Source organism: Cornus florida, unplaced genomic scaffold (genome assembly GCF_030987335.1).
Source record: "Cornus florida cultivar Cherokee Brave unplaced genomic scaffold, ASM3098733v1 CherokeeBrave_3.0.0_Hap2_Chr08, whole genome shotgun sequence".
In the NCBI taxonomy this organism is placed as follows: domain Eukaryota; kingdom Viridiplantae; phylum Streptophyta; class Magnoliopsida; order Cornales; family Cornaceae; genus Cornus; species Cornus florida.
The window spans coordinates 93,206,300-93,278,388 of NW_026775578.1; the positions used below are offsets into that span (position 1 = coordinate 93,206,300).

Genomic DNA, 72,089 nt, shown 5'->3' on the forward strand with positions numbered 1-72,089 from the left:
TTTTTGTCTTTTCAAAATCTTGTAAGAGTTCAACACTTAATTCAACCATTGGCAATTTATATAATATAGTATTATTAAGTACAACACTTAAATCTCTTTAAATGAAGAAAGAGAACTCCTTCAATTCTTGTGTAAAGAAAACTTAAACTGGAATGTTATTTAGTAGTATAAAATTTGAATCACAGAGTACATCGAGAAAATATTAGACACTTGACAACCATTGATCATTTAGTGGTTCAATTCAATCAAAAACTCATAATTGACATTTAATTCAACCATTGTCCATATTTGTGTTATAACTTATAGCTCAACATTTTGCAAATGTCATTAAATAAACATTTTTTTATATATAGTTGGACTTGGTGAATCCACTTTACGACTGTTGTAAAATTAAACAGAAAACATAAAACAAAAATAAAATAAAATAAAAAAGATCAAACACATATAACAACTCAACAAGAATATACATATTTTAAGGGTTGCAAGAATTTCACTATGATGATCAAAACTATAGCGAATACAAAGAGTTCGGAATGAATATACACCTTCGCACTAGGGCAACATAACAAGTGCAAAAATTATCAAAATACTACCCAAAAAATTCGAAATTGGTGTATAGTATCTATTTGGCTTCATACCACCTATCAGTGACATACGGAATAATACATAATTTTTGCAAAAGAGAGAAGAGAATACAGGGGTTAAGGATGAGTGAGTCTTCTGTTTCTCTTCACAATGTTAACTAAGAATTTCAATGAGGCTATGTTTGGTACAGTGGAAAAGAAAAGAATGAAATGAGAGGACATTGTTAACCATTCATTGTGCTCGGTTCATTAGTAAATGAAAATAAAGGAAATGATAGTAATCATATTTGGGAAGAGAAAGGAAATGAAACTATTTAAATAAAATTACTATACTACCCTTTTTCATAGATTTTGTCTTTTATAAAAGTAAGGGCAAATTCGGTATTAACAAAGTTTTATTAAAAATGTTAGCATTTCCTTATCTTTCCTTCTATTTCCTCCCATTTTTGGAACAATTGAAAAACTAACATTTCATACCTAATTTGTATCATTCCAAACCCCTATATTTCCTTTCTTTTCCTTTAAAAAATTATATCAAACACACTATTTCATTTCCCTTCATTATGTTTCTTTTCTTTTCCTTCTTTTACCCTTCTACCAAACGGGGCTTGAGAATCCTATTTTTTATCAATAAGATTGCATAAATCCATTATTGGCGATGAATAATTTCTATCCTTTATTTTCCTAACCTCTTGGAAAGTGAAAGTGGATTCTTCAACCAACAATAATGTGTTATTATTGTTAGAGTCCTTTTATAACATTAGAAAGTAACTAAAAAATAAAAGAAAAAATTATTATTTTTTAGGTTGATCAACCTAATATCTATTTTTTTTTTTTAATATAGTCTAATCATATCTTGATAGTAAGGGTAATATCGTAAGAGGAAATTTCTCCTTGAGACAAGTATATTTATTTTTTCACTCAGACTTTCAAAATTATTTTGGTTTTTATGAAATATCTTCTTTTTTTTTTTTTTTTTTTTTTTAAATGCCTAGTAAAATTTTCACTTAAAAAAAATGTGAACTTTTTTTCCACTTACTTTATACTATACTCCGTAATGAGTAATAACTCTTGCTCCTAAGTGAGGAAGAGATCATTCCTGATAAATATATATATATCTACACACACATAAAGTGTTCGTTGGTTCCCTAGTGAGCAATATACTCACTTTTAATGGTAGTTTTATGATCTAATTTTACGGTAATTAGTTAATTAATCTTTTCTTTTCCTTATTTTAAGAAAAATAAATCGAATGTATCCGACTATTTTATGTGAATGATAATGACATTATCACGATGTCACTTACTATAATAATATCATACAACATCATTGTTAACTAGTATCGAAGTTATTATTAATTTTGTTAAGAAACTACTCTTTATATTCATATTTAATAGTATTAAGCTATGAAGCACCGGCACAATGCTTACCCCCAATGTGCCAGTATTCGACACGTGTCCCAGGTTTGGACACGTATTCAACACCTCAAATCCATATCTTGACTTTTTAAAATAATAATATATATATATATATATATATATATATATAAAAGAACGAACACGTCAACGACACTCTAAAGGACATGGCTTAATGTGTGTGTGTGTGTGTGTGTGTATTTATAGAGAAAAAAAGAATCTGAGATACAGATTTTTTTTTTTTTTTTTCCTGACAATAGAAGCCTATGGCATCTACAAGAAACAAGACCACAAACACAACCAAAACAAACCACTGACTAACCATAGCACCACAACAAAAACAACAAAACCCACGACCACGAACTTATAACGACGATCCCTATCGAATTTACAGATATGAGCAAACACACAAAAGACACCTGACAAAGAAAACCACCATAGGAATAAACCATGGGACCCAGTGTAATAATTCCCACACTACACCAACAGCCACACAAAGAAGGAAGTAAGTTCCAGAAGCGTATGGTAGCATCTCTGCATGCCGGCAACGCCATAGACACCTAACTATATTTCTAACCCTATGTTGGACAAAAACATGACATTAGAGGGATCGATATTTGGTGGACCCAGCCTTCTAGTAAAAACCAGCCTTGCGTCGTCCCCACACACTAACAAAGAAAAGTTTAACCCAGAAGCCAAAGTCAAACGCTACAGGAGACGACAGAAGAAACGAGGGGGACCAAGGGTTACACGGCTACCAATCAGACCAACTGTCGGCGAACCACCAGCAGGAAGAGCCACGTCTGGAACAACAAAACACCACAAAGAATGGAAAACAGCATAAAACCTATGCTCCAAATGATGTCCAGCCTCATAATTTTTTTCCGGCAACAACAATCCATGACCCATAGTCAATAGCGGCCGGAGAAGAGGCAGTATGGAGCAAAGCAAGAGAAAAGAGCAGCCAACCTGCTTCATAAACACATCCAACGCGCAACAACCCTAAATGTGAGAGAAACTTCAACACGTAGGACCAAAAAAACAACGCACCACAAGAACCGAAAAAACCCTTCCCAAATAGTGAACCCGCCAACAGATAATCAATATCAATAGCCACCCCTACCCCAGAACCCGTGGCCACTGATGAAAACCCGACAGTGACAAACAATTGGCCAGGCAAAAGTATAACTAACAGAGAAGCCAGAAAAAACAACCAAATACCTGGATCAAAAAAGAAAAACAGTGGAGATCAGCCAAGACACCATTCACCTTTCAAAACACACAAACTAGAAACCTTTAGGACCCAAAAGATCATTAAAGCCGACCATCCACCTGAAATTTGTCCGGACCTAAGTATAGAGTCCATCCCATAAGAACACCATTGTGGAGAGATGATAACACGAGGAAGGAACAAACACCAAAGAAACCCAATAAGAGTAAGCCACGTAGACAAAGAAAGAGACCCAACAACAAGAAAACGAAAGAAAAAAACCCGGACTAGCAAAGAGACTTCGACGGGGAGGAGAAACCACACACAACCCTGGCTAGCAGAGAGAGAGAATTTATATATACACAATAACGCCTGTAAGTTATTTCAAAAATAGCTAAGAGATTCCACTGTAAGCGAAGATAGTACGTAGTAATCAATAACCTGAGATATAGATAGATTTGTATATATTTGTTCTTAATAAATAATATACAATAAAAATGCTCACGGAGAAGATTCAACTATAAACTGATATAATACAATTAAGTTTAGGGCTAAAAAAATAAAACCCCCCTGTTATTCACAAAAACTACATATAATCCCCTCAAGTATTAAAAAAATCCCTGAACTAATATAAACTATCACGTTGCCCCATTTCCATTACAAAACTGTTAAGTGACTACGAAATGACAATACTACCTTTATAGTATATTAATATTTTATTAAAATGAAATTGTGAATTTTAAATGGCAATTATGCCCCTGTATGAAACGATGTCGTGTGGGTTGTATAATCTAATAAAACAATTTTATGCCCTAAATTGTTGTGTTGTGTTTGTGTTTATGTTTGTGTTTGTGCGTGTGCCCTAAGTGTTCTGGAGGCGAGTGTTGAGTGTAATCGTTGAAAACGAGTGTAGTGTGTGTGTCTTGTGTCTATAATCGCTCAGTGGTCGAAGATCTTGGTGGATTCCAAGTGATTCATGTCACTTTTCTTGGACAAAATGGTGCCAAGTATAGACAAACTTTCACTTATTGTCCCTTTGTTGTTAAACTCATACGAACCTGTCACTCTGACAACAGCTGGATAGCCACAACCACATATTATGTTGTTATACCTGAGATCTTGCCGTATAACAGATTGTGTGGTGGAAGAAGACATTTGGGCTTCGGCTGATTGTGGTTTAAGGCTTCAAATGGTCAACTTAGGGTTGACACGGGCTACAATTTAGGGCTTTAAATCATCAATTGGGGACTTCAATCGATCAATTACGGCTTCAATGAAGTACTATAACTTCTTTTACTGCCGCTATGGAGGATACCACACCACTAAAATGAGAGAGAAGAAGATAACAAAACTGAAGCTTTGATCTGTAAAGGCCTATGCAATTTGTTTTATACTGAGAATGGCAATTTCGTCATTATGAGAGAATAAGGGTATTTTGGTTAACATAATGTAGTATATGGGGCACGTGATGGTCACGTGATAAGATCCCAATAATTTTAAACGGTCAACTAATGGGGAGGGGGTGATATGATATACTTTTAAAAACATGAAAGGGTAATACGATAGTTTATGTACTTGAGGGGCTTAGTAGATAGTTTTTGTAAACAACATGAGGGTTTTATGTTTTTATCCGTTAAGTTTATAGATTTGTTATTCTTTGCCAAATATATGTTCTTTTATGCCACCTTTATTTGAAAAAAAGATGAAAAACCTCAAGAGTTGCAGGAGATGAGGGTTAAAGAAGGACGACCGAAGAGAGGAAACACATTGAATGGGAGGGCGAAGAAGGGGATAAGTAAAATGGAGAAGGATCCTCTACTTGTTCCCCAGTTTGGGATATACAACAACATCTTAACATCTCACCCCTATAATACAACAATAAACGGGTTCGGGTCATAAATAGGTCGACACTATTAACCCGTTTAGTTAATCGCATCGTGTTTGGATTGAGGTGGTTCAACTCATGTAACCCATTTATTTCCATTTAACTATATGTGTCATAAACAAATTTATATTGAAGTTCTCTAAACGTATATTATAATTTACTCTTTTGTGGACTAGAGCCTATTTAGTAAATTGATTTGATTGAAACTTATATTTTTTTAGTATTTATTATTTGATTGACTATTATTAATAATTTAAATAATATAATTTTTTTGTTTTAGTAAGTAAGTCATTAACCGGGTTAAAGTGTAACTCGTTTAATAAACAGGTCAAACTAGCGTTGAGGGTTCATGACATGAAAATTATTAAATTAACGAGTTGACCTATTTAGTAAAATAGTACGGAGACAATTTTGACTCACAAACACAAATTCTCACCCTACTGCATTGCTAAAATTTTAAGATTTACCTATTAATTGCTGTCCCTCCTTGCATCGTCCAGTGCTTCTTAGTCGTAGATATTAAGAATAAAACAATTTGGCTACTCTTTGCATCACTCCTCCTTGTGTCCCCTCTTCCGTGGACCCCTGTATGTATTTCTGTTAGTCTGCTGCCACCCGATACTCGAATACAAACCCAACAAAGGTCTAACAAGTTTGGACCCTCCTTCGATTTAATCACAACCGTCATATTCCAAGTAGATTCCCTCTACTGGGTTTTTGCATAGCATAAACCTCTTTTGATTCAAAAGTTCGGTACCCAGATCAAACAAATGCTGACTGTTAAACCCTCTGTAATAACCTGAGATGCAGCTCAATTGTTTGATAAAATTTCCCTTACAAAGCTTAATTATCTCTCAGCTCTTGTCTCCCATTTTAATGCATATACATACATAAACAAACTGAAAATTGGATAGTGTTACCAATAGGCATCAGCCCAAAAGTATAATCTCCTCTACAATGGGGAGCTTGAGTGTTTGAGCCCAGCTAGGGGCTATATCGTGGGTGTGTGTACATTTGCTTGAACTTTTGGGGGAAAAAGAAAGGTTAGTGTTTTTTTTTTTTTTTTTTTGCAGATTCTGTATGTGTAAGTGTGTTGCCACCCATTGCTTTGTTATTTACTTTTATTTTTTGTTTTTGTCTTTTTGTTTTCTTTAAGCTTTAGTCTTGTTTGGAGTTTAGTTAGCATAAGAAAGAGGTATGTTTTTTGTTTAATATGACTATATATTGTTTAAACTTAGTTGGAGCATTAAGCCTGTCAGGAAGTCTATTTGCACAGTTTGGCTTATAAAGATGTCAAATTCATGCAGTGACCGTTCACTTGGTCTAATCATTGCTATTTTTAATTAGGATTGTCAATTAGAAAATCATTAGTACATAAAAAATTTTAAAATGTCATTCAGTATGTTGCACTGTGTTTGTTCCATCATTCTATATAACTTTCACATGCCGTAAAATCTAAATGTTATGTACTTCATGCATTTCTTAACATTGACTGTGTGCCATTCAACATGATGAAAATGATTGAATTGTAGTGAAGAGGTGAAGTGCTTCTTCATGGGTCAAGAATGTTGGATATGTTTTGATGGTCCTTATTTTAAGGAGTTACTGGAATTTAGTATTTGTTCGTATTTTTTTGAGAATCTTGGCTTAGAGACGGCCATTGTCATGCAACAAATAATATTCTGCTTATGATATGACTATTTTCATGCAATTACAGAGTGTTGCAATGGAGGACAAATCTGAAGAGCTTACGAGTTTGCTGAAAATTCTCCCCCCTGTAGAATTTTGTTGTGTCTATGGCTCAGCTCTCCATCCAAATAATTGTGACAAGGTTATAATTTTTTCTGCATGATTGACTTTTTCTTCTAACTATCATAATAAATAAAATAAAAAAAGAAGAAGAAGAAGAAGAGAAAAGGCCTTATCGTCTAATTCAATTTCCTTTTTCTTTTCTTTTGACTTTATTTTAATAATTTTATGTTTTAACTATCTGAAATTTTACCTCGCTTTTGGTTTTCCAGTCATCAATGGTAGATTACATTGTAGGTGTAGTAGATCATCTGCAATGGCATGCTGAGGTAAGTTTTGGATTGCATAACTTGTTTTTTTTTTTTTTTTAAATAAAAAATAAAAATCTTATTTCCGTCATTGAAGAGAACAGAAGTTCCATAGATTCTAATTGTATTTATTTATTTTTATTGGCACCACGAATTTGAAAATGAATCGAGATCACTATGCCTCCTGGATGGTGCACCTTAGCAGGGCAAGGCTGGTGCTGCTCTCTCTCTCTCTCTCTCTTAAATTGGTTCTTTTTTATTCTAAGATTAAATATTTGGTTTGTTGTGTTAGATTACTGATGTTGCAGATGAAATTAGTGTTGGAGTACACTTCAACCCATTTGTTACCAGGAATAACAAGGTATTAAAAATTCAACGAGTTCAATATCTGGTGTATCTGCATGCACACGCATAGAACCTATTGTACATCAGTGCTTTCGTTTGTCTGTTATATATTTTGGTATAAAATGTGTTTCAGGGTGTCTTCTTAAAATCCTTCACCCTTGAGCAATTTTTGGCAGATGTTCAAGTACGGGGTTGTTCGAATGGATGATTTGATACGGGATATACTCAATTGGGAGAGGTTCTATCTTAGTGGTCGATTACAAAAACTTGTATGTCTTCTCTAAGAGTGCTATGTTATCATTTTCTTTCTCTTTTTTAAACTTTGGACTTATCTTGACTTTATTTCTGAGGAAAATGATAGAAAAGAAATGTGTTTAGTTAAACCCTTTTAAAGGAAAGAGTGAAATCATATTATGATGTATTAGTTCCCACCTTGAATACTTAATACTCTTATGCCTTTACATGATGATACTGTAAGTTCCTTGTGAGTTGTGAATTATATTTCGATGTGAAAGAAAATCAGAAACCCTTTCATCTAAAAATTGATTTGGACTAATCATGATTGTGCCTTCACCTACCTCATTCCTTTCCTGTTTTCAGCCGTTTATTAGAAGCCTTTTTTGGTGTATGGGAAATGCATTATAGGAATAGAAAAGTTGAAATATACATAAAGAAGAAATAAATTCGTGAGCTCATTATGTGTATGGCATTATATTAATCAAGTATTCACAGTTTGATTGACGATATGCAATTTCTATATTTTCTAAGTTGTGTTTGATAAAATACAACTCAGTAGACATATACATTGAAATTAAAATGATAATTTTTACATCCATGGATTGCAAAAGAGAGTGAAAAGGAACAAAAAAAAAAAAAAAAAAACGTATCTACAATAATATAAGAATATATAATGTTAATAGTAATACCATTATGATATCGTACAGAGAAATTATAGTGTTTTGTAACATGCTAAGTGTGCTTGACTTCTTTACGTGATCATTCTTTCGGGGCCTTCTAAAATGAGGGCTCACTTAAAAGAAGAATTAGATCTAAGGTTGGGGATGTAAGGTTGAATTAGTTTTTTAATGATGACATCACTCTAAAGCTTAGGTATCTGGGAGATGTAAAATGAAACTTAATGAAAGAAAATAAGCTGCCATCATTCTAAAACTTAGGCATTACTGTAGAATGTGAACTTCATGGAAGAAACAAAGCTGCCTAAGATCGTAACAATGAACTTGGGTTTATGATTGAGAAGATAAGACTAATTTATATGGATGGAATAAGGTTTCGATTAGTCAGGTTGAAAACTAATTGAATCAAAAGAAAAACAAAAAAAAATTATACCAAGGGAAAATCAAGGTTTTAGTGCTAGATTGGTGATCGACACCCTCAGAGTACAAGTAGTGATTTAGACCTATTGAAAATAAAGTAAAGAGGAGAGACACAGTTTTACGTAGTAAACCCAACCGGAAATAATCATGGGACCTAGTCTAGATAGGCACAATCGATTATATGAGAAAGAAGTTACAACTTGTTTGACAGTTCCCACACCCTGGAACACCTCTAGTTACCTATTGACACAGATTGACACCAAACTTCCCACTCAAATCTTCAGGCCGTTTGTCTGCTAGTCAATATACTTCATTCCTCACAAATCTGCTTCTTCAGTGATTGTCCTCATTTTGCTCGAAACTTTGATCGGTTGATTTGATTTGAATCGATGAATTCCTCCTTATTGAACACTCATTCACATATAATGGTGTCTATGGAAACCCTAGATTGAGTAATTGGGAAATTTTACTCACTGAAGAATTTCTCTCCAGTTGTCTAGAGACTTCAAAATCATACCTAGGTTAACTATAATTCCGTATTTGTAGCTAACATAGGTAGCTCATACGTTTTTTTTTTCTTTCTTGGTTGGTACTCACATACACATGCCTCTACCGAGGCTCGAACCCCTGACCTCCCTTTGGGAAGTATGGTTTGGTACTGCTAGGCCATTGGCCCGTTGGTTAGGTAGCTCATTCCTTTTAGTAAGGTGAATCTATAAAATTGTGGTTTAAGAGAGTTTCCAAAGATATATGTATGTCAGGTTAAATCAATAGACATCCTCAGGAGTTGCCTCAACGCTCTTAGTATTTGAACCCAACAAAACCAACAGTTCTTCAATCTTCAGCCTCTGGAATGTGCTCCATCGATCAACCATCATTCTATTGTTCAATTTCAAATTCAGTTTTAAATAATGCCCTAATCATTACTGTAATACCCCCTAATTTTGGAACACGGATTGATCAAGTCCGCGCACAAAATCAAGGGATATCAAAACAATTTAAGTATTTAACAAGCACAGAATACAAAGATGAATAATAAAGAATAAATAAACCGCTGAAGAAAACTAATAAATAAATATTACTTAATGATTCTCCAACAATTACAATTCGGAAATCCCATAACTCAAGGACCCCTTAAAACATTATCCAATAATCCAATACTATTTAAAAGTACACAAGATGAATAGACGAATGACAGTCTCCCAGCTGCGGATCCTCAACCTCGAGACTGAAACCTCTAATAACCTGAAAAATAAATCGTGGGTTAAACCCTACGAGCAAGTTCACTCTACCAGGCCTCTGAAAACCAATAAGCAGATCATCTCTGATCAAAACCAAACCTAATAAAGTTTTAACTTTAATAAAGCACGATATACATGTCTATATATAATTATATATACTATACTAATCACATCCATTAATAGGTTTATTAAATTTCCATACCTATTAAATAATTATTAAAAAAATATTCATACCTAGACCAATCTACCATTTCATTTTATAAAAACTCCTTTGACCTTAATCCCATCCTAGTCAGTTGTCTAATCATTTAAATAACAAATTATAATAAAAGAAATACTCTATTTAATCCCAACCCGATAATGATTTAAATTGTTTAAATCACATATCCAAAATCCAAGTTTTGACAAATCATCCACGTCTTCCCCAATATTATTTTATTAATGTAAAATAATACACTAACCAGTAAGTACTAAACTATTCTCATTTAAGAATATCTAACCCTAATCCAATCCATACATACAACAACCATAGATAATATTTTAATCATCTAACACATAACAACGTAATTATGCTTTGGCAAATCAACCATGCCATTGTAAATATTTTTATTTATATATTGGCAATTCAACCATGCCTCCATAAGTATATTTATTTATACATTGGCAATTCAACCATGCCTCCGTGTATGTATATTTATACATTGGCAATTCAACCATGCCTCCACAGGTATATTTATTCATACATTTAATTAGCAATTCATCCATACTTTCCATATATGTATTCTATTCATACAAATATTTAGGTAATATATTTAATCATTTGACAATTCATCCATGCCCACACTTTAACCATGAATTAACTTTAAAATTAACAATACGCTAAATCATACATAGCCATCACATGCATATTATACGCATATCATTAATTTAACAACCAGCCTATTAAGATATGCCAAATAAGAATGATAATATTAATCATCTTAAATGATTTATATATATATATACCTACACATATGTTATTTAATGTATATATGTGTTTAACACCTTCTTTAATAATCCTTGATTATTTAAAATCAATATACATACATACATACATATATATATATATATATATATATATATATTCATCCTTCCATACAATTCATAGACAAATTAAACTATATATACCCATATATAAATAATTATATACTTCCTTCCATAACAAATTATTAATTTATTATATTTACCCAAATTAGTGCAACTAAATATGTCAGAAATAGTTTCCTTTAAATACTCCATATTGGTTTAAATAGTTTTCCGACACTTTCTCACTAAAACATAAATATCTCCTAGTAGGATGGGAATCTGATAATGAAATTGGTACCATTGGAAAGAAGACGAAAAATCCTTGAATTTGAGCTCAAGAATGACCCAATTTCGATTTAAAATGACTAAGTTATGACCGTTTTAATTTCTAGTGTCGAATTAGGCCAACATAGTTTCCCACGCGCGCCCACATGCTTACTATGCACTTGCACGCGCTAGATTCAAGCCTCCTTGTGTGCTGGTATTGGCTAAGCTCTTTCAGCTACCGTGAGCTCACCACACTGAATCCATCACTTCCTTTATGCCGCATCCAATGGTCATAAATGAGTGCGCAAATGAACACGCTCACACTAGATTATTTTCTATTAACTATAATAGATCTAAGGTCCAGATCAGCGAGTGCACCATCTTCTCATGGCCTGCAATACACCAAATAATCCCATAGTTGACCAGACCACTTCTATGGTCCAGATACACATGCGCACCAAAGTTTTATGCGCCGCGATGCACCATATCAATTCACATAAGTTTAATTAATCAAATGGCCCTAATTGGCATATACACCCTATTATCCTACACCGCGCCGCACTGGATCAATTCTTTATTGTGCCGCCGCTCCACATGCGCCAGTTACCTAGTATATATATATATATATATATATATATAAAATTATTTTCCTAACAAATAATAGGAAAATAAATCCTAATAAATTCCTAAAAATATCAGAAAAATTCCAGAAAATTACAGAACAATTCTAGAAAATAAAGAAATCATAATTAACTCTCTTGGGTCACAAATCCACCTATAGATTGATTTTAAAATATACATAACACCTATATATATCAATTAAAATCCAATAATCTAAAAATCAAATATAATAGTTTATACTTTTTAATTATTCCGATCTAACCATAATTTTTAAACAAATAAATTTAATTAAAGCCTTGATACTCAAGGTGAAATCCTTATGAGTTCTAAGAGGAAAGTTAGAGAAAACTCGCCTGAAGGTTTCGAAACGAAACCGACGCTTTAAGCTTTAATTATCTCTTCCAATTCCGACGTCCTCCTTTTCAGATCCGACCTCCTCCTTGTCAGCCCTTCTTCTTCCTCTCTCTCTGTCTGTTTTATTTTTCTAACGTGTAAAACCTTTAACCCTAAAGCCTTATGTGTATTTTTATACACCTTAAATTCCAAATCCTATTCCAACTAGTATTATGAATTAAAATAATAATCTTTAAATAATTTATATCTATAAACATATATATATATAAATATATATTCCTTCCATAATTAACTCATTAGTTAATTAAATCATATATACTTATAAATATCAATAAATATATATCTATATATATATATCTTTCCATAACAATTATTAATTAATTATATTTATATATAATTATATATATATATATATATATATATATATATATAATTGATACAAAAGTGATCATTTAAATAATTAAATAACCACGGACCTTCATTAATTAACGCAATAAGGTTTCATACAAGCCCAAGACCACATCTTTTGGTCCAACTTTCCTTAAGCCCAATCCAATTAATTTAAATAAATAAGATAATTAATTAAATACAGAAATTAAAATAACTAATTACATGAAGCACATAAACAAACAAAAATTTACAACTAAGTCATATAATACTAATAAAATCAACACACCAATAATTCAATCAATAATCAACCACACAAACAATCAATCATCATACATAATCACGAAATATAACTTAATTAAAATAAGATAATTAATCTAGCACTCAATAAAATAAAATAAATCATTGAAAAATAAAATAAAATAATTAATCCTAATTAATAAATCTTTTAAAATTATCGGGGTATTACATTCTTCCCCCCTAACAAACGGAATTCCGTCCTCGGAATTCACAAATCCATGAAATAAAAACTTTGATTATTTAATTTCAAATTTCATTATTCCTTTTATCCGTGTGGAAATTAACCCATCCACACACATTCATTATTAGCAGACACATCACGTAATTAGCTAATTCCATATTTATATAATTGATAAATATAAGTACACACTAGAGACTCTCACTGGACTAAAGCAGTTTCAACCGGATAGTGGGTATCTCATGTAAAACGCACACAAAGGTGGTTATGAGTCCTCCTTCTACCAGAGCCCACACATCCTTAAACCCAGCTACCCATCTCAATCGGCAATATACGCCTCCATCCTAACCACTGATCCTGAGACTCAAGCTTATATCATGGCCCATATATGTGTGTGTGTATGTATATATATATATATATATATATATATATATATATATATATATATAATCCATTATATCCACATAAAAGTAAACTATCCAACCATATTATTTCAATGGCATACCATCCAACTATTCCGTTGACCTGACACGAATAAGTAGGACTTAACGCTATGGTTAATCCGTTCCCTTATAAATATATAGGTAGGACTTAACTTCTTTGGTTAATCCGTCCCTGAAATGCCACCGTCCCATACCGGTGTATTAAACCATACAATTCATAAATAAATAGGTAGGACTTAACTATTCCGTTAATCCGTCCCTAAAATACCTCCATATTATTTTATTGGTGCATAAATCCATAAAACCCATACTTCAAAATTAGGGGAAGACTCAACGATTTACCAATACCTTCTAAATCGGTGTCTTACCATTTTCCTGATAAGACTCAATGATTTACCATTAGGACACACTAACGGACCGAATATAGAATACAATGAATCCTAAACTTAAGCTCTAAGTAAAAGAGTACACAACGCGGAAGTCACAAAACGAAAGACACCCTAGGGACACTTGAACCTGGAGTGCTCTGATACCAACTGTAATACCCCCTAATTTTGGAACACGGATTGATCAAGTCCGCGCACAAAATCAAGGGATATCAAAACAATTTAAGTATTTAACAAGCACAGAATACAAAGATGAATAATAAAGAATAAATAAACCGCTGAAGAAAACTAATAAATAAATATTACTTAATGATTCTCCAACAATTACAATTCGGAAATCCCATAACTCAAGGACCCCTTAAAACATTATCCAATAATCCAATACTATTTAAAAGTACACAAGATGAATAGACGAATGACAGTCTCCCAGCTGCGGATCCTCAACCTCGAGACTGAAACCTCTAATAACCTGAAAAATAAATCGTGGGTTAAACCCTACGAGCAAGTTCACTCTACCAGGCCTCTGAAAACCAATAAGCAGATCATCTCTGATCAAAACCAAACCTAATAAAGTTTTAACTTTAATAAAGCACGATATACATGTCTATATATAATTATATATACTATACTAATCACATCCATTAATAGGTTTATTAAATTTCCATACCTATTAAATAATTATTAAAAAAATATTCATACCTAGACCAATCTACCATTTCATTTTATAAAAACTCCTTTGACCTTAATCCCATCCTAGTCAGTTGTCTAATCATTTAAACAACAAATTATAATAAAAGAAATACTCTATTTAATCCCAACCCGATAATGATTTAAATTGTTTAAATCACATATCCAAAATCCAAGTTTTGACAAATCATCCACGCCTTCCCCAATATTATTTTATTAATGTAAAATAATACACTAACCAGTAAGTACTAAACTATTCTCATTTAAGAATATCTAACCCTAATCCAATCCATACATACAATAACCATAGATAATATTTTAATCATCTAACACATAACAACGTAATTATGCTTTGGCAAATCAACCATGCCATTGTAAATATTTTTATTTATATATTGGCAATTCAACCATGCCTCCATAAGTATATTTATTTATACATTGGCAATTCAACCATGCCTCCGTGTATGTATATTTATACATTGGCAATTCAACCATGCCTCCACAGGTATATTTATTCATACATTTAATTAGCAATTCATCCATACTTTCCATATATGTATTCTATTCATACAAATATTTAGGTAATATATTTAATCATTTGACAATTCATCCATGCCCACACTTTAACCATGAATTAACTTTAAAATTAACAATACGCTAAATCATACATAGCCATCACATGCATATTATACGCATATCATTAATTTAACAACCAGCCTATTAAGATATGCCAAATAAGAATGATAATATTAATCATCTTAAATGATTTATATATATATATACCTACACATATGTTATTTAATGTATATATGTGTTTAACACCTTCTTTAATAATCCTTGATTATTTAAAATCAATATACATACATACATACATATATATATATATATATATATATATATTCATCCTTCCATACAATTCATAGACAAATTAAACTATATATACCCATATATAAATAATTATATACTTCCTTCCATAACAAATTATTAATTTATTATATTTACCCAAATTAGTGCAACTAAATATGTCAGAAATAGTTTCCTTTAAATACTCCATATTGGTTTAAATAGTTTTCCGACACTTTCTCACTAAAACATAAATATCTCCTAGTAGGATGGGAATCTGATAATGAAATTGGTACCATTGGAAAGAAGACGAAAAATCCTTGAATTTGAGCTCAAGAATGACCCAATTTCGATTTAAAATGACTAAGTTATGACCGTTTTAATTTCTAGTGTCGAATTAGGCCAACATAGTTTCCCACGCGCGCCCACGTGCTTACTATGCACTTGCACGCGCTAGATTCAAGCCTCCTTGTGTGCTGGTATTGGCTAAGCTCTTTCAGCTACCGTGAGCTCACCACACTGAATCCATCACTTCCTTTATGCCGCATCCAATGGTCATAAATGAGTGCGCAAATGAACACGCTCACACTAGATTATTTTCTATTAACTATAATAGATCTAAGGTCCAGATCAGCGAGTGCACCATCTTCTCATGGTCTGCAATACACCAAATAATCCCATAGTTGACCAGACCACTTCTATGGTCCAGATACACATGCGCACCAAAGTTTTATGCGCCGCGATGCACCATATCAATTCACATAAGTTTAATTAATCAAATGGCCCTAATTGGCATATACACCCTATTATCCTACACCGCGCCGCACTGGATCAATTCTTTATTGTGCCGCCGCTCCACATGCGCCAGTTACCTAGTATATATATATATATATATATATATAAAATTATTTTCCTAACAAATAATAGGAAAATAAATCCTAATAAATTCCTAAAAATATCAGAAAAATTCCAGAAAATTACAGAACAATTCTAGAAAATAAAGAAATCATAATTAACTCTCTTGGGTCACAAATCCACCTATAGATTGATTTTAAAATATACATAACACCTATATATATCAATTAAAATCCAATAATCTAAAAATCAAATATAATAGTTTATACTTTTTAATTATTCCGATCTAACCATAATTTTTAAACAAATAAATTTAATTAAAGCCTTGATACTCAAGGTGAAATCCTTATGAGTTCTAAGAGGAAAGTTAGAGAAAACTCGCCTGAAGGTTTCGAAACGAAACCGACGCTTTAAGCTTTAATTATCTCTTCCAATTCCGACGTCCTCCTTTTCAGATCCGACCTCCTCCTTGTCAGCCCTTCTTCTTCCTCTCTCTCTGTCTGTTTTATTTTTCTAACGTGTAAAACCTTTAACCCTAAAGCCTTATGTGTATTTTTATACACCTTAAATTCCAAATCCTATTCCAACTAGTATTATGAATTAAAATAATAATCTTTAAATAATTTATATCTATAAACATATATATATATAAATATATATTCCTTCCATAATTAACTCATTAGTTAATTAAATCATATATACTTATAAATATCAATAAATATATATCTATATATATATATCTTTCCATAACAATTATTAATTAATTATATTTATATATAATTATATATATATATATATATATATATATATAATTGATACAAAAGTGATCATTTAAATAATTAAATAACCACGGACCTTCATTAATTAACGCAATAAGGTTTCATACAAGCCCAAGACCACATCTTTTGGTCCAACTTTCCTTAAGCCCAATCCAATTAATTTAAATAAATAAGATAATTAATTAAATACAGAAATTAAAATAACTAATTACATGAAGCACATAAACAAACAAAAATTTACAACTAAGTCATATAATACTAATAAAATCAACACACCAATAATTCAATCAATAATCAACCACACAAACAATCAATCATCATACATAATCACGAAATATAACTTAATTAAAATAAGATAATTAATCTAGCACTCAATAAAATAAAATAAATCATTGAAAAATAAAATAAAATAATTAATCCTAATTAATAAATCTTTTAAAATTATCGGGGTATTACAATTACCTTTGAAAGCCATTGATAAAGAACAAAATTAAAATAGAATTGTGAGGCTCACCACGATCAAAGTAAGTCAGTTTAGGTCTTTCTAAGGTCAATTTACCTGTTCCCTAGATATATGATTGAATATGTGGATTTATCGTCGTGTTCTTTGCAAAACTGTGTATGCCTTGTCTTTTATGGTTGTACTCGAACAACTCAAGACACTTTGACACATTATAGCATAAGTTTTGAAAACGAAATTGCCAGCACATGACTCATATTCCTAATTTAGTCGGCAGAGGAGGTCCTTCAATGAATCATGTTATCATTGAAGGACCTCCTCTGCCGCCATTTAGTCGTAGGGTGGATGTCAATGAAGTGGTAAAAAAGACGTGGCTTCTTGATAGGTTAGATCTTATTCTCCACTGACTATTACCCATCTTTGATGGACGATGGGAAAGCTCATTTCACCTGACTTATTGTTGACATATATGGTTCCTTCTAAAGTGACATTTTTTTTCATGCATTCAATGGCCTAATAAGATCATGTTGTTGCCTATTTAATCATATGTCAAGAGAAGATGACGGGTCACTTACTATTTCATCATCCACCCTCTTCTCTCATTTGGAGGTGTTTCTTTAACCTATTTTATGTATAGCAGGTGATGCTTAGCTATGTGAGAAGCTTTGTCGATGAGTGGGTGTACCGAGATGGAGGTTTATGGATAAAGTTACTTAGAAAGCATATTTGCTTAAAATTTATGGGCAATGTGGAAAGAGAACATAGGGATACTTAAGGAAGAATTTGTGGTGGATGTGGTCATGATGTCAGTATGGCCTCTTTTTGGGCTTTATTTGTGTAAATTCTATGAATTTCAGCCCTGTACTTAGAATTGGCATGTTTGAGGTTTTATCTTTTGAATTGACAAAAAATTCAAGCACAGTGATATAGGGTGGTTTCTTTCTTTATTTTGTGTGACCGAGTTAAGCTGAGAGAGACTCTAGATTCTGCTTATGATTTTCTTTGATGTGTGTGGTTCACAAATTTTGCATGCTATTATCTTTAACTTTCTCTGAATTGTTTGCTGTTAGTTATGATCTATCATCCACTGAATGTGCTCATTATCTTTTATATGACCGAACTGTTTTCTCTAAACCTTTTTTTTAAGGTTCATATACTGAAGGATAATCTGGATATTTCAAATGTAAACTTTGTTAATTTGAGAGCTGCAACATCTGCTGCTCTCCCTCTTTGGCCATCCAAATTCAATGAGGTTTGCTTCCTGTCACTTAAATTATTTAATACTACAACTTATTAATTTATTTGTAAAATAATTTGATGCTCTTCCAGGAAGATCTCTTTGCCAAAATATGTAGCTTGTCATATATGGGTGATCTACGTATGCTTTTTGCAGAAGATAAAAATAAGGTAAGGTTGATTACAACTTAATTAGATCTTAGGCGAAGAATATGACTTGTAGTTGTAGCTTTTGATAGTGTTAGTGTGCTTTGGGCTTTCTGATATTATACATATAATTAGTGGCTATCATGATAAATAGATAAATTGAAATGATAAAGGATGCGTAAGATGGAGTTACAATTATAGTTAGAACAACTGCAAGAGAAACAAACGAATTTTCAATTATCGTAAACGTGTATCAATGATTGATGTTAAGCCTCTATCTTTTTTACTTGACTATACATGAATTAACAAAAAAACGTAAAGGATGAAGTTCATGGTCTAGGCTACTTATTGATGAAGTTTTTCGGATTAATAAAATTAAAGAAGGGACAATGTTAAATTAATTGTTCAGAGTGACGGTGTAGAATCAAAAGAGTTTAAGATAAGTAGGACTAAACTGAATGTATTAATGTTACTTTAGTAAAGTGAATGCGAGTAAGAAAATAGTGAAAAAAAGAGTGGGGAGATACTAAAACTAGAACCGTTTTGTCATCTAGTCTTGATTATTGAAGAGAGGGAGAGATTGGAGATAGTTTTGCTTATAAAACCAAAGCATGATAGGTTAAATGCATAGTGCTCCTCACAGATTGTATGATCAACATATTACTTTAGACTAAAAGACAAATTCCATGAAACAGCGTTTTGACCTATTATACTTTATGACATGCCAAATGAGTAGAGAAAAACAATATAGTTAATTTACAATTATGAAAGAGATAAACAACATTGTGGCAATTATCATACAATGAAACTATGAGAATGGATAATAAAACAAAGATTAAGGTTTCCACGGTGCTTGTACCTGACAGACGTACCCGAGTTCAGTTAACGTAGTTCATAAACCAATAATGGAAAGTCTAATATTGCCAAGATATGGCTTCTGAATTATATTAGGAATAATGTAATTATTATAATAGAATGTTCTGAAATCTAGATATTTCCTGGATGCGGTTACATGTTCTTTTACATAACTGTTCATTTTTATCTTTGTTGTTTTGGAGATATTATTAGTGCCTAACATCCGTATGGCACTTCCTTGACCTTGGAGGTGAAATCGGCATGATCTATTCTTCTGTTCTCTGGTATTTTCCATTGACATCTTTATTACCTGTCAGGTAAATAATATTGTGCAAGGGCAGTTTGGTTTATTCCAAACAATGTATAAGCCATATCTAGAAGAACATGCAACCAATGACTTGTTGAGATTTTCATCATCTGGTGGTCACCAAGTAAATATATCTCAGGTCCATTCAAATCCTTGAGTTCTCAATTCCCAGAACAGATTTAATCTTGTATCTTTTCTTTTTCTATTGTTATGAAAGGGTCCAATATTTCCTTATCAATTATTCAAACATTCACTTTTATTTGGGGACTATGGTGAGGCCACGCATATATTTGTAATTTCAGTGTTGAAACATGATACTCTACCTACCTTTATCTAGTAAAATCATTTAAAAGCAGTGTAGCTGGCATGAAAAGTTCATTATTGCACTGTTGTCTTGATATGTTCCTATCGATCAACACCAGGATTCTAGTTTATCTACAGTTTCCTCCCTTGTTTTTATTCTTCCAGCGACGGTCAGAAGCCAAATGAGGATGAGAGTAGGAGAAGAGAAAAAAGTTGGTAAATCTGGTATGAACAACAACTCTGATGGTGTAGATTGATAGGAAAATGAAACCCAAATATTCCCTGAATTAAGAGTTCTAGCCTCCCATATGCTTCAAATCATATTTGTGGGGAAAAAGAAAAAAAAAAAAAATTGCTTAAATTCATATGCAGATTTCCAAATGGGTATCTGATGCAACAATTTTGTTTGGATTTCATTAACATCACATTGTCTTTGCAGGTCAAGTTATACACGAAGTTGTGATTAATTCAAGGGAAGTGGTTACCAAATGCATGCGGAAAGTTGTGAGGCATAGGGTTATGATTTCAAGTGCAAGGTAGGCTGTTTCTGGAATACTGACTATTTGTGCTGTTCATGGAGTTAGATATCTTGCAAATAAGATGCATAAGGCTTGGAAATCATGGACATGAACTTGAAATACTGACTGTTGGTGCTGTTCAAGTGCAAGGCATGCTGTCTCTCCTATTTTGGGTTTTTTCCTCCTTCCAAGTGGGTTAATTTCTTGTGGACTAAAACCTTGACAAGAGAAGTACAACATCAGCTTGATCTAAAACTAAGGCTAAATGGGCTTTGTCTAGAAGTGCACTGTATTTTTGGCAAACTTTTGAGAGGAAATGAATGATTCCTATAGGAGTTTTGTATCTTTAATATAAGGATCATTTTTTTTTATTTGTATCTTTAATATATGAATCGTTTTTTTTCTTTTGGGGGTAAAAAGAATCAATTTTTTTTTCTTTAATTTTGTAAATTATATAAGTTTTTTTTTTTTTTTTTTTTTTTTTTTTTTTTTTTTTTTTTTTAAACCTGGCAATTTATTGAGAAAATACTAACATATTTGGGTTATAATGATTTTTTTAATACTGAGAGTGCTTATCTTCTTAGTATCTTAGTCTGAATATTTATTTGGCAAAAAAATATAAAACCCCCCTCAACTATCAAAAATCAGTATTTTACCCATAGACTACAAAATTGAGCAAGTCAGGGCTACAACGGTCATATTGTAGGGTAATTATGGAATTATTAACTAACGCGCTCCATTTGTTAGCCAGAAATGACTGCCAAGGGCAAATTGCACATTTCTGATAGTTGTGGTACTGACTTGTTCGATTTTGTAATGCAAGGTAGTATAGAATATTGTATAAGTAAGGACTATCATTTCAAAAATTAGAATCACCTCTTGACACATCATTTGTACAAATATTCTTCAAAATCAAACTTAATTTTGAACTCAAATTTTAGCAATGCTTCAAAGTCGGGTAAATTTTTTTTTCCCTGTAATTGTCCTCTAAAAGTCCGACACGTATTAATAGATATTGGATACGCTTCTATACTCTTATCCATTGCCCAATCAGTTTATCATCCCGTCCGAAGACATTGTATGCTATTATATTTATGAGAAAAGCTTCAATTGCAACTAACTGTAATAACTACCAGTGTCCCAGGGCCGGCCCTGGCCCAAGGCGACCAAGGCGGTCGCCTTGGGCCTCAGATTTTAGACGGCCTCAAATTTTGAGTTTGAGGCCCATAGGGGATGGGAAGAACAAAAAAAAGTTAGGGCAAGTTTCAGACAACACAATCTGCTTCGAAGTCGAAAGAAGCATATGACGATTCTACATGACGTTAGTGGAACGATCAAGCCTTGCAGGTGAGTCTGTGCTCTGGCCGGCCCTGGCCCAAGGCGACCAAAGCGGTCGCCTTGGGCCTCAGATTTTAGACGGCCTCAAATTTTATGGCCCATAGGGGATGCAAAAAATAAAAAATAAAAATAAGTTTGGGCAAGTTTCAGACGATACAATCTGCTTCGACACTCCGCAGCCTTCGCTATCGCCTCAGGTGACAAGGTATGTTCATCCTCCCTCTCTCTTCTCTCTCCTTTTGCATGAATCGATCTTTTATATATGTTTCTTTCTTTCGTTCATCTCATCATTTGATTTTTCTAACGTTGGTTTGTTTGATTCGGGCCTTTACCTTTGTTCCAATAGTGAAAAGTAGCTAGGGTTTTGTGTGTGTCACTGTGTGTGATGGCTATCAAAGGCTGAATGAATGTATTATGGTTCTCTTAGTATTTTAATAAATGTGAGCCTTTCTACATGCGTCTTTCTTGGCGATCGAGTCCATAATCTATGGCAGGTACTTTTTTTTTTTTTTTTTCCTCTCCCTAAGTCCACTCCAATCTCACAACAGCAGCAACCATACCCCTTTTCCTCATAATTTTTTGCATTTTCACATTCAATCCCACGAAAATTAAGGATCCCTTCTAGTGGGTTGAGGTAATAATTAACTTTTTCGATCTCTAAATTATGCTCATGCTTAAAAGTGCAAAATTAAGGGTTTTTATTTTATTTTATTTTATTTTTTTATTTTTATTTTTATATGAAGATACATACCACCATTATTGATGTTATTTGAAGTTGGCTCAGCTAGAATTTCAGTTAATAATACTGTCAAAGCACTTGCCATCAGAATGTACAAACACATGGAAATCAAGAGTAGGCTTTAACAAAACAAAAGTTAATGGTTTTTTCTATTAATTTGCACAGGTCTTCTGTAGCAATGATCAATCAATCACTGCGGGTAATTGGCTCCCAAAACACACACAAAGTGTAGTGTAGTTAATATAAAGAGTGAAAGACAAAACTATATATGATAGTGGATGCCACATATAACCTAAAAGTTCCACTACTTCTTCAGTACTACAAGTTCAGCCTCCTATATATATATATATATATAGTCACCTCATCTCCACATATTTTTGTCATCTGTTATCATCAAATTTTAGTAGCTATATAAACAATGAATGTAATAGAAGCTACAATTTTTTGTTCTCTTCATTTTTTATTTTGTGCCTGTGAAAATTTTGCACTCTTTAATTGATAAATTTATTGTTATTAGTTAGTTGTCTTATGCACATTGCACATGCACACAATTATTTATTGGTGGTGATAAAAATTTATAGTTATTAGTTAGTTGTCTTGAACACACTGCACAGACGCATAATTATTTATTGGTGGTGATAGATTTATACTTATTAGTTAGTTGTCTTATGCACACTGTACAAGTGCACAATTATTTGTTGGTGGTGATAAATTTATAGTTATTGGTTAGTTGTTTTATGCACAATGCATAGGGGCACAATTGTATTAACTATAGAATTTGAAAACACCGTGTTAAAATTTCGCACTCTTATAATTCTTTTTTGCGCGTGTGAAACTCAGGTGCCTCACATTTGAAAGTTCGCCTAGGGCCTCTCAAAATATTTGGAATCTCAGGGCCGGCCCTGCAATGTCCTCCTTGACACAGCCTCTCTCCCCTCTCTCTTTATCCATGCAACCTTCACATTCCTTCTCTTCCCTCCAAACCCAGCAACCGACTTCTCGAAAACACACTCCTCAACCCACCACCACCACTTCCATCTCCGCCAAAACCTCTCCAAAACCCAGATCGGAATGGATCAAAGCCCTTCGTTCCCACACCCGATTGAATCAATTCCGAGAAGCTGTTTCCACGTATAACGAAATGATCATGGCCGGTGTCCAACCCGACAATTTTGCTTTTCCGGCAGTATTAAAGGCTGTCACTGGCCTTCAGGACTTGAATTATGGCAAGCAGATCCACGCCGCCATTGCCAAACTTGATTACTGTTCGTCTTCGGTGACTGTGGGCAATACTCTTCTCCATATGTATGCAAAATGTGGAGATATTGGTGATGTGCTTAAAGTGTTTGATAGAATTCCTCAGAAAGACCAAGTGTCTTGGAATTCGATGAATCTGCTTTGTGTCGGTTTGAGGAGTGGGAGCTTGCATTGGATGCATTTCGGTTAATGCAATTGGAGGGAATGGAGCCCAGTTCGTTTACTTTGGTGAGTATGGCACTTGCGTGTTCTAATTTGAGTGAGAATGATGGGTTGCGGCTCGGGAAGCAAGTGCATGGGTATAGTTTGAGAGTAGGTGATTGGAAAACATTTACGAACAATGCGTTAATGGCTATGTATGCCAAACAAGGGAAATTTGATTACTGGAAAGCTGTTTTTGAGTTGTTTGAGCATCGGGATATGGTTTCCTGGAACACAATGATAAGCTCATTCTCTCAAAACAACTGCTTTTATGAGGCATTGAATTTGTTGCAGCTTATGGTTCTTGAAGGAATTAGGCCTGATGGGGTCACAATGGCGAGTGTTCTCCCTGCATGCTCCAATTTGGAGTTGTTAGATGTTGGGAAGGAAATTCATGCTTATGCCTTGAGAAATGATGATTTGATTGCGAATTCGTTTGTCGGTAGTGCGTTAGTCGACATGTACTGCAATTGCCGACAGGTTGAAAGTGGCCATAAAGTTTTTGATGGTATCTTAGATAGAAAACTTGGGCTTTGGAATGCTATGATTGCTGCTTACACACAACAATGGCAAGTGTCTTACCAGCTTGTGTGCACTGTGAAGCATTCTTTGACAAAGAAGTTATGCATGGGTATGTAATGAAGTTGGGTTTCGGAAGGAACCCGTACGTACAAAATGCACTTATAGACCTGTATTCTAGGATGGGAAAGATAGAAACTTCAGAAAATATATTTAATAGCATGAAGATTAGAGATATAGTTTCTTGGAATTCAATGATAACAGGTTATGTTATCTGTGGACGCCATGAAGATGCACTTATTTTGTTGCATGCGATGCAAAGAGGTGAAGAAGCAAAGAATGAGGAGAAGGATGAGTATGAGGATGAAAAAGGTGTTCCTTGTAAACCAAATTCAGTAACACTCATGGTAATTCTTCCTGGCTGTGCCACCCTTGCAGCATTAGCTAAGGGGAAAGAAATTCATGCTTACGCCATTAGAAATGCTTTGGCATTAGATGTTGCTGTGGGCAGTGCACTGGTTGACATGTATGCAAAATGTGGTTGCTTGAACTTATCTAGGAGAATTTTTGATGGAATGCCCAACAGAAATGTGATCACATGGAACGTGATCATCATGGCTTACGGGATGCATGGGAAAGGAGAAGAAGCCTTAGAACTTTTTAGGAGTATGGTGGCAGAAGGAGCTAGGGGTGGGGAAGCCAGGCCTAATGAGGTTACATTTATTGCAATTTTCGCTGGATGTAGTCACTTTGGGATGGTAAAAGAAGGCCGTAACTTGTTTCATAAAATGAAAGATGACTATGGAGTTGAGCCTACAGCAGATCACTATGCTTGCGTTGTTGACTTGCTTGGTTGAGCAGGTCAGCTGGACGAAGCTTATCAACTCATTAAGTCGATGCCTCCTGATGTTGACAAAATAAGCCTTGGAGTAGCATGCTTGGTGCTTGTCGAATCCATCAAAATGTAGAACTTGGGGAAATTGTAGCGAAGAATCTCCTTGAATTGGAGCCAAATGTGGCTAGCCATTATGTTCTACTCTCTAATATCTACTCATTTGCCGGACTCTGGGAGAAAGCAACAGAGATTCGAAAGAACATGAAGGAAATGGGAGTGCGAAAAGAACCCGGGTGCAGTTGGATTGAGTTTGGCGATGAGGTTCATAAGTTCATGGCTGGGGATGCATCACATCCACAAACCAAGCAGCTTTATAGCTTCGTCGAAACGTTGTCAGAGGGAATGAGAAAAGAGGGTTATGTTCCTAACACTTCTTGTGTTCTACACAATGTTGGTGAGGTGGAAAAGGAGAATCTACTATGCGGGCATAGTGAGAAACTAGCAATAGCATTTGGTATCCTCAACACGCCTCCCGGCACCACCATTAGAGTTGCCAAGAACCTTAGAGTCTGCAATGATTGCCATGCTGCTACCAAGTTTATTTCAAAGATTGTGGAGAGGGAGATAATTATGAGGGATGTGAGGAGGTTCCATCATTTCAAGGATGGAACCTGCTCCTGTGGGGATTATTGGTGAGGACGCGTCCAAACCAATGTTTTTCAACATTAAGGGAAAAGTTTTCAGGAGATTCAAATACCAGCAAGCTGTAACATAACACTGATCACTTCATTTGTATTATCAAGACTAGTATGTACAAATTTATTTATTGGCAAACAGTTTTTGTAGCTTTAAGTTGTGAAATATAAGGAATATCACATATTGGGAGGGCTATTGGAGTAAATGCTTTGCTGTAGCTCTTTGTTTTCTGCAATCTATGAAATGTGGATGATCAATAATGCTTTTCTCAAAATTTGGATGTCTCAGGCTCAATTCTTTTTTATTTTTGAATAAATTGAAAGGTAGCAATGGTGAACTGTTCAATAAGTTACCATACAGTAAGTAATACTCCTTCGAATATTTTGTTTGGACAAATTGAAACCCTTGTTGTTTCACGACGACAATACCTACAAAAAATAAAAATTTAGAGTAAAAACATAACTAGTTTTTGTTAGATTATTCCTATAAAATCCCTTGATAACATTTTAAATAATATTCGATGGTCGAAATCAGGATTCGCAGTATCGGTCACGGTTGCGATATAACAGACGTGGACAAAGTCAGTGTAAACTGGCCGATACAAATCACATATCAGACTTGAAAAAGAGTCGCGGTGAACCATGGTCTAAATAATTGGTTAATTCTGTTATTACATTTTATAGTTCATTGATACATTCTTGTTATGAAGCACATTCTCTCAAATTCTTAAATAATGAGCATCAGATGTGTGTCGAGATGATGAGTGCCGCATTGTCAGGAATCTCGGATATCCAATAATTTCTCTTATATCAATTAGTGAATAGTGACTAAAAGTGAAGCACATAACACACACACACACACACACACACATATATATATATATTCAAAAAAAGAACCCCTTTGATTAAATTTTCAAATAACTACCACTTCCAGCTTCTCCTTTTTCAAGTTGTTCCCTAATGTGATATTGAAATTCGAACTCTCTGAGAATATATTATGAAAAAATAATAAAATTATTACTCTGTCTTTCTTTCTACAAGCTTCAAAAACAAAAATAAATAAATAAAAATAAAATAAAAAACAAGCCGAGGCACTTGTTTGCATCAATCTTATAATTTTTACTTGCGCGAGATGCGAAAAAAATCTCCACGACTATCAATCCCTCTTGTGGTATCAATTTTGTCTTTTGACAACTTTTCCAAATAAAAATAAAAAAATTGGCTTTTGGCCCCCTCAACTTACATAAATACGTGGAGTGGACTATAAAAATATAATTCCCTCGGAACATAAGTGAGTATGAGTGGGATAATAAATTAGCCGAATGTTTGTCTAACAGTTCAAACTTAGTTCGATAAAAGTTCGGGTAGTGTTAGTTTGATTAGTAAACGAACTAATCTCAAACAAAATTTTCAAACTCATTTCGTAAATGAATTAATCTCAAACAACCATCAGCTCGGATCGAATACGTTCACAAACAAACTCGTTTAAAAACTCGTTGGAAGTCTGAGGAATGATACTATATATTTCATGTAGTTAAAAAATATATATATTTCAGCCCAAACCTGTCCAATCCAACTGTTAGTTTATCCCTTTTAAATTTAAAACAGCCTGTGTGCATCCCATAATAGGCCCGTCTAACTAAAATGCCCATAGGCCATTTTGCAACTAGTTAACCCTATTCCTAAATCAGTCTCATAACCACGACCTAACCTGAACATTCCCAGCCGGCAAAATCGGCAACGACGAGGCAATTCCCACGACGCGCAACACGAACCAGTAACCACTGGTCGGCGACCAAAAATCTGACAACATAACAATTGATTTCCATGTACGTTGCTCCATATCTCTTTCTTTTCTTCTCTGTTTTTTCAAATTTAATTATTCATGAATTCCAATATAATTTACAAAACTTTTTACGGAGGAGTTCAATAAATTTATTTTTTCTTTCAAGGTTAAAATAATAAATGAAACATAAAAATAGATGACAGTTGAAAATTTTAACACATAATTGGGCTTAGGCTTGCGTTCAGTCAGTCACACGTTACTAATGTGCTCAACCTATGGTTCTAAGTACGAGCCCACATGATTTTCCTAAATCCTAACCTAATGGATTTGATTTGGGCTTGGATTGAATAATACTCCACTTTTTAGTTCAGCCCAACTTTGAAGCCCTAGTCCAACCAAATTGAAGGTCGGCTCAACCGACCCAAGTCCAGGTATCCTTCAAACCCTCTCTCCAACTCCCCGATTCTCAGCGTCGCAACGTCTCTCTCCCACAAAAACACACACACACACACACACAATCAATTTGTAGGGATTGAAGAGCGTTTGAACGATGTGAGTGCTTTCTTCTTCACCAACTATTTTTCCTTTCTTGAATACTCAAAAGCTACTTTAGAATCACAAAACATTACTATTTGTTTTCTCTCTCTAAAACTGAATATAAAAATTTTCTCTGTGAAGGTCTCGAATCTGTGTGAAGAATTTGCCCAAGTACGCTGCCGAAGATCGCCTCAGAGAATTCTTTTCTCAGAAAGGAGAAGTAACTGACGCCAAGCTCATGCGCACCAAGTATATATTCTCCAATTGCTGTTCTGATTTTTCATTTTATATATATATATATACACACATATATGTATATATGTGCGGTGTGTTATAGAACTTGTTTGGGTAATGATAAATGTTTGAATTTTGAATTGTGTAGAGATGGAAAGAGTCGGCAATTCGGATTTATAGGGTATCGAACTGAGCATGAAGCTGAGGAAGCTTTGAAATACTTTAACAATTCCTACTTCGATACTTTTAGAATTACTTGTGAGGTGTGAGTCTCAATTCTTGTTGTTATTAATGTAGTTTTGATAAATTTCTTCTATTGTTATTAATGTAGTTTTGATATATTGTTACTGTGAATTTTTTGCTACCCCGGTTCCCACTTTTCTACCTTTTTTAACATTGGAGAAACAAGAATGAATATAGTAAATTGGATGCGTATAGGTACAAACACACACACAAACATATACTTAAAAGACTGTATTTTTCTAATTAGAAGTCTATTAGCGTGGTATGGCAATTCTTGAAGCTCAAAGAGATGCACACATGATAGTTGTTTCGTAATGGGTTTAAGTATATAGTGAATATTTGGAAGCACATCAAGTCGGACAAAAAATAGTGACACTCAGCACTCTGTTTGAGTGTTTGTAGCATGCCATGTGAGAACTATTAAAGTATTTTGTTTGTTTTGATATATTGAGGACGCAAATACACAAAGATTCTGACCCATAAGAGAATGGCTTTGGCTTGAACTACGAGGCTAGTAAAACCCATAAGCTTTCTTTCAAGATAATTTTAATGTACTGAATGTTGAAAAGAACATATATTACACATTCAATATGTATTTTCCTTAACATTTTAGAAGTAAATGTTGTTTGCATATTGCCAGATTGCTCGTAAAGTGGGGGATCCAAATATTCCACGGCCATGGAGTCGGCATTCTTTGAAGAAACAAGAGAAATCAACGGAAGAGGGAAAAAAGGTTACTGGACCTAAAAGTCTGGGCCTTCCAAATTCTAAAGGACAAAAAAAAGATAGTAAAAATATAAATGGGAATAATGACCCTCAGCTTCAAGAGTTCCTTCAGGTAATGCAGCCCCGAATCAAGTCAAAATTGTGGGCAAATGATTCGTTGACTGCTCCCCTCTTGAGCAAAAGGGAAAATTAGAAAGAGGGGATGGCAAAGAGGAATCAACTCTTGTGCAGGCTGAGTTAGATGAAACTGATGAAAGAGATGATGGGTCTCCAGATGGTGAAGCAGCTGAGAGACCACACAATTTGGCTCATGATGAAGTTATCTCGGATATGGATTACTTCAAAAGTAGGGTAAAGAAAGAATGGTCCGATTCAGAAAGCGGTGATGATGAGAATGACAATGATGAGGATGATGATGACAACGATCATGGTGGCAACAATTCTCTCCAGAAAAGCCATGGGGGCCAGGATGTTCATAAAATAGATCCTAAGGGACAACATGATTCCCTTGAAGGAGATGCTTCTGAAGAGGAGGTTGAAAAGGGATCTTCTCAAGAATTTGATGATGAAATGATTGAATTGGATAATCCATCATCAAGTTCAAAAGATGGGAGAGGAAATGTTTTAGAGACTGCCCGTCTTTTCGTCCGTAATCTGCCATATACTGCCATGTAGGCTCCTTGTCTTATGTTACATATTTTCCATACAATGTGAGATGAATTCATTTTTTATTCTGGCGACCAGTGCTGATTGATTATTCTAAAAACTTTGATGGTTTTTTTATGTATTTCAGTGAGGATGAGCTTGAAGAGCATTTTAGCAAGTACGGTCATGTCTTACAGGTACATCTTGTTATTGATAGAGACACCAAACGGTCCAAGGGAATTGCTTATTTCTTTATGCGCTTCCAGAATCTGCAGCTAGGTATTGCTTCTAGGTTAAAGCTTCAAGATTTGTAATATCCTCATGTTTAGGTTGACGTTTGTGCTTTGATTTGCAATCTTTATGAGCTTATTTCCCTGATTTTCATGCCTCAAATTGTGAGGATTTGGATGCTGCACTGAGGATCAACTTATTTCAGTATTGAGACTTGGTCCCGAACTCCCTGTATTCTGTAAACCAACCAGAATTTATTTTGCCAAAATGCTGTGTTAATAATATGCAGCTTATGTGCTATGTATTGGTAAAATACACGAGCCAAGCTGCTTCTTTCCTCATATACTTCTTGATTGATGAGGTCATAGACTTGGTAGTTTGAAAAAATCTTATCTTGTGTTGAGGAATATGAATACAAATGTCTTAAGTTCTTACATGCTTCCTAACATGCTGGACAAGCATGTCTAGATGTTGGCCATTTTCTGATGTGATCTATGTTGTCTGTGCTTTTACAATAATCATCATTGTTTTTTTATTTTTATTTCAGGGCATTAGAAGAGCTGGACAATTCAATTTTTCAAGGCAGGTTATTGCATATTATGCCAGCAAAGCAAAAAAGTGCTCCTGAGAAACAAGAGTAAGTGGGATATATGTTAACCACTTTTTGCCTTCCAAGGTTGCATTTTTATTTAACCTTTTTTCGCCTTCCAAGGTTGCAATTTTGCTATGTTTGTGTGTGCGTGTGGTTTAATTCAAGCAGGAGCTTATATATATATTTTTTGATAAGTAATAATGAATTAAAAAAAGGCCTTCAAAAGGGGAACGCGCCCCTTAAACAAGCAGGAGCTTATATTTAATCCTCAACCACTTTATAGGATCAATTTTTCTGTGAACCAATCTTCGAAGACGTTAAAGCAACAGAGGGAGGAGGAGAAGAAGAAATCTGAAGCCAGTGGAAATACACAAGCATGGAACAGTTTGTTCATGTGCCCTGATACGGTATCTTTCAAGTCAATTATAGAATTGGGAAGATTAATTTCAGTGTATTTCAGATTTTCTTTTACATTTCCTAGTAATGTCATGTGGAATTGAAACAAAACATAAAATTTGACGGTATTATTTATGGACCAGAACCTCTGTTAGCAATTATCCTTTCAGTTATGGATTTGCCGGTTGTTGCTTTATCACTTTTATGTGGAGTTGAAACAAAACATAAAATTTGATTGTATTATTTATGGACCAGAGCCTTGTTAGCAATTATTCTTTCAGTTATGCATTTGCTTCGTGGCCTGCTCTGAGATTTCAATCATATTTTGATATTATTTTTGGACATTATTAGGTTGTTGAAAACATTGCTAGGAAATTTGGTGTAAGTAAAAGTGATTTACTTGACCGAGAAGCTGATGATCTTGCTGTACGTATTGCTTTGGGAGAAACTCAAGTTATTGCAGAAACAAAAAAGGCTCTTGTAAATGCTAGAGTTAGGATATCATCTTTAGTGGAATACACCGCTGGGAAAACTGAAGGTGTGAAAAGAAGCAACCATGTTATTTTGGTGAAGAACTTGCCTTACGGTTCTTCTGAAGGCGAGCTGGCTAAGATGTTTGGGAAATTTGGGAGCTTGGACAAAATTATTCTCCCTCCAACAAAAACATTGGCCTTGGTATGCAAAACTATATTTTTACTTTTCTTCAGATTTATATGACTTGATGTGCATATGCAACATTAAATGTGTTATACTGCTACTGAACGGATCCAACGATATATATTAAGCTCTTAACCATCTCCTATATGTGAGGTTTCTCTTGCATGTGGAGGGACATACAAGTAGAATACGGTGCAAACAAATACACTGTAAAGGAAAGATCTCCTGCTGGAGAGACTTGAACCTAAGACCTTCCAAAACCAGATCATCGTGATATCATGCTAAACAATAAACCCAATAGCTGAAGCAGCCCAACATATATAATAGAGCTCTGAACAGTAACAATTTGTGTGAAATAGCCTTCAATTAATAGATACTAGTGGACTAGTTGTTTTATTTGAATATTGAACTATTTATTTAGATTTGGATTCACAAGAGTTCTAATCTAGGAAATCCATACCACTGAATTCATTTGGAACGGATAATAATTTTGCAAAGTGATTCGTGGTGTTTGACACTGAGTGGATGTGCTTTGCAGGCCTTTACAATTGACATACTAGAGTTGTTTTCTTTGTTTATTTTTTGTGAGCTGGCACTAAAGTATTAAACAGAGTAAGGGCTTGGAATAATTCAAGGCACGATATGTGAATGACCTATGAAGCATGAGGATGGATAGATGACACAACATAATATGTACATTCAGACATGGCAAATATTTAAAAAGGACATAGACATGGCATGGGCACGATGGCAAAGGAATGCATTTATTTTAAATAGAATTATATTATAGAGAACAAAACATTAGTTTATGAGTAGTAAATCTAATACTTCCTCCATTCCCAAAATAAATGCCACTTTTGATGACTCCAACTTAAAGGGGACATGAGATTTATGCATTTCTCCATTTGAAATTCTAAATCTAACCCTCTAAAAATTTTAGGAAATAAATTGTTAATTTAGACAACTGTTCAAATTTGAAAAAATTAGGAGATCCATTTTTGTCACATTGACCTTTCAAAAGAAACACTTCTTTTGGGACACTTCGGGACAGGAGGGGATATTACCATTAGTTGCATAGCTTGAATTGTTTCTTTTGCCATCCCAAAAGGGAGGCATGCCTTTGTTAACTTACTAAAAATGATAAATGAATCTAACATTCTGATATGAAAATGCCATTTGAATCCTGTGAGCAGTCACTAGCAAATAATAATTAAGGTTAGGTTTGTATCCAGTCTATCCCTCCCAACTCTCCCAATTGATGAAGACCACACTAGGTAATAATGATACTCTTAAAAGTTAAAACCTAATTGTACTTATCAAAAAAAAAAAAAAAAAAAGAAGTTAAAACCTAATAGTATATGATTTTAACATGAAATTTGTAACTCACAAATCTCAAAAATGAATTATCTTTATGCTGTATGGATTAAAACACTTTGAGGACATGACATGTTGAATGTGTTTATGAATGTATTGTTTTTAAAATATGGTCCAATTTCCTAAAAAATCTATATAAACCTTTGGTTTGATTTTTCCATACAATTATATTTTCTATGCTCAAGAAAATCATACATAAAGATTCATCATTTACATGTTGACTATGATTATTGATATATGGTAGGCATGGTGGTTGTCTAGGGATGATGTTTAGCTTTGGGCGAAGAACCTTGCTTACCCAACAACCTTACTTACCTAACAACCTTAGTTGACTGATAGTTGATATGTGAGACGTACTTGACAATTGCCTAGGAATGTTCAGCTATAGCCTAGGTTTGGTCTAGCAAGCTATGTTTTGGGCCTCTAATTACCAGAAAATAGTAACACCTAGCAATTCATGCTCCATATGCGTGTTCCAAAAACATCGAACTCTTTCATATCACAACACAGAGTTTAGCTGTCTGAATTATTTCTTCTTATCTCTTCTATTTGTTTCTCTTTAAGATTAGCATCGAAAGAGCATATAAATCAGGAACTCCACGTAATTAGGATAAACCAACACAATGCTTTTTACATGTCTGAACGTACAATATGTGGACTTTCAACAGTTTTGTTTTACATTCCTCATAACTGGGTAGGAAAAGCTGTAGCTTTTGCAGTAGAACTTTCTCCATTACATTCTGACTTTATATTTGAATAGGCTACCCTATCTTACCACATTCCCATTTCCAAAGCATTCCGTATACAATAATGATCCGTGTTCCAAGTAACATTGGTTGGCCTTGTAGATCATTAGGGTTTGGACATACTTGGCCTTTGTCCATCTTGCCATTTAAAAAATCAGTGTTGATGTATTGATAATCTGGAAGCTGATTGTAAGAATTCCTTCTATCCTTGTTTCGTTTGGCTAAGATTAGGGGAAGGATTTCTTCTTTTTTTTTTTTTGTCTAAAAAGTTGATGTCTGTTTGATGAGTATTTTAATTAATCAACATTTTTATTGCTGCAAAGTAAAAGCAAGTGTCATAACTGGTGGAAATAATAATAATAATAAAAATAAAAAATAAAAAAAAATTTGGTATTGATTGTTAAATTGTATGTTTCTATATCTTATGGTATTTTTAAACATGGTATATCAGGTTGTATTTCTTGAACCCGCTGAAGTACGTGCAGCTTTCAGAGGTTTAGCTTACAAGCGTTACAAGTAAGTTTGTCTTTATTCTGATCACTAGTAATGACCACAAATTGTGGGTATATATTATGATTTAGATTTTATGATCTTACAATACAAAAACACTTAATTGATCTAGATTCCATTTAAAGAGTAAAACAAGTTTTAAAAAAATAGGAGTACAGAAATCTCGTGGATTCTCTAAGAGATTACATGAATTGTGGGATCCCAAGTCAAGTCCTGATTCTACAGTTAACTACTAAATAGCCTTAACTTTATATTGATGTTGTGGCTCTTTTTTTGCTTGCGGGTCATGGACACTTTTAGTACTCTCTTGTAGCCCGATGTATAAGGGCATTTAGGGTTGGGAGGGGGATAACGAGTGACACTGAAATCCGCAGAAAAGAGTGAGAGTGAGAATTATGGTTTGGGGTTTGAAACTTGTAATCTCCTGATTTTTGCATAGTGAACCAGGTAGACTTTGTGTTCTTTGTGTGTCGTGTTTACTTTTTCGTCGTGATTCGTGATTTGTCCTTGGTTCGCTGCATTTGTTGTAAAAGTTATTCTTATATTGGCCGAGTCTTGAAGACTCTCCTAGATGTCTCAAGTTAGACACTTTTGTCAAAATTTTCTACCCATTTTGACTTTCAGCAACTCTTATATACGTTACCTTATAAACCAATTTGGCCAATCAATATCTCAGTCTGACTAAGTATGGGTATAGTGTTGTTTCCTTTTCCTTTTTTTATTTTTATTTTTTATTTTATCTTATAAGTAGTGTTGATGTTTGTGTGTGTGTGTGCATACAAAGAGCATACGTTTTTGTGCTCCAAATATTTGTTTTAATGTTACTATATTCATGACTTTTAGTTATTGTTAGCGTATTCTTCACTCTTCAGAATCTTAATATGCAGAAATATTATTAGAGCTTATCCTTGTTGTATTGTAGAATTTTTAGGCCCCCATTAGGAGTGATGATGATATGAAATGTAGATTCCCATTTATTTTGTCATTTGGAAAAGAACAGCGCATTCATGTAACTGAAATGGGAATGTTAAGATGAATGGTAAGTATGACTAGAATAGGGAAGGGTTACTAATCAAAGTGTGAGGAAGATATTAGGAGGGACTCCTATCAGTGATAAGATTGACTTAGGTAATATGAACATTTATAACAAAGTCGGGGCAAGTCTCCTCTCAAAACATTCCTCCACCCTATCCCATATTGCCTCTGATCGGTATTTAGCGCCCTATGGGAGACCAAGATAGGGAGATCGGAGGCAGGCCACCTTGCACCCCAAATCTTCTGCGAGTTCCTCTTTGTTGATCCCCGCTCCCACTAATAAAACTTTTTATAAGTTCATCCCAAGTCTTGAAACCGCCTAAAAGCAACCCAAGATACATTTAAGGATTCTGGCTGCAAATGATTGGCTGCACATAGGAAAAAAGTGTCATCAGCAACTGAAGGTGAGATTAATTTGCATGGAAGATAAGAGACAAAAAGTTAACATGGGATAAATTTATGAGAAATGATTTTTTAAAATTAAATATAATAAGAGAAAAGACTTTGTAGCAGTGTTTACACCCCAATTTTCAGCTGCCGCCATCCAATAGGAAAGTGACAAGTGGTGAGTTCCATTGGAACTTGCTACAGCGAATTCTTGCATTGATAGCCACCAGAAACTCGACACTTGGCTATACAAGAGTGAATAAATCACCTGCAGCTAGAGTCTCTGGAAAAATTAAAGTCCTAAAGCCAAGAACGACTCAGATGTTGTCACATGGTTTTAAGGATTAATTAGATAAGGAAAGGTTTCTGTGAAACGCGGACTACCAAAGGCGAGGCATGTGACATGACCCAAAGGAATCTGAGTGTTCAAGTGCCACGTGGCAAACAAGGGAGTTCATATAAGAGGAAGACTTGAGTCAAAGATCGACTCTGGCAACTTTCATAGATTATGTGTCAACCCCAGAAGGCGGCCACTTACCTTATTCAGTTGTTTAGCTCCAAATATCAAGCAAACATCCCACCAGAGAAGTAAACATGCAGAAATTTTAGGAACCAACCAAGGAAGTTACTCCAAACGGGTCACTAATGGAGAAAATATAGGGAATCAACTGAAGGCTTGCTAAATATCAGCTAGTGGTGAAGAACTGCCATAAACGTGCGACACCCATTAAGGAGTTGTCTGAAACTTAGCCAAGTGTGATATTTTCCATCTGCAGGTTAAGGAAAATGGCTAAGAACGTGCAACATGCTTCAAACCACTAGAGCCACTCCTCAGAAGCTTGTAATCATGAGAGAACATGATCTCACACGAGTAAACACTATGAAAAGACTAAGGAGTTCATGGGACAAATGGCACGATCTGGATGTTCCACATTGAAGCTTCCAACTGCTGAGGATAACTGATGCTGGAACTGCTACCTCCAGAGCTCTATAAATAGGATACTTTGATGTATATTGCAAACCCTGTTCAACACACACAACTCAACAATACTTTACTTCTATTATCTTTCAATTCCAGCAATTGTCTTTCAAGTATCTTTACATTCTTTCAATGTACTTCAATTATTTCCATTAATGTATTTTACTTTCCAAGCCCTGTACTTTCATTACTTTACTTTCAGTTCTGCACTTCAATTCCTTTCCTTTCCAGTCATAGAAAAATTCTTGAAGTCCTTTGTTCCAATGGCAAAAAAGAACCTCGAAAGTGGTCATTCCAAACCTTCATTCAATCGCTTGATCCATTCCATCTTCCATTTCTAAAATAGTCTGGATTTTCACTTGTAACTTTCAGAGTTCCTGGCACGCCCGCAGTTCCTTTAGAACTGAAGAGTTTTTTGAGCCCAAACAAATAGGAAAGAATTAAAAAGAGAATTCATGTGGCCAATCCAATTTATATATGATTAAGGCAAGGAAGATGATGATGAAAAATTGTAGACCCCCCATTGATCATACATAGGTTCCGATTTCAACAACCTTGCCCCTATTAATTTTTTTTTTTTTGATAAGTAAGAAATGCATTGAAAGCGTTCAAAAGGGGAACGCATCCCAAGAGAACAAACATAGGGCCAAAACAGCCCTTTAAGCCTTCAAAGAGGCCAAGAAAACAACAATATCCTCATAAGATCTAAAATCTCTACCCAAAACCCAGCAAAAAAGAGTGGAAAGAATAGAGAACTTAAGAAAAGAAATAGGCCTCTCCTTGCCCTCAAAATATCTTTTATTCCTCTCCAGCCAGATGCACCACCACACACAAAGAGGTGTAGCCCTCCAAGCATCACGAATATGGGCCCCCACAGAGCACCCTCTCCAAGCCTCAACCATCTGTCTAGAGGAGCGAGGCATAACCCAATGGGACCCAAACAAACAAAGCATCAAGTCCCAACATTCCTTAGCCACGGGGCAATGAAGAAGAAGATGGTCCACTGTCTCTTCATCCTGATGACACATGTAGCACCGATTGACAACCACCTGATTTCTCCTTCTCAAATTGTCTTGGATCAAAATCTTACCCAAAACAGAGGTCCAAGCAAAAAAAGCCACCTTGAGAGGAGCCTTAGAGCGCTAAACAGACTTCCACGGGAAGGATCCTCTAGGCTCAGCTGTAAGACGCCTGAAGAAGGAACGAACATCAAAGCGACCTTGCGAATTTGGCTTCCAAATCCAACAATCAGAATCACCAGCCATGACGCCCTGTCGATACAGTGCCTCCAACAAAAGAGTGACATCCTCAACCTCCCAATCCTGAAAAGGACTTTTGAATCGAACATCCCAAACCAGTCTCCCATTATCAAGACAATAACAGTCAACCACCTTGGCCTGTTTATCTGAAGCCATCCTGAACAGGTGAGGGAAAGCGAGGACAAGAGAAACCACCCCACACCAAACATCCTCCCAAAAACTGATCCTCCTGCCATCCCTAAGTCTGAAACGGACATGAGTGGAAAAGACAGCCCACCCCTTCCGAATGCACTTCCAAACTCCCACACCCCTTGGGCTACGCACCTCAAGAGAGCACCACCCTCCTTTACCTTCCCCATATCTACTAGCAACAACCCTCCGCTAGAGCCAGTGCCTCTCCACCCCAAACCTCCACAACCATTTCCCAAGGAGAGCTTTATTGAAAGGCACCAGTTTACGAAGACCCAACCCACCATTACGAATCAGCCTGCACACTTGCTCCCACTGAACCAAATGAAACTTAAACTCCCCCCCTCTTCCCCCCCACAGAAAGTTACGTTGCAACTGTTTAATTCTCTTGGCAACAGAGAGGGGAATCTGAAAAAGTGAGATGAAATAAGTAGGAAGGCAAGAAAGGGTACTCTTAATTAGAGTAACCAGCCCCCCTTTAGAGAGATATTGCTTCTTCCAACCCGCCAATCTCCTCTCAAACCTGTCCACAACAGGATCCCCTCTTCCCCCCCCACTGATTTTGTTTAATTATTTAAAAGATAAAACAAAAATTAAGATTGCATTACCATATATAATCTTAAACTTTTGAATATTAAAATGGTATGGAGTGAGCACAGTGAGACTTCAACTGTGAGTGGTAGGAGGAACCTCTACAATTTAAGCGGAAAATAAAAACGATAAAGAAATATAGTTCTGGGGTTGGCTGTGTGCTCAGGTCAAGTGCCTTTTATTTAATTACATGATGGGCTTTGCATATCTGGTGTTAGATTTTGCCAACTGTAATGATGACTTTGTGCTTGTGGAAGTAAATCAATAGTTACTTTGCTCGCTTGATGTGAAGTGCTAGTTAGCTTACTCAATGGTCGAGGAACTTTAGGTTAGTATCTTTCTGAATATATAGATCTCGGTTTAAAGAATTTTATGTCATTCAATATTATTGTGTGAGATATGGACTTATCGTTCCTTATCTAGTAAAATTTGCCTCCTTCAGGGGGTGATGGATGAACGCTTTAACAGAGCCCAAATCGGACTGTCTGGAACTTTCTTGCCTTTCAATCTCCTGCGGGCGTGCCAACTTGATTCTCTATCTTTCTGAATAGTTAGATCTTGGTTTAAAGGATTTTAGGGCATTCAATATTATTGTGTGAGATACGGACCGTGTATTCTGCTTTGCCTTTGGAAGCCTCATCCTGTGGTTAGGATTGATTCAAGGGTAGAAAAGAGGTTTGAGTGATGATATCTGGTCATAGAAATTAAAGGCTTATGAAGTTCAGAAAGTTAAAAGGAAGTGGAGTAGAATATCCTGAGACTCACTATTGCAGTCCCGTGGACATGACACCTAGAGTTTGATGCATCACACAATCCTTGAACGAGAATTATTTCTGAAAATTTTATCTGATCCTGTTTGCTATTGATTTGGAAAAAATTACCTAATTAGATACTACCTCCGTCCCACAATAGATGTCCATATTTAGAAATTGAAATTTTTAAGAGAACATGCAATTAATGCATTGTCCCCTTTTAAAATTACCAAATTGTCCTTTCTAATTTAAATATATATAGTTACAAAGTTTGAAATTTTTCAAAAAGATAAAGGGCAATGATGGAAATATAAAGGAAAGATGCTTTGACTTTTCAAAGAGGACAACTAATTTGGGACATGTAAAAATGAAATAATGGACTACTAAAATGGGACGGAGGGAGTATAAGCTTTTAGGTAACCCTAACTCTACTGAGACTTGCTCAGTAATTACGATCTAGAAATTGATTTGTAAAACCCATAGAAACTTACTATATTCCAAACATTAAGATCCAAAAACTTGAGCTTGACTCAAAACTTCACCTATGGACCACCACTATGAACCATGGTCGATAACTCTTGATAATACCAAGATATCCTCAAACTTCAAATTTGAAGTTAACATATATAAACTGAACCATATATGTATTAACTTATAGTTGATATTTAATAAGACTTGGTTCAAACTATATAAGATCTCAATTGGCTTTTGCTTTTAAACTATCCCGATTGCCCATAATCTGCATTCTCTAATAGAATGCATCAATTCCATTGTCTTGTACTTCAAATTATTTATTTTTTAAAATTTGTTTGCATTTAAAAATCTTTTGTCCAATATCTTACTTATCAAAAAAATTAAAAAATCTTTTATCCAATATCTTATTTTGAAAGATAAAATCTTTTATCCAATATCACTTACCATAGATGTATATATGTATATACGTTTGCTTCGAGTCTCTCTCCGTCCCTCTTTGTAACCTTCCTTTCCTTGTTTATATTTTTACATTATTATCTTACTTCTACATACTTTTATGTCTGCTACTTATCGCATCAACGGTATTTGCTAGTTTAGGAGTTGTGGATATGCGTTATATTTTGTTTTTAATTTTGAATTAGGGATGCTCCACTGTATTTGGAATGGGCACCTGGCAATATTCTGAGTCAAAATTCAACATCTGTGGGTGATGCAAATAATTGTATCATTGTTGGTGAAAATGATGCCAAGAGGGTATTATTAGAGCAACATGTGGAAGGAATAGCAGCTGCTGACATTGATACTGACAGAGTTGAGGTTAGACATTATATATCAATTCCATCCATGCATTTCATACTTTGTATCTTTTTACTCCATAAATTTTCTTGAGCAGATTCCTTTATTTATTTATTGTCTTTTTTATCTTCATTTCGTTAGGAGTCCCCTCTTAATGGGCATTCTTATGATCTAATTGTTACTAAATAGTGGTATAGTTGGACTGTATAAACAATCACAGTTATGCTTGTATGTTCTTGCACAGATATGGACACTTCTTTCTAATTCTGAAAGATCAGCAACTGTAATTCTTGGGCTTCATTCCTTAGTTATCATTATAAACCATTGATTGCTCAAAAATAGAGTCTTTTCATATTGTTGTTTATGTACTTGCTAACTAGTAATATTTAATGCTTTTAGCTTCTTGAGGTCTCACCGCTATAAACCTTATTGCAGCCTCTACGCTGTCTTCTTTAGTTTGTTTCAATATGAGATCTGCAAGATGACTGGTAACCTAACTAGTAATATTTAATGCTATTAGCTTCTTGAGGTCTCACCGCTATAAACCTTATTGCAGCCTCTACGCTGTCTTCTTTAGTTTGTTTCAATATGATATCTGCAAGATGAATGGTAAATTTACTTTTCGAATATCTTTATTCAAATTATTTGTTAGTTTATTTATTTTAGTTAGAGCTACCTCTTAACTTTATGGTGAAATTTCCTATGACATAAATCTCCACCATGATGTAGCATGATAGAGAATTTGACAACTATAATCAAATATGGACCCAATAACACTCGGATCAATGCCCAAACTTGCAATAATCTGATTTTTGTCAGAAATCTGTGTTTCCTAAGAAATAGGCTCAGTTTTCCTGAGCCATGGGGCTTAATAACAAACCTTAAGAAAGGGTAGATGAAGATAGCCAATATATATATCCGATCTTTTAATTCTCCAAAAATGAATTCATCGATGTCCTCATTACATTACATGCATATATAAATAATTTAGTAAATTTGGTTATAAAGTTGTGGGCTTTGAAGTTATTTCATTACAAATAGTTCAAATTATAGTTTTTTTTAGATCTAACTAGAAGTATAAATTGGGGCTGTGCATTGGGAGGATTTGAGTGGTTTTGACCCCAGAGAACTCTTTGGTCTTTATTGACACAAACTGGCCTAAGCGTAGCCTGGCCCGTCCTGAACTCGGGCCTCAAACAACCAATCCAAGCTCAGACAAAGGAGAGTATGTGAGACCAGGCCTTACTTTACATTGAGTATTGCAAGGGTGGGCTGGTCAGAGTTGGGATTTTACATTTTAGAACCCAAGGCAGCCCTAAATATCTGAACAGGACACAATTCTTTGCCCAGACCGGCCTCATGGGCTTGTATCACAACTCCAAGCCCTCCCAAGATTGGGCTGGGTTTGTAGACCGGCCCATAATTGCATCTAATTGAAGCCTAGTGATTATTAAATAAGATGAAAAAGAACCATCAGAATAAGACTCATAAAACTTAATCCTGTCATTGAATTTTCAAACCTAAAATACCCCTAATAACTGAATTAACTAAATTGAACAAATCAGCCCTTAACTTTTTTTTTTTATAACTAAAAAACGATTACTCTCTCTTTGCACCTAAAATAACCTTGGATCTTGATCGCCATAAGTTTCCACCTGGGAGAAACTTGATCTTAAATTTTGTAAATGAAGCAGAACATTCCGGATGTTCTCCTTACAAATTGGATTAGAGTAGTTGTTAGAATTCATCTTTTCTGTTGGAATCAACTAGGGTGACATCAGGGATTTTCTTCTCCCTTGCATTACCAAATCTTTCAGAAATAATAAATAGATATTTTCATTAAAAAGATCCAAAGAATGGGTATGCCGAGGCAGCCCTTTTAAATCAAATAAGCCCTTCTGGAATAAAATTTTATTGATTTTTTCTGGAACATGATGGCCAATCAAGTCAAGTCTATTATCTTGATTGGTTGATTTTATTTGGTTTAGCATCATGTTCATGTTTCTTTTTACTTCTCTAAATTATATGAATGACTGTTGTTTCCTCTACATCATTTTGTTGTTTAGCATGATTTTCACAAACTCAATTATTTAACGAGTGGTAATCATATCTTTGCTATGTTGCAAGCAATCATTATGGCTTTCTAAACAAATACCATATTTGTAGTGGCACATTCGAAGCATTTGATCTTCTCATCGTGATCTTTAACCTTTTGATCTTGTTAATTGAGATAATTGTGCAACTGAATCGTGGTAGTGTTTTCTTATATGCCAAAATTATGTATAGCCTGGTAGGGATCTGACAATTAAAACAAAAGATGGGAGTCTACAACATATTGAAGATACTATCGACACCCTTTTGAAGAATGAATGTGGTGGGCGATGTTGATATTGTAATAAGAAGCTTCTCCAGCTAATTTGGAATATATATATAATTGTAATGAAAATGCTTCTTGATACCTGTGACTGTTATTTGCTTCTAATAAGCATTTTAGTAACTCATTGTTTACTACATTTTCTCTTCTACAACAGGCGCGATCACTTTTTGTCAAAAACCTCAACTTCAAAACTTCTGATGAGAGTCTGAGAAAGCATTTTGGTGAACACGTGAAGGAAGGAAGAATCTTAAGTGTTAGGTTAATTATTTTGGTCCTTGCTCAGTAGTATTTTTTTTAATGTATTATTTAATCACATTCTTCTCTCAAGTTACTGTTCGGCTTCATCCATGTGCAGGTGAAGAAGCACTTGAAAAATGGAAAACATGTCTCCATGGGTTTTGGTTTTATAGAGCTTGATTCTGTTGAAACGGCAACAAATGTTTGTAGGGACTTACAGGTAATATTTCATCCCAAATGCCAAATTCAGCAAATATCGTTTGCTTTTGATTTGGAATTCTTAGCATTCCCACCGTTCAGGGAACTGTTCTGGATGGGCATGCTCTTATATTGCAACTTTGTCATGCTAAGAAGGATGAACAAGTACAGAAAAAAGTTGATAGGGATCAGAGTTCAACAAAATTAATTGTGAGAAACATAGCTTTTGAGGCAACAGAGAAAGATCTCAGGCAGTTGTTTAGTCCATTTGGCCAGGTAAAATTATTGTTTATTGTCACATAGTGCTGTTAAAGGCGCGCCCAGGCTCCATGCTCATATAGGCGCAACACTTGCGCCTGATGTGTGCCCAGGTGCATCTTTAATATGGAATATGAATATGCTTTAATAATAATTTAATTTTTCAATTGTGCGCCTTGCTTAACTTGGGCGCGCCCCTCGCCCTGCGCCTCGCGCCTAGGCTCCAAAGGACCTCTAGCGCCTTAGTGCGCCTTGGGCCTTTGATAACACCGACTGTGCTTCCTGCATGGCACAGTTGATGGTATTTTTCGTACCCAACTATTGCAATTTTGAAATAGAGTACTGCGCGTTGGAAAAATTACCTTTGTTTTATTGTCTACAAATATTTTTTTGTAAAAATTGCTAATGAATATTTCCAGAGGCTATTCAATCAGGAAGTCATAATTATGTGAAGTAAGAAGCTACTTCCTTGTATGATACAAACTAGTGGTGGATAAGAATGCTCTTTTTTCGAATTTTGCATTCCCAAATGTTTGCTATTATGTTAAAAAGGGGAATTTTTCTGTTGGATTATGGACTACAAAGTCAGCAACTAAATTTTGTTGTATATGATGCGAAACAACTGGTTGAGCGAAACTATTTTATTCTTGTGTCCATATAAATATACTTACTTAGAAAATAACCTTGATCTAAATCTCAGGTCATTGGAGTAATTAGGCCATATTTGGGAACAAAATAAGAAGGGTAAATTACTGTAACCTCCGATGAGATTTGCAATTTGCACCCTCAATTTAAATTATGGTCAACTTCCCTTGAGGTTAGGGTAAAACTATTTTTAGCCTTAGCCCCAAGCTGTTAGGGATCAATTAAAGTCTAAATTTTTTTCTAAATACCAAAAATGCCTTTCTATATGATGAAATGATAAGTTACCATGCACATCATTTAATGCCCATTATGTCCATTTTTAGATGGACAAATGCTACCCTTTAACTTCCTCTAAATACTTTCATCAATTACATGATGTAAGCAATTTAGATGTTTATGGATATAATAATAATGAGAGTAAATTTGTCACTTTACCATTAACAGTGGGGCGTTAGGGTCTGAGAATCTGACAGGGAGTGATTTTTGCCAAAGTTTAAACCGAGGGTTCAGATTACAAATCTTGGGAGGCCAGTTAAATTTATCCAATTAAAAAATGCAAAGGTTTAGAGTGGTTGAGATGTGTAACTGTAATATATGTCAACAAACCTATGATTACTTAGCACTACCTAATCCATAATGCATTATAGTTGGTGCCTTGAAGTTAACTTGTACAGAATACAAAATTTACCATTAATTTCTTTATTAAAAAAAAAAAATAAAAAAAAATAAAGGTTTCCATTCACCGGAAAGATATATATATATATACAATGTTGTTGGAAATGCAAATGTCAGGCTAATTTATTTTTTTGTAACTGGAATATTGAAATGATTTTTGAATCATGAAGTTTGGTTCCAAAATAATGAGCTATAAAAAGCTGGTCTAAGTGGCAGATGCATCAGCAAGTATGGTTGAAGTTGCTAATTAGGTGCATTAGGGTTTCTTGGGAGAGTTTGGAGGGATCTAGGGAACATGCTACCCTGCATAGAAGGGGAAAGAAAAATTAGAAAAGAAGGTTCACGGTGGCCTCCAATTAAACTTACTACTTCTGTATATAATGTTGCGAGAGATCTGCTGAAGATGGGCTTTGATTCCTTGATGAAAAATGTTGTACGAACACATTTTCTATTGAGAACCTATACTTAGAATGATGTGGCAGAGTCATTTTTGAAATTAAATTGGTCTTTCATAGTCCTTTATTTTAATGTGATGAGTAAAATGATTCGGTTTCTCCCTGTTATACTAATTTCCTCAACTTCCTCAATGGAATTTAGATTTGGCACTTAATTTTTCTAGGAACAAGATACAATGTTACCATTTTGTTACGTGTGCTTATATGTTATCTCGGTGGCTATAGAGTTAGTTCAGTTTCTTTCTCTAGTTGGCTACTAAGCTTCCTGTTATCGTGCAGATTAATAGCTTAAGGCTGCCAATGAGGTTTGGGAACCATAGAGGCTTTGGTTTTGTGGAGTATGTTACAAAGCAGGAGGCCCAAAATGCACTTCAAACTCTTTCAAATACCCATTTGTATGGTCGTCATTTGGTATTTCTTCTACAAATTCTCTTAAACGTGTACATGTGCCTACAAACCATAGAAAGGCAGCCATAACTGACGACTTGAATTTCAGGTTCTGGAGAGAGCCAAGGAAGGTGAAAGCTTGGAAGAACTAAGAGCTCGAACGGCTGCTCGGTTTACTGATGAGCAAATGGATATCAAAATTCAGCCAAGTTATCCAAGAAAAGGAAACACATGACCATCTTGGATGAAGGCAGTGTTAAGTTTGGAAGAATTGCAGATTAGTGTTTTGCAATCTGTTGAGTTGTATATTTCGTGTGTTCTTTTAATATCTATATATCTTCCTAAATTATTTTAAGGGGGTCCCATTTTTCCATGTTGGGAGCTCCGAAGATGTTCACAAGCCTTCCTTCCGTGCGAAATGTAAGTTAATATAGTGTAATGAGTTGAAAAGCTTTCATGATGTCCATATTTTCTTGACATAAAAGTTTTCATTTACATTTCGTTAGTTCATTTTCCTCTTGATGATTCTTCTCCATTTGGTTGGGGAGAAAAGTGAGGAAGATAAGAACAGGAAAATGAAGTAAACAAACAGATACATGAAGGGTAAATCTATCTGAGGTGAGCTAAAGTGATGCTGGTTGGGTGGTAGTGGGGGCATTACTGAGTGTCGCAATGTCTCTCTCAGTTTTCACCTCAAATTTGACCCAACGGCAATGAATTTGTGTGGTTAGTGTGTTCATTGTTGCTTTTTCTTCAGGTTAGGTCATTTTGAACAAATTTTTCTTTCCGGTAGAATGGAAGAGAATTTTCAGTTCTCTTTTGTTTCTTCTGCGTATTGTAGGATGAAGTTGTGTTTGAGTTATAACAATGCTATGAGTCTTACACGCTGTGCCTAAAATGAGATTGGAGAATTATTGTTAGCTTGCTTATAATGCGTATGACATGAACTACAGGTTGTTACCATTAATTGAATTGGCTCCGTTTTTGAGCTTCATTTCGTGAGCTGGTTGGCTGTCTATTTGTTATATTATTCTTGAATTTAGCTCTGAATAGTGGCATCCGTGTTTCAGTTTAGCACATTTGTATTTCATAATAAATTGTGGAATATTGAAATTTGATCAGAATCAAGTGCTGCGGTCAAGAATTAATATTTGTATTTCCTTGAAATCTGGGTGAGGATTAGTCCAAAAACATGGTCTAAAGAAAAGAGCGAAATTGATCCAATCTCACGCTTCTTGGCGATTCAGTTCATTTTTAGATGCAATGTGATTTCTATTTGTTGATGTACACAATATGACATGCCCGTAACTACTAGTCCCTGCAAGAATTAGTGTCCCTGATGGCTACATTTGCTCAATTGTTTTCTACGCAACATTTGGACATGGAAGTCCATCTGCTATACGTATGAAGACATTATTTGCCGATATCAATTTTAACAAGTCCTAGTTTCTGTAGCTTGTAACCCACTTGCAATGGCTAATTCTCTTGTATTTTCATGTTGTTGACTTGTTTATAGTGATTTGTTTCTCGTAATTGCTAGTATTTGTAGTCTCACGTTTAAAATGATTTAACTCAGAATATTTTTTTCGTAATTCACGTGGATTGATACAAGATGGGTACGGGTACGATCCTAACTTTCAATATTATTTTATACAAATTAGCTGTCCACAATGATGGGATCACCGGTAACATTATTTGCACAAGTATTTGCCCTAGATGTGCTGTTTGAACTTTGTTGTGAAACCCAATTGCCCTGACTACTCTAGGGGCTTAGTGTAGTCGGGGAGTCAGGTTTCACACTGTAAAGAATTATTCTTGTACCAAATAATGAGGATAGCTCCAACCATATAACCTAATCTTTGTAAAGATTTAGCTAATATACAAGAAAAATGATACTAAAAGAGGTTCTTGGTTAGATTTCCCACCAATACAAAAGCATCATGCAAATGCATAAGAATTCCCAAGAATTAGCAAAAACTTCATCATTTATTATCCGTCAAATTGACAGAATGAATTAACAACCATGTACTTGGGGATAGTAGCATTTTAATTTAGCACATTCCCTCTTCTTCTCTAACGTATATGTATTCATCAAATATATGAATCCTCATAATCACATCCTTACATTAACTAGGCCTCCATTTACATCTCAATATCTTTATTTACATAAAGCAAGAGAATTCCATGAAGAAATGTCTTGTATATGGATAATTCACATTCTCGAAAAAATTCCCAAAATGACAAAAAAATTCGTTCAAAACGGACCACCGATGCCAAAGTTATGGCTGTTTGAAGTTTGCATTCAAAAAAAAAAAAAATGGAAAGATGGGTCAGCCCAGCAGCAAAGCGGGCGAATGATCGCCTGACCAATGGGGCGACCATCGCTCGACCAAGAGTTTTCATCGGCATAAGCTGCGGCTGTCGGCCGGCTCAACGGGGACCTTCGCTCACATGGCGATACGGCAGCACAGGGAGCAGCGCCGGGCGATCATTCACTCGACTTCCGGGCGACCATCGCCCTGCCATTTATTTTCCGATGCCGCAGCAGCTTCTACAGCTTCAACAATTTTTTTTCCGGCCAGTTTCATCAGCTTCGAGTGATCAATTGCCAGGCCATTTAATTCCCGTCGGTGGCACACCAGCAGTTCCGGCTTCACGGCGACCGTCGCCTGGTAATTTTTTCGGCGACAACCAACCTCGCCCACGGCAATCCCTATAGCAGAGCTGGCCAATCTCTTTTCCGGCAACAAACCATGTGGCACAATGGCGTTTCAGCTCTTTGCTTACTTGGTGGGTGAGCTGACCCAACCCCGAGCTGAATTTCAAGAAATCCATCTGAATCAAAGATTAATAATGGAGATGCTGCGTGCGCTTATGATTCCTAACAAGCTTCATCCCGATGCTTCGCTGACACAATTCCAGATATCATGCCAGGTGCTTTCGTTATTTATTTATTTTTCTTGCTTTTGATTTTTGCCTAGTGAGGACACTGTCCAATTCAAGTTTGGGGGTACAGAGTTTACTCTAGTTGTTAAAAAAAAATATTAAAAAAAAATTAATTGGCTTTAATTCCAGTATTTGAGACTTGTTGGTGGGATTAAGACACTTAAGTACTTATTAAAATTCTTTTCTGAGATCGTCTTGAATACCTAATTTTTCTGCTTTATTTTATGTGGGTTCCATTATCTAGTATGATAGTAATTTTAGTAATTGTCTGTCCCTGATGGATTTCACATGCACACTAGAATTTTATCTATGAGTATTTATATTGTTGGTTGAATTCTGATGACTATGGATGGATATGAATTGGTGAAATTTGAAGGTTATTACTATGACAGAGTTAAAAGAATATATATATATATATATATATATATATATTTCATAACTCTGTCATGGTGTAATCGAGGCTCATGTCTTATATGCATAGAGTGTTCGCATGAAAAAGTAGGGGTAAGGATAAGAAAGAAAAAAAAAGAGAAAAAATAAATAATATTTTGTCATAGAAAATAATTTGAGAAGGGATCTGAAGAATTGAAGTTATAGAAGTTGGGTTCAACTGAAAAAACATTACTACATAGGTGATTCGCTAGTTCACAAAGTTCACAACATTGGGGATTGATTTTGCAGTTGTTCTTGTTATATAAGGGTGTGAGAAACATTGGAATGAAGTATGAAAATGGGAACAAAGGAGTATAGTCAGATGATAATTTTTAAAGTACTTTTGTGTAGTCTTTCCCTTGATTATTGTGATGATATAAGAATAAGTTGATTGCTAGATGATTGAATTGTGTTGCATGTTTGTGGGTATCATCTTTGGAAACCCTCACGAGACTTCACTCGTCCACTAGGGGTAACCTAGGGGTTTAAAAGGCTTGTTGCATATGCTAAATGCAATCGTGATTCCCATGAAAGCGGCATTTATGTTTTCTTTAGTTTTATTGTTATGGGACTAGCAATATGTAAGTTTGGGGATGTGTTAGGCACTGAATGTTATACATTTTAGCCCTTTAACTTGCATGTTTTATTCACTTTGTAGTAGTTTATTTGCGATTTTACATTGTTTTATTGTTTTTATTTATTTCAGAGCTTTAATTGTAAAATCAGTCAATACCAGTAATTCTGAGCCTTAAAAGATGACATTCCGTGAGACCGAACAATATTGAAGATCCAAGTCTAATTATACTTAGAAAATAGTCCAAAAGAAGCCACAAGTTGATGAGAATGGAAAAAAGAAGAAAAGGAAAAATCCTTCTCCAAAAAGGAAACTTTTGCCGAAGTTGGTAACTTAAACCCGTTTTAGTAATCTGGCTGTATCTCTCTCCTCGAGCGTCAAAACAGCTAAATTAGTGCATAATTGAAAGGAAATTTGAAGAGCGACAATTTTGTATTTCACGAGCTTTCCCTAAAACAGCTATTTACCTTGTCAAAATTGGTCTGGAAGTCTGTACGAATTTTGGAGTCCTTATTTGACAGAATTTCTATGTATGTCTCCTATATGAAAAAGGGAACTTTAGGCCTGATCTTTTATTATTTAAAGGAAGTCCTCTACAACATTGAGGGATATACAGAGGAGCTTGAGGCTGAGATCAGAGAGGAACATTCAGAAGAAAGAAGAGATCGATCCATGGCGGTGAAAATGTCTTCCTCAACCATGAAGAATTCCATTCCAGTCATGCTTGGCTAAATGCTTTGCTAGGGTTGTGATGTAGCCCTAGCTTAGCACACTGGTTTGATTGTATTTAATTATTGGAGAAACAATTTTTATCATGCATGATTGTATAATCTATAGGGTTTTTAATTGAATTTTCAATAAGAATCGGTTTTAGAGTTTTAATTCAATTACAAATATTTTCTATCTTGTCTTAGATATTTGAATCTTGTGATTGAACACAACTCATTCACTTCTTGTAGTTGTGAATGAGATTATTACACAATGGTGTTTCTCTAAATATAATGTTAGATATTTGATGGATTATGCCTAGAAAAGATAGACCATATTATACCAATAAAAGATATATATTTGTAGTTAGGTAGATGGTTTATACTAATCGAAGATAGTCTATGCTTAGCTTTAAATTATATTATTTTCTAGCTGAATTAATATGTGCTTGTAACCATGATTAGTTCTCTATGCATGTTATTTGATATATCTCCAATAAATTGATACAATTAACTGGTGGTGCGACCTTAGTGATGAAATCATACCCCTAGTCCTGTCTCTCTCTATTTTCTACTTCTTGTTTAATCATTGTCTTTAGTTTATTTTATTTTTATACTTAGTTAATTTAGAATAAATCATCACAATTCGATTGTCCTACGTTCAAGCTAATTTAGAATTTAAGAAATCTATTGACAAACTTATTTTACACAAGTCCCTTGGGTACGACACCCTTACAAGTAAACCTTATCTGCAATGATTCGTGCACTTGCGAGTGGTACTTATAAATCTCACAATAGTTTGTATAATTTTATATGCACACACCTATATACATATTTGTTTAGGTTATTTAATCATTTTTAATTTAATTCCAAATCAATGGTTTTTCCAAATAATAAAATTGGAATTAGAATTCAATTGTACTTGATCGAATTCCAAAGTTTATCCAAACAGTGTATTTGGAATTGAATTCGTGAAATTGTAATTCCAATACAATCCTATTGGCAAAAAATTCAAGCATATTGATATAGTGTTTCTTTCTTTCGTGTGATCAAATAAACTAAAATAGACCCTAGGTTTTGCTTATGGTTTTCTTTTATGTGTGTTGGTTCACAAAGTCCGCACCATTATCTTTAAATTTCTTGGAACTATTTGTTGTTAATTATAATCTATCATCTACTGAATGTGATCGTTATCGTATACATTATGTGCGATCTGACTAGATGCGTCTCAACTGATTTTTTTTAGGTTCATATACTGGCTTCGTTTGGTTAAATAGAATTAATGAGAAAGAAAGGAAATAGAAAATTTTGAAACTTTTTAAGAATTTGGTTAGATAGAAAAAGAAATGTTCTGAAAAATTAAGATTCTCATAACTTTTATTTTACTCAAAACGTTTACAGCATAAAACAAGTTTTTACTGGATTTTAAAGAATTGCAGTTCAACAACTTTATCTTATTATATATTTTTTTATTATGTTTCAAAGAATTACAGTCCAACAACAATTTTATCATTGATAGAATTTTAATTGACTTGACTTTCATTTTTAATTGCTTTCCATCATAGTAGTTTACAAAGGTATAAATTAATTAAAAATTCCATCAATTTTTTATATACCTACTACAAATTATTTTATCATTTTTATAAAATTTAGATATCTAAACTATAACATGATATTTTCCTACAATTTTCTTGAATAAATTTTCATTGTAACTAAATACATACTAAAAAATCAATTATTTTTTCATTCACTTCACATTTCTTTTCATTTATTTTCTTATTATTTTCATCTATCCAAACGGAGCCTAGATATTCTAGATATTTCAAATTCTGTCATATTGTAAGACTAAAATTTATTCTTAAACACTTCCACTACCTTTTGGCAAGAGAGTTATTTACTTATAATTCAAGCACTATCAAATGTTCTACTCACTTATCACACTAAGACATTGATCACCTTTTGACAGAACAAATGCCTTCATGTAGGTAAGTGCATTGTGAGACCTCAATAAGGCCAATGTCTTACAATTTCAAAAATAATAATAACCTCTGTGAGCGTGTCACCTTTTGGAAGGCATCACCCATGTACTTTGGCTACCACATTTAAAACGGTCACTTTACCGGTCTTCCTAAACCCCAAGGAAGAACCTAAACTACAGAAGTTCTGTTTATTTAAGTTCAACAATCTCTTTATAATGCACATAAACTAAACCCAAATATTATGGAATACCTGATTTCACTATAATATAAATGGCTATAACACAAAAAAAAATAAAAATAAAAAATAAAACATAATTAGACCTCCTCATAGATATTAAGAAATTACAGTGAACAATGTAATAACATGCACTTCAATTAAGATTTTAAAAAGAATCTCAATTCCTTTTATACTTTAATTAAGAGAAACTTATATATACTTGATGCATGTATATTATGTATTCAGTAAACAATTTAAAGTACTTGAATCTTTAAATCAATCATGTCAATACTATTGCTTATGGCACGCATGCCCCATAGGTTTTCCACAATAAAAATAAACAATTAAAGACTTGAATCCAAACATGATAGAACAACATATGAACATGGACAAGTATCACTCAACTAAGAATAATAAAATAAATATTCAATACCATCCATGTACATAACATTATTTGAAGCATGTAAACGAATTACACGCATTAAATATCCACTGCTCACAATTTAATCACAAATACCTTACTGGTTGAAGAAAAGAATTTCATAGCTTCATTAATATCATGACTGAATTTATAATTGGAAATTCCAGTAAATATTTTGAACTTTTATTACATATAGCAATTGTGACCTCTAAAATTCCTCATGAAAATAAATTATTCAATACATGCTATATGTTTAAAACTTTAAACAATAAATCCGACATGCAGTATTTTTGTATATAATTAAAGGTGTTAATTTACAATGAAATGCATGCCTGTGTACATGATGCAACTTTAGATGCATCCATAGATACAAATCTACAACCTACATTTTTAAGTTTTATTAGAGCCCATATTTTCATCAATCACGTTTAATGATGTTGTGCATAAAATCTTTTCAAGAGTGAACAATCTTATACTAATTCAATAACAATTCTTACCAGAGTATTACGCCAAATAGAATAATAGTTTAAAAAAAAAAAAAACAAAAAAAAAAAAACAAATCTTATATATATATACATCATATCAGCATATCCAAGTATATATAATTCAATAAAAAAAAAAGTATATATAATTCAAAAGTAACCCAAAATTTTTGAATTTTACCATTGAAATTAATATAATAAAATAACAAACTTCAATGGAATTCCCAATTATAAAATACTTATATATATATATATATATATATATATATATATTATGCATGTAACTCGGTGTGCACAATATAAAACATGGCTTTATAAAGCATTCAAGTTTTCATAATTAAATCCACTGACTTTTTCTTCCACGTTGGTCGTGCATACTACTCCATAATTTATAAAGGAATTCTCGTTCCGCGTGCCCAATTTATAGAGGAAACAATTTGTGATACATTGCATATATAACAAACTGGTTCATGCTTAAAAAAAATATATTATCGTTGGCATGGAGTATATGTATATAAAATTTGTACATTTATTGCACATCTGTCATCGGTGTAATCCCATGCGCCATAAATCAGAAATGAGCCAGGCACACGAATTTAAAAAAAAAAAAAGATTGTGATCGGTGAGCAACACAATAAAATTACAATATTTTTATCCTTAAATAATCATATTTGAGTGTCACTGTCTTGATCACCAATATGCAAAAGATCATTAATGCTGTATAAATAGACATATTTGAGAAACTAAAGAAGCGCGCTCAAAGTTTATTAGGTCGCAAAAACAAGAAAGAAAATTGGATAATGGCGGACAAAAAGTAGAGCTAGTGTTTCTCTCAGGACTTGGGATGGGTCACATCGTGCCAACCGTCCAGTTTGCATAGCAGATTGTTGATCGTGACCACCGATTCTCTGCTACCATACTCAGCATCCAACTCCCTCGCGACTCACTCGTCAGCGCGTACACTCAATCACACACCGCCACCACCCGGGTACGTTTTTGGACATCCCCCAGGTGGACCCAACTACAATTCACCCTTTCCAAACCCCCATAGCCGACATTTTTGCGTTCATACAAAAACATGTTCCCCACGTAAAACATGCAATCACCAAACTCCTGTTGACTCAGTCTGAGTCCGACTCGCTCGTACTCGTTATTGACACATTTTGTACTGTAACGCCCCGAATTTTTTTTAAAAATGTAACGACCCAGATTTCTCAACCCGGTGCGTTAGTGATGAACCGGAAGTTGACCCGATAACGGACCCGAAATGCGGAAGCGAAAGATGCCAAATGACCTCAAGAGATGTACGTCATCCCTAAGGCCCCAAAATGACTCTCCATGAAGCCACGGAACTCAAAGGAGCCAAGCAAATGAAGCAAGAATGCCTAACCCGAAAAAAGATGAACTAAGGGCAAAATGGTCATTTCTCACTGAAAAGGGTGCCACCGTGCACACCATTGGAAGGACAACGAAAAATGAATGAAATTAGACTCAAGAATCGTCTGATTCTGAGTCCGAGCAGAAAAGATATGAAATTCCAACACCCGATGCGAAAGTTATGAAGCAATGACTCAACATTTTCTAATATTTTCATAATAAACTTTGAAAACAAAAGTGCATAAAAAACGAGATACATGTCATTGGCCTCCGGCCTCATCTCATACATGTTAAATACATTGAAAAGAGTGCACTTACGTACACTTTACATATACGAATCAACGAATACAAGTTTAAACAAGTAAGGCTACAAAGAGGCATCTTATGCTAACACTTGCATAAAATAGAAACTTAGAAACTATAGGCCATCCAAGGAGCAATGGAATCTTCAAATCCTGAGTCCTGTACCTGAAATATGCCCCAGTATCGTAGGGGGGAGTAACATAAAGCTACTCGTAGGAGATGAGCATGCATCGACCTAGCATTTTACAATTTTATCACTTTATGGTGAAACATGTTAAAGGGGCTCATGCCACCTAACGTCTATGTCAAGATGAGACACATGGAGCATCCTAAGCTACTTAGATCATTTATATCATAATCACATTGTTCATGCAATTCAAACAACATGGAAACATGTTATACAATGCAACAAGATATAGATTCTCAAAGTCTTCAACTTGAAATCCAAAATACGAAGACAACAAGTGTGGGTCATGCCACCTAACTTCTATGTTCAAAATGAATCTATAAGGTCATTCCTAAACTACATTTGAACATCAAAACACAAATTATGATATCGATGCAATTTAACCAACAATGGAACTTCCAATACAACGCATGAAGCATGCTTTCACAAAATAGGAAATTAAATAAGGAACAAGAAGTTACGATATCACCTAGTTATCAACTTGAAATGAAATACGAAATCAAACAAAGTTGATACTCGGACGTCACGCCGGATCAGACCGATAACATAGTTACTTTAGGGTTATTAGCCCATGGGTAACCTCCTTATGTGCGCACTAGACTGTATAGAGGGACAATCCCCCGTACTAGAACCAAGTTCTAGCCGTAGCCAAACAACGACATCCCCAAGTTTCCAAAATCAACAAATTGTGCAACAACGTATATATATCAACATGTATATACAAGATATCAACTATTTATCAAGCACAATCCAAAATTTGGAAACTTATACAATACATGCTCAAAATTCACAAGTACTATGGCATGTAAGATGTCAAATACAAAGTGTGCAATTCCTTACACATAGCAACAATATATTCAATAAGGAAATACATATTCTCATGAATATAAAAGTAACAACTATGTTATCCAATGCTCAAAAGTAATCAAGTGAACATACATCAAATCCAAATCCATGACTTAAATATAGAAACAACTTCCAAAATGCAATTAAATCCATGGAGTAATAAAGTAGAATTTAATTAAACATAAATAGTTAAATTCTCTAAATTCCAAATTAATCCAAATAACCTCAATTTAATATATATTGAAAGACATGTCATGGTCATCATATATATAACATCAAATGACAAGTTAAGTGATTAAAATACTTGAAACAAAATTAATCAAGCTAATTAATTAATTTCCTCTAGATTTTTAAACAATTCCAAATGCCCTCAATTTAATCTATGTTAGAGAACATGCCAAGGCCTATTTAAATACCACATTACAACTTGATTTAATGCTTGATACAACCATGTGAATTAAACTTTCACTAAAGATAAATATTAAATAAAAGTTGTAATTATTAATTAAATGATCCAAATTTAATATATGTTAACCAACATATCTAAGGATAATTTCCTAACATGTTAGAATTCAAATCAAAGTTATACATCATCATAAATTTTAAATCATATACAAAGAAATAAAAATTACTAACTTTCTAGATTTGATACAAGGCATACATATATGTTGTATAATCATGGCAAACACACAATACAACACACAAATAATCCTAAAACATTCCCTACCTCAATTGGAATAAAAATCCCAATTACCACCGAAATGAGATCACCCCAAATTTTCGGTCCGCAAAACAGATTTTTCAGCTTGCTACCTTCAACTTGTAAAATTCATAAAAAATTTCAATTCTAACCCAAATTGAATGAATCCAAAGCCAAATGAAAGCTTAAAAACTGTAATTTGATAATATCAATTTAGTTTAACAAAATATTTTCCCAATTGAAACAGTTTTTCCCCACAACTTTGAAACAATTTCTGCCCAGAAAACACATTTTCAGCCTGTAGCTTCCAACTTTGAAAATTCATGAAAAATTCATTTGACATCCAAATTGGGCAAACCTAATTTATTTTGGAAGTAAACATATGAGAGTGTAAAACTAAAAATTTAAGCCATGATCCAATGTCAAAAGGTTAGTGAAATAAATCATCTAAAAATATGTTTTCCAGCTGCAATAAAAACATGGACAGCAGATAGTTTCGGATTTTAAAAAAATTTAGAAATGCTCTAAAATCGTGAAAAAATTCTGAGTAGTGTAAAACCCATAGGGGAAGTTCTAATAAAAATTTCAAGGCAATTGAAGCACCACAGCTCCATATAAAAAATTTATTTCTGGACTAAAAAGGAAAAACTTCGAATTTCCAACAACTAGCTTGCAACTTCAAAAATTCATAACTAATTCATTTTAAATCCAAATTACATGAAACCAAAACTAAATGAAAGCTAATTGAGTATATTTTCATATTCTATATTTAATTTGGCAAGATTAATTTCAAGTTAAAACAGTTTAAGTGCAAAATACAAGTCCTTCTCTTCCATGCATATAAAACACTCAATAATGATTTAAAAATACTTCAAAATAATAGATCAATACCTCACTAGAGAATTGAATCTCTAGATACCAAAGCAAAACTAGGAGTTAGGCTAGATCCTTCAAGGGTTTTGAAGAGGAGGATGAGGGGAACAAAAAGTATTCCAAGTTCAAAGTTCTAAGGTGAGTGAAAGGGTACAAAAAATGAAGTCAAAACTACTAGCCAAGCTTTTCTCCAATGGTGGCTTCCTTAGGGTTCTTGAGAGGAAAGTGATGAATGAATTAAAATGTGTAAACCCTAAGCTAAATTGGTGGGCTTTTCCACTCACTAGGTGCTCTTGCACTACCTCTCACACACACACTAATGCAAGACTAAAGGTGAGTCCTACACTTGTCATGAATCCAAGTAAGCTTCCAAGATTAAATATTAACCCTACACTTGTCAACCATCCATGCCAACAAGTGCACCAATCCTAGGACAACAAGTGGGTGAATCCTCACCCTCCAAATGTCATCATCCAATGCATTAAAGTGTTTCCACACAAATGTCAACAAGTGGACCAATGAGAGCGTAACACTTGTCACACTTTTCAAAAATTGCAAAAAGGTCCTTTTTAAAAATATCTTCCAAATTTAATTACAAAATGGTCCATAAGACGAAAAATAATTACTTTACTTAATTACCCAAAAACCACTCAAGTTATGGATAATTGCAAAAAGTCTTGTTTCCATGGCTTTTACAAAGAAAGTAAGCATTTAATATGCATTTCTACAAAAATAAAAATGTAGATGTCATGGAATTTAAATATCATGAACGTATGCAAAACCGGAATCAAATCCGAGCACAAAAAGTGAAAAACGAGAAGAGGACGAAATAAGGAAAAGACGAAAAATGAATAGTGTCAAAAAACAAAAAAATGTGGAAATGACTCGGTCCTCAAAGGAAGTTGTCAATCCAAAGGAAAGAGTCTCAGAAACCATTTCAGAGCACTCGAGATGACACTAAGAGGCGGGAAATCGAACCCGAAAAGGAAATGATAATGAAAAAAAAAATTTAATCCCAAAATTTGAAGAAAATGACCTGGTCATTACAAAAAATAAATTCCTCGATTTATTTAAATCAAAATACATTAGTATTACACCCAGGATCTCAAAAAGAAATATCATTTTATTGATACAGAATCAATTTCCTCAAATAAATAATACAACATCTCTAAAATAAATAAAGTATCCTCAGCACCAACTCTTCCACTTAAGCCCGCTACTAGCAATCCAAGTTCATCCTCGATACCTGAAACTGTAGGGGGGTGAGACAGTAGGAAAAACCATAACAAGAATTTCAATAAATTTCATGCAAAATTAATTTTACAAAAATATACATATACATTTAAACAAAAATATGTATATGTAATTTATTTAAACAAAAGAGCAATCATAAAATATTTGAAACAAATCATTCAAGCCATCCAATATATGATGATCCCTACTCTGCAAAAGAGTTAAATCATCTGTGCATCAAGCTCGGCCCTCTGTGTGTGTCTCGGCTTTTCTGTGCACTTCTCTATTTTTTATTTCTGATTGCTTACTAACTTATAAGACAGATGCCATATTTATAGGTAAACACACCGACACAATACAACTGCTCATATACAAATATCAAATATCATCATCTAAACACAATCATTCTGTCTCCAAGTAGCACCATGTGCATAATTCAAAACCAAATAATTTTGGCCTTAAAGTCATCTAGTAGGCCCCACAAAAATTACTTTTCTTTACTCCATTTATCTTCTCTCGGATGGAAGCTTCCATTCCATCTTATCTTCATTTATTTCTTATTCTATATCATCACTAAAAAAAAGACTATACACACTTGGTCAACAACTAAACCAAAATCTACTCATCATTCTCCTTATTGGGCCCGCACCTCATACCCATTTTCTATTTCTTTCTTTCTCTAAATTCGGCTGGTAGCACTCATTCACCATTTTGACACTGCTCCCTTTCGATTCAATCTCCATCAGATCAAAAAAATACAATATAAATTCAATTTCAACATAAATAAATCAACCCATTAAAAATCTCAATTGGATAAATCTCCAAATAAAAATTAAACTGTCAATCTTGACAACTAAAATCATGAAATAAATATAATTTAAATTCTTAAAAATCCGGGTTGTCACATTGTCCACCACTTAAAAAGAATTTCATCCCAAAATTCAGATCCAACAATTTTCGTATACCCAAAAACAACAAAAGTGACAAAACAAAATCCAAAAATCCTTACCCCAGGCAATGCGAGATACTGTGACATGCAAAATGTTGTGGTAGCTGACAGTGCTAGTTACTCGCCCACACACTCTGAAACCATTATGGTAGCTAGTTGATGCCGTCACCTGCCCACAAAATAAGACTAATAATAAAACAGGCAATACCATATGCCGAATCACAATTATTGACCATCCCAATAGCTATCAGTGAACGACACCCGCCCATACACACCAGGTTATGAGCAGTAGCAAATCAGAACTAAACACTCGCCCACTCACACCCGTCTAGCTATAACATCACTACACTCACACTTTCGGCTGGGTACAGGCTCTGATACCATTCTGTAACGCCCCAATTTTTTTTTTTAAAATAAATTCCTCGATTTATTCAAATCAAAATACATCAGTATTACACCCAAGATCTCAAAAAGAAATATTATTTTATTGATACAGAATCAGTTTCCTCAAATAAATAATACAACATCTCTAAAATAAATAAATAATCCTCAACACCAACTCTTCCACCTAAGCCCGCTACTAGCAATCCAAGTTCATCCTCGGTATCTGAAACTGTAGGGGGTGAGACAGTAGGAAAAATCATAATAAGGATTTCAGAAAGTTTCATGCAAAATTAATTTCACAAAAATATACATATACATTTAAACAAAAATACGTATATGCAATTTAAACAAAAAAACAATCATAAAATATTTGAAACAAATCATCCAAGCCATTCAAGGTATGATGATCCCTACTCTGCAAAAGAGTTAAATCATCTGTGCATCAAGTTTGGCCCTCTCTGTGTGTCTCGGCTTTTCTGTGCACTTCTCTATTTTTTCTTTTTGATTGCTTACTAACTCACAAGACAGATGCCATATTTATAGGTAAACGCACCAACACAATACAACTGCTCATATATAAATATCAAATATCATCATCTGAACACAATCATTCTGTCTCCAAGTAGCACCATGTGCATAATTCAAAACCAAATCATTTTGGCCTTAAAGTCATCTAGTGGGCCCCACAAAAATCACTTTTCTTTACTCCATTTATCTTTTCTCGGATGGAAACTTTCATTCCATCTTATCTTCATTTTTTTCTTATTCTATATCATCACTAAAAAAAAGACTATACACACTTGGTCAAAAAGCAAAAAGGCAAAGGCAAATGCAAAGGCAAAGGCAAAATCAATAGTTACATCACCAACCCAAACCCACCTTTCCTTTTGGTCGGCAACCCACCTTTTCACACCATATAACATTTATATATATATAGATAAAACAAAATCAAACCCAATTGTCTCCTAGTGGGTCCCACGAAAAAGCCATCAACACAAAAAAATTAATTTTCTTTCTTTCTTCATTAATCTCGGCACTTGTCCCTTCTCATCAAACAGATGCAACACAAAATATACACACACACACACACACAAAACTAAACCAAAATCAACTCATCATTCTCCTTATTAGGCCCACACCTCATACCCATTTTCTATTTCTTTCTTTCTCTAAATTCGGCTGGTAGCACTCATTCACCATTTCGGCGCTGCTTCCTTTTGATTCAATCTCCATCAGATCAAAAAAATATAATATAAATTCAATTTCAAGATAAATAAATCAACCCATTAAAAATCTCAATTGGATAAATCTCCAAATAAAAATTAAACTGTCAATCTTGACAACTAAAATCATGAAATATATATAATTTAAATTCTTAAAAATCCGGGTTGTCACATGTACTCCGATGATCGACGTCACTAACGAGCTCGGCATCCCTTGCTACCTTTTCTTCCCATCGCCGGCTTCTTACCTCGGCTTGTTGCTCCACCTCTTGACCCTTGACCAATAAATCACCACCAAGTTTTATGACTCGGGCACTGAGTTGGAGGTGCCGAGTTGTGCTAACTCAGTTTACCCACTCGTCCTACCCTCTGTTTTATTGAGCAGAACTCAAGATGGGTATTCTTGGAACCCTATCATGGTCGGAGGTACAAGGAGACAAAGGGTATTATTCTTAATACGTTTTAAGAACTCGAACCGTTTGCTCTTAACTCGTTTTTGGGTACTGACGTACCCCCAGTTTACTCGGTCGGACCGTTGGTTGACCACTATGGGTTGAACCAACCGGATTCAGACTGGGCCCACGAGGACAAGGTTTTGAACTGGCTTGATCATCAACTGCAATCATCAATGGTTTTCTTCTATTTTGGAAGCTTAGGCAGTGTAAGAGGGGCCCAACTGAGGGAGATAGCAATCGGTCTAAAGCGAACCGGGCAAAGGTTTTTGTTATCACTGCGCCGACCGGAGGCTTTCGAGTCACGCGACTACACTGATCTAGATGAGGTGTTGCTGAATGGGTTTTTGGAAAGAACAGCTAAAACCGGTTTGATTTATGGGTGGGTCCCACACGTGGTGATCTTGGCCCACAAGGCAATCGGAGGGCTGGTGTCTCATTGTGGGTGGAACTCATTTATGGAGAGCTTGTGGTATGGTGTACCTGTTGCCACGTGGCTGGTTTTTGGATAACGAAAGATGATAGCATGGGAGCTGGTGAAGGAGCTAGGATTGGTGGTAGAGATTAGATCACCATGCTACATGGACGGACTGGACGATGGTGGTGATTTGGTTTTGGCGGAGGAGGTGGAGAGGGGAGTGAAAGGTCTGATGGACGGTGATGGTGAGTTGAGGAGAAAGGTTAAGGAAATGAGTGAGAAAAGCAGGAAAATGGTTCATCGTTTGCTCATATTATGAAGGCAAATATTTGGTGGAGGAACTTATGAAGGCAAATATTTGATGGACTCCTAAATTTTTACTTAGTATTTTTTTTTTTTTTTAGGTGGTTAATTTTTTGGACCTTGTGTAACGACTCGGTCATTTGCCTTCCTTTCCTTTTTCCTGAAATTTTACGAATGAATTTTTTTTTTCATTTAATTTTCTTTTCTGAGCTCTATTTCGTGTGGCTTAGTGTCATCTCGAGTGCTCAGAATTGGTTTCTGAGACTCTTTCATGTGAATTGATAACTTTCTTTGAGGACCGAGTCATTTTCGCATTTTTCGTTTTTCAGACACTATGCGCCTTTCGTCCTTTTCCTTGTTTCGTCTTTTTCCCTATTCTGTCTTATCTCCGTTTGTCAGTTTTTGGTACAACCTCACTTCTCATGCTCGGAGTTGGTTTTTGACTTCACGTGCCTTCATCTTGAGTGGTTTCCTCGAAATACGTATCTTTACTTTTGCAAGAAAGTACTTTGGTTGCTCCCGGTGTCCATAGGGGTATAGATGCACAATTCTTTAGAATCTTTTTCATTTCTTGGGGTGTTTTTCGTAAATATCTTTTGAAGATATTTTATTTCAGGGGCATCTAAGAAAATATCTTTTGGAGGATATTTTCATTCTGGGGTAATTTCGTAGTTAACCCTTTTTGTAGGGGCCATTGTGCAATTAACGAAAGTTATTGCAAAATGTCTCGTCCGGAGCCTGGATCCTTGTACGGGATTTATTTTCACTTTTTGTTGACTCGTAAATTCATAGAATTCCATTCTGTTCGTTTTTCTCCAGTTTCAGAATTTCTGGATCTAGTTGCCGTCGAACTTGTTTGGGGCATAACTTTCTGTTCGGGACTCAATTTTTGACACCGTTCCTTCCGTTATTCATATTTTCTCATTTTGAATCTTTTTTGTTCACAGAGTTTTTCCGTTTGAGCGCGTTTGCTCAAAATTCACTTTTCAGGACCCGGCGGGGCTCTTTCGGGGCAGTTTTTGAGACTTACTATAAATAGGATGCCCTAAAGTGAAAAATCAAATTTTGGTCATCTTCCCCACCTCTCTTGGCCGGATCTCCTAGCAGCCATGGCTGCCACTTTCTCTCTCATCCTTTGGTCCACTTTTCCTTGGTAGAAATCCTTCGGCCTTAGCATTTATTGCTTCCCTCGACGTGCGCTACCTTTTGCCCTTATTAGAATCAATTTTTGACGATTTTTCAAGTTTGGGTTTGGAGTCAAGTTGAGATTTTCATGGGGCTTCTTGCGGATTCATGTTCACGGTGGTGTCCCTGACAAAACCTCTCGGTATCGTCAAATTCGGAGCACTTTTATTTTGGTGGGCCTTTGAGATTTCATCTCAAATTGAGGTAGGGGATGTTCTAGGTTTAAATTCTTGTTATATAGCATGCTTGTGATGCTTATACAACTTTTTGGCATGATTAAATATAAAACCTAGAGATTTTATTATTTATTTTTCTGTTACGGGATCTGATTTTCCCGGTTGCTCATGACTTGGTTTGAACATGTAGCATGATTTTATATTGCCCCTTGATATGCTCATTGTCATGTATTAAAATTGGAACATTTAAATAAGTATTAAAGATTTTATTTAATATTTATCTTAGGTGAAAGATTAATTCACATGGCCTTAACTAGCTTGAAATTAATATGTGTTAGCATATTATATTAGGCCTTAGCATGCTCTTCAACATAGTTGAATTTGAAAGTAATTGGAGGTGTTTTGAAAATTAGTAATTATTAATTAATTTGATTAATTAATTTACCCCGAGTGCACTATTCACTCTATTTAAATTCCGACTTGATATTCTTGACTTACATGCCATATAGCTTCACATATATTTGATTTAGAATATTTGGTTAGATTTTCAAACCATTCATTTACTTAAATTCCTTGTTTAAGATTTAATCCTCATGGTGATATACAACTTGGAATTGAATTGTGGTATGCTAGAAAATTAAGCTTAGGTATAGTTGTTCACATATATTAATTTGGGACTATTAGAAGTTGTTTTAGAACCTTGGAATTTAAATTACCATGATTTAATTAAAATTCTACCTTGTTGTTCTAACAACCTAATTGAGTTTTAGAATGGATATAGGTGATGACCTTGCCATGTCCTTTAACATGTGTTAAATTGAGTTTAATTGGAATTGAATCGGAATCTATAGAATTTAATTGTGTTTATCTATTTAAATTCAATCAATTTACTCCATGATCTAGTTGTGTTTTAGAAGTGGTTTCTATATTCAAATCATGGACTTAGACTTGTTGTATATTCATTTGGTTATGCTTTGAACATTGGATAACATAGTTGTTTTGTTTGTACTCATGAGAATATGTTTTCCTTATTGAATATATTGTTGCCTTGTGTAATGATTTGCACATTTCGTATTTAACATCTTTCATGCATAGCGTGTAACGAATCGCACATTGAAGATTCAACATTCATCATATCATATTAGTTGTGGATTCAGAGCATGTATTGTATAGGTTTCCAAATTTGGTTGTGCTTAGTAGATAGTCGATTATCTTGCATATTCTTGTTGATATATGCGTTGTTGGACAACTTGTTAATTTGGAAACTTGGGGATGTCGTTGTTTGACTATGGCTAGGACGTGGTTCTAGTACGGGGGATAGTCCCTCTATATAGTCTAGTGCGCACATAGGGAGGTTATCCATGGGCTAATAACCCTAAAGTGACTATGTTGTCGGTCTGATTCGGGGTGACGTCCGAGTATCCACTTTGTTTGATTTCACATTTCATTTTTAAGTTGATAACTAAATGATGTTGTAACTTGTTGTTCCTTATTTGTCGTTCCATTTTAAGTTACATGATGTTAACTTTGCGAAATTGTGCTTTATGCGTTGTATTGGAAGTTCCAATATTGGTTAAATTGCATCGATATTGAAAACTGTGTTTTGACGTTCCAATAAAGCTTAGGATTGATCCTATTAATTCATTTAGAACTTAGACGTTAGGTGGTATGAACCACTACTGTTATTTTGTGCTTTAGATTCTAAGTTGATGGCTTTGAGAACTTATACCTTGTTGCATTGTATAACATGCTCTTTTGTTGTTGAATTGCATGGATAATGTGATTCTTGTTAACTTGTATTCAAATATGCTTTTGTCATGTTGTATGGATTACTCTAGACCTAGTTCAATTGTATTGAAAATGCAATTCATGTTAATCTATGCTCAAGCATTCTTCTTGTTGTGTTCTTTGGATTATCCCAACCATGATTCATTTTATACACGTATGTATATCATGATTCTTGTTGCTTAGACTCTAAGGTAGCTTAGGATGCTCCCCGAGTCTCACTTGGACATAGACATTAGGTGGCATGAGCCCCTTTAACATGTTTCACCTTAAGGTGATAAAATTGTAAAATGCTAGGTCGATGCATGCTCATTTCCTACGAGTAGCTTTATGTTACTCACTCCTACGATACTGGGGCATATTTCAGGTACAAAGACTTGGTTCGTGACACCTAGCATTCCTTGGATGGCTTATAGTTTTTAAGTTTCCATTTTATGCAAGTGTTAGCATAAAATGCCTCTTTGTAACCTTATGTATCAAAATATGTATTATTTGATTCCATATATGCAGTGTATGCTTAAGTACACTCCTTTCAATGTAGTTGATATGTATGAGATGAGGTCGGAGGCCAATGACCATTATATTGTATTCTATGTACTTTTTAACTTCATGAAATATTGTGAAAACCTTGAAAAATCGCAAGTCATTGCTTCACCACGGTTGCATCGGGTGTGGGAATTCCATGCTCATTCTTTCATAGGGTCTCATTAATCTTGTATGAAGTGTGGCCAAGGGCCAAATGGTTAATTGACTCCATTTTGTATTTTTGGATTCCATATTTTCCATTCTAAGTCTGTTTTTGCCTTTTTGCCCGTTGGGGGGTCGGATTTTGCATCGGCTATGTTTTTAAGCCATGGACCATTGTAACACGTCTAAATAGGTAAGTTACGTTTGCGTGCATAGTCATTTCCGGGCAAAACCTCATCGTTTGTGTTTTGAGCCTCCAACGGACTCATTTTGCGTTTTTGTTGTATATTTTGATCTAGGGGTATTCTAGAATTTTCAATTCAGTTTTATTTCCTTCTTTCAAAATGGTTGAATAGAGAACATGATTTTAGGGGGGGTTTCTATTTTGTGATTTTCCAGAAAATTTCGTCTTGACATCGGAAATCACTTCCGAAGTTCAGCTCTCAGTTTTTAAATTTAGCAGTTTTTTGGACCATCTGGACCAGTTTTCTTGGGAGGGCATTTTGGGTATTTCACAGTGAGTATTTTTTTATTTTCCCAAGTGGTCACGTAGAAAACTCAATTTTGAGGGGGGTTTCTTCTTTGTGTTTTTCCAGAAAATGTCATCTAGGCCCTCAAATTTCTATTTTTTCCAGAAAAACCCTCCTGCCAGGTTTTTGGGTCGCACCCTTATTGCCTCTTCACATCTAAACGGTTAGATGGGATCTTGTAACCGGTTAGATGAGTGTGGGCAGCGTTTTTGTCACTGTTTTTGGCCTCCTAACCGGTTAGGAAGGTCTTCTAACCGGTTAGATGATCTTTGGTTGGCACTTTTTGACCGTTTTGCCCCTTCTTCTTCCGTTAGCCGTATCTTCTTCATTCGGACTCCGAATCAAGTGATTCTTAAGTCTAAATTCATTAATTTTTTGTTTTCTTTCCAATGGTGTGCTCAGTGGCACCCACTTTTAAGCTAGAAATGACAATTTTGCCCCTAGGTTCATTCTTGTTCGTTTTTGAAACGTTGCTTCCCCATTTGATTCCTTTGGGTTCCGTGACCTCGTTGAGGGTCATAATGGTGTCTTAGAGCCATGTTGTATCTCTAGAGACCGTTGTTTTGTCTTTTGCTTCCGCATTTCGGATCCGTTATCCGGTCATCTTTCGGTTCATCATTGACGCACCGGGTTGAAAAACTTGGGCCATCACACCTTGGGATTTGTATATATATATATATATATTTTTTGTTTTTTACATTCAAAAAATAATAATAAATTTTTTATTTTTCTTATATAAATTTAATGATATCTTTTCGTCTTTTCAAAATCTTGTAAGAGTTCAACACATAATTCAACCATTGGCAATTTATATAATATAGTATTATTAAGTACAACACTTAAATCTCTTTAAATGAAGAAAGAGAACTCCTTCAAATCTTGTGTAAAGAAAACTTAAATTGGAATGTTATTTAGTAGTATAAAATTTGAATCACAGAGTACATCGAGAAAATATTAGACACTTGACAACCATTGATCATTTAGTGGTTCAATTCAATCAAACACTCATAATTGACATTTAATTCAACCATTGTCCATATTTGTGTTATAACTTATAGCTCAACATTTTGCAAATGTCATTAAATGAACATTTTTTTATATACAGTTGGACTTGGTGAATCCACTTTGTGACTGTTGTAAAATTAAACAGAAAACGTAAAACAAAAAAAAAAAAGTAAAAAAAAAAAGATCTAACATATATAACAACTCAACAAGAATATACATAGTTTAAGGGTTGCAAGAATTTCACTATGATGATCAAAACAATAGCGAATACAAAGAGTTCAGAATGAATATACACCTTCGCACTAGGGTAACATAACAAGTGCAAAAATTATCAAAATACTCCCCAAAAAATTCGAAATTGGTGTATTGTATCTATTTGGCTTCATACCACCCATCAGTGACATACGGAATAATACATAATTTTTGCAAAAGAGAGAAGTGAATATAGGGGTTAAGGATGAGTGATTCTTCTATTTCTCTTCACAATGTTAACTAAGAATTTCAATGAGGCTATGTTTGGTACAGTGGAACAGAAAAGAAAGGAAATGAGAGGACATTGTTAACCATTCATTGTGTTGGGTTCATTAGTAAATGAAAATAAAGGAAATGATAGTAATCATATTTGGGAAGAGAAAGGAAATGAAACTATTTAAATAAAATTACTATACTACCCTTTTCATAGATTTTCTCTTTTATAAAAGTAAGGGCAAATTCAGTATTAACAAAGTTTTATTAAAAATGTTAGCATTTCCTTCTTTTTTCTTCTATTTCCTTCCCATTTTTGGAACAATTGAAAAACTAACATTTCATACCTAATTTGTATCATTCCAAACCCCTATATTTCCTTTCTTTTCCTTTAAAAAATTATATCAAACACACTATTTCATTTCCCTTCATTATCGTTCTTTTCTTTTCCTTCTTTTACCCTTCTACGAAACGGGGCTTGAGAATCCTATTTTTTATCAATAAGATTGCATAAATCCATTATTGGGGATGAATTTTTTCTGTCCTTTTTTTTCCTAACCTCTTGGAAAGTGAGAGTGGATTCTTCAACCAACAATAATGTGTTATTATTGTTAGAGTCCTTTTATAACATTAGAAAGTAACTAAAAAATAAAAGAAAAAATTATTAATTTTTAGGTAGATCAACCTAATATCTATTTTTCTTTTAATATAGTCTAATCATATCTTGATAGTAAGGGTAATATCGTAAGAGGAAATTTCTCCTCAAGACATATTTTTATTTTTTCACTCTGACTTTCAAAATTATTTTGGTTTTTATGAAATATCTTTTTTTTAAATGCCTAGTAAAATTTTCACTTAAAAAAAATGTGAACTTTTTTTCCACTTACTTTATTCTATACTCCGTAATGAGTAATGACTCTTGCTCCTAAGTGAGGAAGAGATCATCCTTGATATATATGTATATATATATATACACATAAAGTGTTCATTGGTTCCCTAGTGAGCAATATACTCATTTTTAATGGTAGTTTTAGGATCTAATTTTATGGTAATTAGTTACTTAATCTTTTCTTTTCCTTATTTTAAGAAAAATAAATCGAATGTATCTGACTATTTTATATGAATGATAATGACATTATCGCGTTGTCACTTACTATAATAATATCATTATAACATCATTGCTAACTAGTATTGAAGTTATTATTAATTTTGTTAAGAAACTACTCTTTATATTCATATTTAATAGTATTAAGCTATGAAGCACCGGCACAATGCTTACCCCCAATGTGCCAGTATTCAACACGTGTCCCAGGCTTGGACACGTATTCGACACCTCAAATGCATATCTTGACTTTTTTTAATAATATGTATATATATATATATATATATATATATAAGAACGAACACGTCAACGACACTCTAAAGGACATGGCTTAGTGTGTGTGTGTGTGTATATATATATTTATAGAGAAAAAAAGAATTTGAATATAGATTTTTTTTTTTTCCTGACAATAGAAGCCCTACGGCATCTACAAGAAATAAGACCACAAACACAACCAAAACAAACCACTGACTAACCATAGCACCACAACAAAAACAACAAAACCCACGACCGCAAACTTACAATGACGATCCCTATCAAATTTACAGATATGAGCAAACACACAAAAGACACTTGACAAAGCAAATCACCATAGGAATAAACCATGGGACCCAGTGTAATAATTCCCATACTGTAATAACAGCCACACAAAGAAGGAAGCAAGTTCCAGAAGTGTATGGTAGCATCTCTGCGTGCCGGCAATGCCATAGACACCTAACCATATTTCTAACCCTATGTTGGACAAAAACATGACATTAGAGGGATTGATATTTTGTGGACCCAGCCTTCTAGTAAAAACCAGCCTTGCATTGTTCCCACACACTAACAAAGAAAAGGTTGACCCGGAAGCCAAAGTCAAACGCTACAGGAGACGACGAAAGAAACGAGGGGGACCAAGGGTTGTACGGCGACCAATCAGACCAACCACCGACAAACCACCAGCAGGAAGAGCCACGTCTGGAATAATAAAACACCACAGAGAATGGAAAACATCATAAAACCTATGCTCCAAATGATGTCCAGCCTCATAATTTTTTCCAGCAACAACAATCCATGACCCATAGTCAATAGCGGCCGGAGGAGAGGCAGTATGGAGCAAAGCAAGAGAAAGGAGTAGCCAACCTACTTCATA

At 34.5% G+C, this 72,089-nt stretch overlaps 2 protein-coding genes, 1 long non-coding RNA gene and 2 pseudogenes across 3 annotated transcripts; 4 read left to right on the forward strand and 1 right to left on the reverse strand.

Annotated features, from left to right (window-relative positions):
• The first annotated feature begins 6,820 nt into the window (after positions 1 to 6,820).
• Positions 6,821 to 21,712, forward strand: LOC132268716 (uncharacterized). The gene is made up of 10 exons (XM_059769512.1): positions 6,821 to 6,925; positions 7,116 to 7,170; positions 7,302 to 7,366; positions 7,444 to 7,512; positions 7,673 to 7,765; positions 18,844 to 18,948; positions 19,026 to 19,103; positions 20,252 to 20,380; positions 20,664 to 20,769; positions 20,984 to 21,712. The coding sequence occupies exons 1-10, from the start codon at positions 6,821 to 6,823 to the stop codon at positions 21,082 to 21,084; spliced, it is 906 nt and encodes a 301-aa protein (XP_059625495.1). The 3' UTR covers positions 21,085 to 21,712.
• Positions 21,713 to 22,436: 724 nt separating this feature from the next.
• On the forward strand, positions 22,437 to 47,936 carry LOC132268275 (multiple RNA-binding domain-containing protein 1-like; annotated as a pseudogene).
• On the forward strand, positions 24,047 to 26,968 carry LOC132268460 (pentatricopeptide repeat-containing protein At3g57430, chloroplastic-like; annotated as a pseudogene).
• A 12,167-nt stretch (positions 47,937 to 60,103) lies between the features above and the next one.
• LOC132268276 (uncharacterized) lies at positions 60,104 to 62,209 on the reverse strand. The gene is made up of 2 exons (XR_009469269.1): positions 61,303 to 62,209; positions 60,104 to 60,312 (listed from the first exon to the last, which is right to left on the reverse strand). It is a non-coding gene; the product is annotated as an uncharacterized LOC132268276 (long non-coding RNA).
• A 1,056-nt stretch (positions 62,210 to 63,265) lies between these two features.
• Positions 63,266 to 63,813, forward strand: LOC132270595 (UDP-glycosyltransferase 71K1-like). The gene is made up of 2 exons (XM_059771770.1): positions 63,266 to 63,275; positions 63,368 to 63,813. Exons 1-2 carry the CDS (start codon positions 63,266 to 63,268, stop codon positions 63,811 to 63,813), a joined length of 456 nt encoding a protein of 151 aa, XP_059627753.1.
• Positions 63,814 to 72,089: the final 8,276 nt, after the last annotated feature.

Coding starts and splice junctions, on each gene's coding strand:
- LOC132268716 (XM_059769512.1), top strand. CDS start 6,821: ATGGAGGACAAATCTGAAGAGCTTACGAGTTTGCTGAAAATTCTCCCC. Junction 7,171..7,301: donor TCATCTGCAATGGCATGCTG/AGGTAAGTTTTG, acceptor TTATTGGCACCA/CGAATTTGAAAATGAATCGA. Junction 7,513..7,672: donor TTGTTACCAGGAATAACAAG/GTATTAAAAATT, acceptor AATTTTTGGCAG/ATGTTCAAGTACGGGGTTGT.